Consider the following 69,410-nt stretch of genomic DNA (forward strand, 5'->3'; position numbering starts at 1 on the left):
AGCGAGTTTAAAAAAATCCAGACAGGAAGACAGAAGGATTGACGCTAACTAAACAGACAAAGTACTGGCAGATTAAATGTGACTCACTTCTCTACACAGCGTAATATTCCTGCATAAGCGTTTGTGATTAATGAACAGCGGCTGCTCCGAGTCTGCTTTGTGTCGTATATTACGAATGAGCCATAACGGATCACAGATATATCTATAAAACATCGTAAGTGATGGTCCTGCCGTGGGGAAAGTGTTTCCCTTCACATTATACCCACTATGATTAAACAGAACATTATTTGATAATGAATACTGTAAATAAACTAAACTAGTGGCTTCACATGTACTGAATGTTGGAGTGCGGCTCCACTTACCCATGAACGCAAAGGACAATTTTATTTATCAAGGAAGACAAAGAAATTTCCAGTGTATTGTTTTGCTGCTAATAGAAAGATGGGATCAGTGTCAAAGCCTCGCAGTCATGCTCTGTTACTCACATCTAATGTGATGCGCATTTTCCCGTTGTGTAGACAACAGAGTACAAAAGATGAGTACAAATGACAGAAGAAGACTTGGAAAAGTGGGTTGTACTCAAGAGGCCGCATTTCTCCCAAAGTTCAATTTTTCATTTTAAAGGTGAAGTACAAAACATTATTTCTAAAAGCAACAAAATGAGGAGGCGTTAGGTGGAAAGACGTGTTGGTGAAGATTTGAATATGACATTGTGGTTCCAGTGACTTTTTGTGGTGTCACATTTCCTGTTTAATGTATTTAGAACTTTCCAGAACACTGCGCATGTGCAGCATTTACTGTAACCTCTGCGTCATTACCTTTTCACTATCGCTGCACATTCTGCAGGACAGGGAGCAGTTCTGTGACCCAGGTCTCCATCACTCCGGCTCCTTTGTGACACACGGACTGAGAACGGAGGCTGCAATGACAAAGCTAAAAAGCCAAGTTCCCACTGTCATATGGATTGCAGATTTTTAAGCAGACCACTCAGGGGGAGTGAGAGGAGAATAAATAATGAGCTAGGCTGGAGACTCTGAGCCGTCCTCATCCCACAAATAGCAGGAATTCGATTGCTGATGGGGCTTTTGGTCGGGCTGCTGATAAGCTATAAAGTCTGTTCTTTACCTGGATGAGGTTATCTGACACAGAGAGGTGAAATAATGGAAACGCCAGCACAATTAGGTACAGTATGAGGGCAAAGATAGCGGGCTGTAATGGTCCAGGGTGCTTGTTCTGACATTACTTTGGGGCACAGACATCCTACAATATGTGGTCACTACTCTGCACTGCTAACACTGATTGTGATTGATCATCTCTGCCTTGCAGCATACAGTAGGAATAGCAGAAAAATGCCACTTCAGCAGCCACTGCAAAATATCCCACAGCTCAATGCATTAGGTGGATGAGAAAGTTGAGGAAAGAATCTGCAGACAGGAGTCCAAACCAACTCCTGCGTGATGCGTTCAGGGCTTTCTGGAAAATGCTGGTGCATACAGAAAGTGGTTCATTTCATTATTCTTGTTGCATCATATTAGAATAAAATAGATATAAAATATTCCTGGTGGTTTGAGGGTTTGTAGAGTAGAACCACTAGGAATTATGCAGTGGGCATTTCTATTTACTGACGTGTCTTTACAGGTTGATAAAAACACACAAGCAAATCTTCCTAACCCACTCAAAACGCTCCAAACACCACACAAGCAGAGACACTGCGTTTTGAATTATGATGCTGCTCTGGCTGCAGGATATTCATTTAGATTACAACAATAAGCATGATATCAAACAGTCCTGGTGTGCTGTGATTGATGAGGGCTCAGTGCGAAGGGAAAATTTGTGCGCATTCAGAAAAAAAACAAGACGAGCTTCATTACTTTTATAGACGGCATCTGCTACGTTTAATCATAAAATATCAGTCATTGTGGACTTTATGGGGTATTCTTGAAGTTTGTGGAGAAAAGACAACAGAGTCAACAACGAGCCATATGATTTTTGTGTGTTAATAACCCAGAACCAAGCTCAACCCAGGCCGCGGCTGTCGGACCCAATAAAAACACAGGCACTGAAAACTAATCAGGTGTTTTATTTGATTCACATAGCAAAACTGTGGAGCTCTGAGACAAATTGCAGCGGCAATAACCTGAGAGCGAGACTATTAATTAAAAAATACATCATCCCACTCCCCATACTGTAAGTGAACCTCCTGATCCGGCCACGGTTCTCCTGTCACACTGCATCACACCAACGCAGACTTGGTTCCTATACTGTGCATTCATTGTGATTATTAGCTTATTAGCAAAGGGCGCCTGAAGGATCAGCTGATCCAGAACGGATGGTTTGCACTCGTTATGAGGCCATAAAAATAAATATTACTCTACCTTTAATTAAATTGACAACTCTGTGGTGGAACCAGGTTTTATCAGCAAGAAAGGTGCAGATGCAGAATAATGTGACAGCATAAGGGTGATTATGCATTTGTGTTGTCTCAAGCCATGTCCACTGCACACAGTAATTGTTTTTTATGATTTTTTTTCTCGCCTGCCGCAGACGCGGCTCCTCATTCCAGCGATGGCTTATGTTTCCTAGTAGAGCTTTGAAACATCCCACCAAGAACATTTTGGATTGGGGCAATACTGCCGCTGAGACCATTGTGACGAAGCGATAGCACTTCGGACACAGGCTCGCGCCCAGCTCGGCCCTCCTCGCTCGCCCGCCCGCTCGCTCTCTCGCTCTCTGCCAGACGCCAGCGTCGCCCAAACGGTGCTATTTGCTGGAGCAAGACTGGCACTTCTCCAGACCATGGGGGTAGCAGGCCTGGCAACGCAGATCACTGATGGACTCATTGAAGCGGTTCGCCAGCATAGACAGCTTGCTGCCGTGACACAGAGAGCAGGGGGCGCAGCCCGAACCGCCACAATGCTGGCAGCTGTCTGCCTCCTGGACACAGGAGAAACACATTAGAGAGAGAGGAGGGGGCGAGAGACAGGAGCTGTGAGGTTAAGCAAAGGGTAAGGGGGGGTGTGGGAGGGGGGGAGACAGGCCAGAATTAGGACAAAACGCCTTATTTGTGTTTCTCAAGCGTCCCTACGTTGGTGACTGTAAAACAGTGTAGTAGCTGTGGGAAAATGTCACATTTACAGGCGGCTGGCCAGAACTGGACATTCCAAAATCAGTGGCTGCTTGTAGATTAGCAGCGGGATGATGCACATTGAGACTGAGTTTAGGTCTTTCCAAACAGCGTTGACAGCGCAACAGCGAACATGTTGTTCCTCAGATGAACATCGTTCAAGTAAGTAACAAAACTTCAGCGTCACCAAGACTTTTGAAATATGATGTAAACGTACACGTTGGCTGATAAACTACTGTCTTAACAGACAAATGCACGCGATGCTCAGAGTGATAATTTCAGTAATATTTCATGAAATGAGCAAAGCTGCAGAGAAAAACAGTGTAAACGACAGAGACAGACTACTTTAGAAGAGGAGTTCTATGAAGCCCATTTAAACAGAAAGATTTTTCTCTCAAATTATTTCCTGAGCGACAGTAGCTACAGTAGAAATGAACAAATAAAGACAATTAGATGCTGTATTGACTTGACAGAGCACAAGAAGGTCATATATTTATATTTATTTCTTTTTTCCAAAGGCAGAGAACATATAGTAAATAGTAAAGGGGTGAGAAAATGATGTGTGGAGAGCCATAATCAGCGGAGGAGCTGAGCGGGAGCAGACTTTAGCAGGCAGATGCTGCGGCGGCAGAGTGGAAGCGTGGACTCATCAGTATCCGCTCACAGCTGACAGATAAAATGAAGACGATGGGAGGCAGACGGAGGGAAGAATGGAGGACAAATAAGGTGGCGGCTGCACGGAGACGCAGAGGAGGCTGCCGGATATGAACACCCCCCTGCGAACGGCTTCAAATTACTACAACACCATTCCACAGAGTGTCTGCAGTTATTATCTAGGAAGCAGAAGATAAAGTGAGGAGAGGACTGGCAAAGGTGAACGCAGAGGGAACGAAGGATGAGGTGCGGCTGAGGAGCGGAGACGCGGCTGATATTAATTTGACTAAGGGCCATTACCTCGGCTTGTGTGTGGCTGATCGGCTGCTCCTCCTCCTCCTCCTCCTCGCGCTCCTGTGCAGAGGGACCCTTAGCTTTCCGCCTGCTCCCCTTCTCCCGGGCCTTCGCGAGTCCTTCCAGGTCCAGAGGGGGAAGCGTGTGGTGCCGCGAAGCTTCCGGTTTCCTCTGCGGGGCTCTGATGATGCGTAAATTACTGGTGTAGATGATTATCTTGCCGAAGTCCAACACTGATGACTAGAAATAACACAGAAGGCCACAGAAAGCCTCATAAATACCTATGAATAACCCTGAGAACATGTATGTTTAATGGTTACTACAGAACGTTCCTGCTCCTTTTCTGGGTGAGACGACCTTCAGATGAATGCAGCTGAGCAACCACCCGTATGGACGAACTCTACGAATGCACCCTTTAATGCTGATTTCAGTCGGCATCGTTAGATGCAGGGACGGAGAGGTCACCGTGTCTGTGCATGTCACACACACACACACACGCACACGCACGCGCACACACACGCACACGCACGCGCACGCGCACACACACACACACACACACACACACACACACGCAGCATCCCACAGTTTTTGTTCTTTTCCTTATTAAACCAACAGGAACCCACCGGATGCTTCACTGTAGAGCCGGTCCTCGAGGACGCGGCGCCGTCCCTTTGACTAATGTTGTAGGAATAAACCGGGTCCAGATTGTCGTCTTCCTCTGATAAACATAACGGAGCCTGGCCTCTGTTGCCATGCAGGGCCAAATCTGACTTTGTTTAGAGGATAAAAGAATGAAACTGACAGCAAAGCAGCAGGTGATGAGACTGACCTCCCACTCAGCTGCACTAATGAAGCCACTACTGCAGCTTCTTCCTGTCACACCAACAGTTTTGTTGTTGTTGTGGTTCCACTTTAATTATTGTCGAGTTTCTACTGAGCAGCGAGCAGCTGATGCTTTAATTAACCAAGGATTCATCCCACTTTCTATTTTAAGTCTCGCTCGTGTGCGTTCTAAAGATGTATGACTTCATTATTTAATTACTTTGTGTTGGCTGATAATTAGGAACGTGTGTTCGCCTGTGTGCGCGCGTGGAGGAGGGTCCTTTGCGGATGCTGTTTAATCCAGGGCATCCTGACGCTGCTCACACAGTTGAAGCCCCTGACTCACAGTGCGGTACTCACTTTGGCGTCACCCTCTGACTCCTCCATCGCACCAGCAGCCGGCCTGCAGCCTCCCATCCCTCTGTACACGTGTATTCTCTGGGCGATGAGTCCCGTCGGAGGGTAAACGCCTGGAAACGGAACAAATGTGCGGGAGAATCAGTCCTGAACCGACCTGCGGCACCCTGCTGTGTTCCTACAGGCCAGCGTGTCCGCGGGACCGGAGAGGCCCGGGCCGACTGCGACCGGAACCCGCTGGTCGGGCCGGCCGTGCGTGGAGGCGGGTTCTGGCCGCACCCTGCCGGTCCTCAGGCGCGTCCTGGAACCCAGAGAGCTGCTCCGTCTCCAGCTGACTGGGCGGCAGCTTGCGGCGGACGAAGCTGTGAGGGTACTGCTCCTCCGGGCTGTCGAGCTCCTGGCCGTCCTCGTACACGTGCTTCAGCACGCGCCCGCTGTAGGACGACGCCAGCTTGAATCGCACCTGCGCACACGGACACGCGCCGCACTGTGAGGGAGGCTGGAGAGAACCTGGGTTCGTTCATGTGTCTGCCCTGACGTCAGGCGCCGCTGCCGCTGGCGGTGAAGCCGTGAGGATCCAAACGGATGCTCGTTGAGAGACGTCCTCATTGAGTCTTTCACCCGACGCGGCACCTTTATGGAAGCGCTTCAACCCCATGCAGTTGAGAGGCGTCCTGTAAATAGCTCACCTTCCTGGGCTTGGTGTCCTCGTAGCGTTGGCTCATCTTCCTCTGGAGCTCCTCCATGGCGGCCGACGGGCGAGCGGCCGCAGCGCCGGCGGCGTCCGGACGTGAAGGCGGAGCCCGACGCGTGCACGTGCGAAAGGCCGCCGGTGGCGCAGGGCAGGCGGACGGTGGAGCGTCCGTGCGTCCGGCCTCCTGAGCTCCACTGCCGCGCTCTTCCCAGTCACCCGCCTTTGCAGCTGCCTGCGCTGAATTATTCACAGCCAGATCGTGTGTACAAAAGGGGGACGGAGAAACCAGAAGCTCCGCCATCAAATAATTATGATCACCAGAATAGAATAGTTGGAGCCGTGTGTGTGTGTGTGTGTGTGTGCGTGTGTGCGTGTGTGCGTGTGTGTGTGTGTGTGTGTGTGTGTGTGTGTGTGTGCGTGTGTGTGTGTGTGTGTGTGTGTGTGTGTGTGTGTGTGTGTGTGTGTGTGTGTGTGTGCGTGTGTGTGTGTGTGCGTGCGTGCGTGTGTGTGTGTGTGTGTGTGTGTGGCTGCCTATCACTGGACTGGAGCCGAGTGTTGAAGAGCAAACATGACGTTTGATGTCTGTTGCTGTCACAGTGAAAACCTTTAGCCTCGACCAAAATCTATTTACATCCGTCACCGCTGAGCGACGAGCTGCACGTTCTCGCAGTCGCCGCCTGTGTTTCTGTGGCCAGCTGGATTTCTGCTTAAAAGCCAAAAAGACCAGCGTGAAACGATTTGATCCCCGTTGAAGCGGTGAAGTGCCACACACACACGTTGCAATTAAAGCTATAACAGCCTCGTTATGAGCATCTGATAAGCAATTGTTTCCCTTTTCATTTTATTAAAGAACGGGCCCGTCCCGCTCCTATCGAAGCTAACGGGGCTTCATTCATCTGTCTGCAACTGTCAGCATTACTCCGAGCATCGCTTCATCATGAGTCCAAGGACTAATTTAAGATTTTGATCACATCCGCGTCAACAGCTGAAATTACAGCCTGTCTCGTTCCTCTCAGGCCACCGTGAGGTCACGCGCTGCGTCGAATCTGTGAACATCCAAAGAAATAGATATTTAATGCCAAACCCATAAATACCCACTCCATAATTCCACTAATTCCATATTTGTTCCATAATTAGAAACGGCTGATGGCGTCGGGCAACTTCTGCATCTTTAGGAGCTAATTTCATACACTGATCACTAATGTGACAAATGAACGCCATTACCCACATGCATGTTTGGATCAATCTCACAATTATCCTTACAGACGATGTTATTAGGCGTCGGCGCTCGATGCGGGCGCGGCCTCCCTGCGCCGGCTGAGACTCGGCCTAATCAGACCGCAGAACAAGCAAATACGGCCGCTCAAGCAAGAAATTGTTTTGGGCGCGTGGCGCCGACGGAATCGTTTAATGTGCCAGGATTCCTGCCGCACTCGCTTTAAACGATTGCCACAGTGAATCTGCCTCTCTGTGTCCGCGCATTAACAGCTGACGTGTATTCTATTATCCCCATTATCGGCCTGAATACAATATGCAACGTGAGCGCGCGTTCCCTGCTGCCTATAGATCCTATAGAGACTTCACTTCCAGCGCCTTCTTGCTACGGATCGAAACCAGCAAAAGTCCCCGCACGTCATGGAGCCACACATTGACACGCAGAAGTCTGAATATTCACAGGAAACTGATACCTGGTCCTCGCTTCAGGTACTGACATGATGAACAGACTGGCATCCGCTGCTCCACGCTCTGTATCAATGAGGCTCATTTTCGCAGCTCTTTTGGGCTCATTGGAGCGCGTGGGTGTTGGCTTTGATTATTTCCCCCCTCGTGTGTGGCACGTCTCACTGTGGAGCCGAACACCTTTGCCCCATTTCTGCTCCTGCTTCTGCGCTCCGTCTCCGTCTTCCTCCTCTGTCTCCAAACATTTGCCCTGTGTGACTAATGCACACAAAGGGAAGTGCGCCGGGTTAAACGGCACCTGCTTATTATTTTGCCAGCACTATTTCTGACACCCTCCCACGGGTAATGGTGCCGACTGACTCTCATTCCAGCAGCACCGGGCCAACAACTGAACACAGATCAGTCAGAAACAGTGGATTTCGTTTCTGTGTGGGGTGTATTATCCAGAAGTATTATTTTTTAGGAAAGAATGTACTGCATGAGCTGTGTAATGCTGAGCTCCCTCTTCTAGTCAGCAGATTTTAGTAATAATATAAAAAATAAGAGCGTCGCTGCTTTAGAAGAAAAGTGCAACCATACAACCTCTCGCTCTCTCTCTCTCCCCATTTCAGCCCTGAACTCGGATTGTGCTTTTTGACTCTTGTGCTCTGCCCCCGGGCGGCTGACAGTCGGGAGGGAGGGAGGGAGGGAGGAAGGGAGGACGGATATGAGAGGAAGAAAAAGACAGAGATGGAAGAAAGGGGAAAGTGAGAGGCTGGAACTGGAGATGGATGGGACTATGAAGGGGGAACCAAGGAGAGATAAGGGAGGGGCGATAAAGCCACGGATGAACGTGGAAGACCATATTTGCCTTAAATCATGTCAGCGCTAACGGTGCATCTTCCCTGAAGGACACGCGGAGAAAAGGGAGAAGATCAGCTGCTCAGCCGACAGACTGGGGCTGTGCTTTGTCTAATTTACGAGTCCCTCTCATTAGTTTCATTACAGCTGTAACTGCTCCCAAAGTAATTATCTGTGTTTCCTTCACAGGACGTGCCTGACTTTAGCGGAGAGCTAAACAGCGAGGGCAGAACAGGACCGACGCGTCGTCGGGCTCCTTCCCTCATTTAGGAGTCTGTCGGGATGCGACAGGGAACATGATTAAATAACAGATTCATAAAAAGACATTTCTTTGAGTTGGGAAAGTCACACTGTCACCACCCAGGACTCGATAAGGTTTGTAGAGCCCATCTCAAATTAACATATAAATGACTTGTCCAGTGTTTAAAACAAACTCCGACGCTCAAGTTGTCTGAGTTTACAGTGAGGCCCTAAAAGGATCCACACAGCAGAGCATTCAAAAAGTCCTAACAGTGTTTTAAATAGAACTTCTAATGCATTTACACTTCATTATCTTAATTACAGTGTCGACCCAATGATAGATGTTACAAGTCACGGCCAAGTTAATATTTAATATTTCACTGGGACGGATTTTTTTATCTGGTTTTAATTAGCTGCGTGACGCGGCGACGGTGCTCAGCTCCCATGAAGCCGCGCGGCCGAGACAGGAAGCTCCCTGTGATCTCTGCACCCGCGGTGACATTTCATCGCTACAAAATAAAAGTCTCGCTCACAAAAGGGGAAAGTGTGAGGAATCAGCACATCCTCTGCTCCGCGGGAGCAGGAGGCTGCTGCACGGCTCGTTCTGAGGCCTCGCTAACTTCCCTGCACCTCCCAACACAAGTCTGTGTAAATAACAGTCACTAAGCGTTGTTTATTTAAGGAACATTTTGGAAAAAATTTTAACCTATTTTTATTTTGGAAATGATGCAAATTTCGTTTTTGTGACCCAGAGGGATTTCCGTGACTTCATTCAGCATCAAGGATGTAGTCGCATAAACAGGATGTTCGAGTTTTGTTGTTTATTCCCATCCTTCCAAAAAACAACCAGTGAAGCAAAAAGAGGCGCATTTGGCTGCAGGCGTCGTCTTCCAACGGCTTCCTTGGCTTTAGACGCGGCCTCTCGTTTCAAGAGGCTCTGGCTTCTCCGCAGAGAGGAGCGTGGTGGACGTCATGAGAAGAGGGACCACATCCAGTAAACAGACCAGTAGAAAGACCTCAGCGTTCCAGGGAATGTCTGTCATTAAACTACATTTATGGAACAATTTCTTAAATGTTGAACTTTGAGTGGGCGGTGAGGTCACTGCCATCATTTCTCTATTACACCCTGTGTAAATAGCTTGTCTTAATGGGATTTTAATGCATGTGAGGTTGAGGCAACGTCTACAATGTACAGTTCAACCAAAACAAATCTGAGGATTCAGCGGTTTTCAGCCATTCTGACTTTTTTTTTTCTCCCGCGGTTGCAGCGTCTCAGCAAAACTCTGCCGTTTAGACAAAAGGAAGGAGCCGTAGTTGCGGGTCCTGATGCAGAGATCAAACGCTGCTGCAGATTCCTCACCGTCGGCCGCCTGCAAAGTTGTGAGACGTATTCTGTGACTGTACAATATTTGCAAATGAATTCCCTCAGGTGTCACATTTGTTTTTCATCCGCGCCGTCTTTCCAGCCCCCTCCTCCCTTTTCCATCCAGCATTATAATTGGTTTAATAATGATGTGTGTGACATCCTGTAGCTGGGGCTCTGGCGCTGCAGCGCATTCAGTCGAACGCGGCGCTTCAAGCTGTCGCAGATTTCCATTATTAACGCGGAGCACTCACAGCACTGTCTCTGCAGGCCTTCTGCCCAGAAATAACTTTTCTGTTCGTCCAAATGCCGCAAAACCCCACATTTCTGTTCCTTTAGGTTTCATTATGCCCAATGAAATAGGGGACATGAATAAAACGAAGTGTAAATTTGTTACATTCAAAATAGGTTCACGATCGCAGCCAGTTGAAAATGACAATAAGATATAATAGGCTTCTTCCTTTCTGCTGCATTTACATGACTGCTGGTTATTATAGGCTCCAAATCCACAGATGACCTTTAGAGGGAAACGCTGTACATTTATAATAACATGAGCATGCAAAATGGGATTATGCCAGAGAAATGACAAAATAACAGGCATCGCCGCGCATCTATCAGAGCAGGAGGCATCAGCAGCCTCACAAAACCTCTGCTCACCTGCAGAAGCCTCAGGTCTGCGTCTCAGGTCTGCGTCTGAGCCTGTGCGTTTGTGTCTGTGAGCTCCTCGTAGCGTCTTCTTCCCCCCACGTTTTTTGTTTCTTACACGAACAAAAGGCGGCTTCGTCTGCTGCCTGGCGCTGCTGTCCACTCAGCCCGTCCATCGCATCCTGAATCCTGCACGATAAGCCCAGAACAAGAGATATCGCACATCCACCAGCGCAGGCACAAAAGAAGATGTGAATGAAATAATTCAGAGACCGACAACAACGCTAGCATCGCTAAAGCGAAATTAATTTCCTTGTGCCAGAGGGAAACTGGTGCATGAGCTATTAAAAAGCCTCTGCAACAGTGGCAATGCAAACTACACAATGAAATGCAACTATTTAGCATGCAGTGCTAATCTTATAAATAATAAATATAATATGCAACTATAAAAATCTAAATCCTGAAACCAATAGGCACTAAACGCCTTCAGGTCACGCGTTGCAGCCACCGTGACATTTCCCCATCACCATCTGGCCATTTTGACTTTTGCAGACGAATCCATGCATTTGGATGCGACCAGTGGAACCACAAGGGCCCTCCTTGTGTTTTCCGCAGAGCTCAGGTCTCGATACGCGACGGCTGTGGCCGCTCACGCAGAACGGAGCGAACGTCTGGCCGCCACAGATCGCATCTGACGCGCCTTCATACGCGCCCGTTTTCCTGCTTCCAGCGCGTCAGCCTCACGAAGCGCCCGCTCTCCTAATCCGTCCCACCCGCTGACAGGTGCCACTGAAAGCAGATAATCAGCGTAAATCACTTCAGCTGTCAGCGGCCTCCGTGTCGCTGCTGATCCTGAGCCGCTGCGGATGGAGGTTGGAAGTGACACCTGGTGCTTGATGTCCTTAAAGGCGCGTTGTACAAACTGTAGCAAAGAGCTGCGGTTCATCATGGTTCAGTCAGATGATCCCTTCTGACAGCACTGGGCTGAGCGGGGCCATTGTGGATGATTGTCTCCTGAACCTCCATCTCTGGTCTCCTCCCTTCGGTCCCTGATGTCTGCCTCCGCCCTCCCACATTTGTCTCTCATGCCACCTCTTTTGATGGTTTCCTGTTTCTCCTCCCGGACGTTCTGAGCGGCGTCCAATTCCATCGCAGCAGCACATTCTGAGGTTTGTTTGATGCTCAGAGGCTGCGCTTTCAAAGCCTGTAGTCGTCTGCACGATTATCAGATACAGACAGAAAATGACACAAAATACTGAATGTCACTGGGTTAATTCAACGTTAGAAGGCTCTGTTCACACGAATGATCACAGTTTGTCTCCAGCACTGAGACCGCAGTCTAATTATTGAAGCCAAAGTCAAGCTTATTTATAATAATGTCATTTTAAGCATTTCAAGAGAATAAAAACAGACAAATACAACATCAGCTTTGTGTGTAGATGAAGTTTTAGGTTTCAGTTTAAGTCATACGACATTAAACATTTTTCCAAAGCATGATTATTGGAAGACATTGATGAGACCAATACGACCGATACGAGCGCTCGGTATTCAGGTATTTGAACACAGACAGAAGAGGCTTTTGCATTCCGCTGCTTAATTCTTCCGAACGTTCCCAAAATATGGTGGGTGAGAGAAGGAGACCACAGATGATGCACTACGCCATTAGCCCCAAACAGGTTTCCTCTCCAGGATTTGTCATATTCCAGACCTTGGCTTGTGAAATAAATAGTCCCCCGTCTCACCCTGCCATAAAAACTTCCCCCTGAAACCTATGCTCTAGTTTCACCCTGTAACAAACTGGAGATACGTCACAGAAGTGATAATAAGTTGAGTAATTATAGTCCCCTCCACTTATTTTCTGTGTTTTGCTCAGATTTGCGTCAGACTTTTGAGCATAGAATTGCATGATTTCGCTTCATATTCATAAAGGAGAGTGCGATCGATATGAAACGGCTGCAGGAAGGACAACGCCGGCTAATGGATTATGGAGCTATGGATTTTTCCTTTGGCAGGTGTTACTGGTGATTTAAATGACCTTACAATGCTGCAGGAACAGCTTCTCATTCATTTCAGCGCGGAATCGTAAAATCACCACCGGATGTGATTCATGCAACGACAGCTAAAAACTTTAGCGGCGCCGCTTCCAAACGCTCCCTCCTTAAATCACGTCCCACTTCCTGTAATTCCTTGACCTTTGGCCGCCGTCATTTTTTATTCCCGCGACCTCCTGTGGATGTCTCTCTAAGCTGGCTATTACTACGGCGCAGCGAGGGGATCTGCGATAAAAACTGCTTTTCACCCAAGCGTTAGCCACGGACGCAGCCTCGCAGCCGCAGAGCGAAGCCCGCTCTCTGCTCGCGTCCTCAGGCCGCGTTCACCTCCGTTCGTCGCGCGGACGTACGGGCGACCGCTGCGACGACGCTCGCGCCAATAATGGGGCGCATTCATCCCCAGCGCTGATGACCCGCCGTCAGCGCGCTGATACCTGGTAGTTACCGGGAGCAGCGGTCCATTATGAAGCTGGGGGCTTCGCGTGCGTCCGTCTGAGCTGCGTTTGAATGGAAGAAAGGGAAGCCCAAAGGTCAAAGGTCACACTCTGGAGCGTCTCTGCTCCCGTCCTATGCAGCGTGGCTGATGAAGGTGTTGGCTCAAGGCCGGGGGCCTGTCGTTCATTTGCTGGTGTTGTGCAGGGCTGGCCTGGGGTCAGATCCACACGCTGTCATCACTGTGTGCTGTATAAATACATACTGTACTGTATGCTCTGCCCTGCTGTTCCACTGACAGACTGACGCTCGCTGGTGTCTCCAGTGTGGGAGTCAGAACAATGCTCTGTAATTGAATCCCTGTTGCCAGCGTGTAGCTCTCTCTCTCTCTCTCTCTCTCTCGCCCGGTGTAACCGCCTCTCACAGCTAATCTCTCTCTTGAAGGGCGTCTTTTTCTCTGACCATTTACTTCATTTTTTCTCGCTGTGATCACTTTCATCATCATCATCTCTACAGTCAAAGTCAAATGCAGGTCCTGCTTCTCTGAACTGATTTCCATCCTGGCGACCGTCTCTGTGCATCACGCGTGCACGTGCTTCCATTTCCATATGTGCGTGTCGTGCACGCGTGCGCGCCTCCATGCCTCATCGCATCCATTGTTTTCCTGTTGGTTTGACTGACGTGTCATCCTCAGAAGATGTTTGCATCGCCGAGACGCTCTAGATTGGACACGCTTGCGCGGTTCCAGCCCGGGCTGCGTTTGAAGGAAGACAGGCAGCCGGATTTGGGTTTATTTATAGTCTTTGGTACTTGTTCGCGCTCTTGAGACTATGTTTTGATTAGACGTCTCACACAGAGAGATCAGGGCCTCGGTAGCTGCAAATCATCTCCACTATTTGTTATAATGTTGTCAGATTGGGAGGTGCAGCAAATCACGATGATGTGGATGATTTCCTGCCAAACACAGTTCACATCCAGTATGAACACATACATATAACACAGGGTCTGAAACTACTGTATGTTGTATTGATAAAGAAGCCATCAGGCTCATAACATTCTCTACGTCTGTTCTTGGATTCATGTGTATATATTTATTTTATTTTGGAAGAAACGATGACCTCGGCACAAAGCGCCTCATCCAACGCCGCCCTGGTGCCGGGTGGTGGATGTGAGAAAACGACTGGCTCACACCACTAAACGTGATATTTAAAACAGCAGGATCAATTCGGGGGCTCTTTTTAATCCACAATGAGCTATTCTCTGCTGTCTCGCTGTCCCCATGGGAACAGCTACGAACTGAATCAATCAAGAAACCACTGTAATTAAAGAACATGAGATATAATTCATGGACATTTTTAGGCCTGCGTGTTGATCGAGGGGCTGAGGAGGAGGAGAATGAAGCCCCCCCCCCCTCTGGTCACATCTTCAAGTGACATGTCTGACACACCTGCACACAGGTGGGGGCTACGATAAGGTAATCCACTTACCTGGTGGGGGGCCACTATCTGATTATGATGATCACGCTGAATGGTGAGAACCAGCTCTCATCCTCCACCTCTCTATACGTCCGTTGAGACGAAAACTCAGCTCCACGCCGGTACCAGCGACTGTTCGAGTCATTCATTTATTCACCTACTTTCAAACAGATCACGAGTGGCGGCTCACGCTCCGGTTTGAAGGTGATCTGTTTTTGTTCTCTTGAAATGCACGCACCCTGCCACATTCAAATACTATCCACAGGTAAAATAAAGTAAATAAATAGAGTCTGATCAGGTGGATTCAGACTGGCTGCTCAGTGCAACTGACTCAGTATTAAAATGCAATGGCACAATATGGAAATAAAAAGTAGTACAACACGTGTGAGGAGGCTCTGATCCCTGCAAACATTACCTCACACATTAGTGATAAACAACGAGTGGTTCACGCCGTGGGTGACGGTTACATTCAGGAAACGTGTAATTGATTGAAGTGTTTGTTGCAGACTGTTATTATGTGGAGTATTTCTAAAACTGTTGTGCCAACAGCAGCAGACCAGCATGAGTCAGATGCTCTTATAGTTTAATGGCCGGGGCTCTGTTTGGAGTTAAGATAAGAACACATCTGGAACTGCTGTCCAAGTCTCTCATGGGTGGGACGAGCGAGCGGGGGAGCGAGGGAGCGAGGGAGCACGGGGGACAGTCGAGGATGGTGATGAATCCCAAAGACTGAAAGCCTGCGCATTGCTCGTTCTCACACTCAGCCTCTGTTCTTCTCTGCACCAGTGCAAATGCCTCTGCAGTGCACACCTACACATTCCTCCTCACTTACTGAGGCACTGCAGCCTTTTGACTGGTAGGAATCACACACACACACACACACACACACACACACACACACACGCGCACGCACACACACACACACACACACACACACACACACACACACACACCGTCGTGCCATTGATGTGGATGTCCTTTCATCTGCTGGCGCTGGCGAAGTGAGAGTGTGTGTGTGTGTGTGTGTGTGTGTGTGTGTGTGTGTGTGTGTGTGTGTGTGTGTGTGTGTGTGTGTGTGTGTGTGTGTGTGTGTGTGTGTGTGTGCGTGCGCGTGTGTGTGTGTGTGTGTGTGTGTGTGTGTCCTAGAGTTTAAAGCATTATGCAACGCACGCTGGCCTGTAACAACCTTTGATCACGTCAGCTGAGAGACACACACTCACTCACTCACTCACTCACTCACTCACTCACAGCATGGGACGAACGTTATGTGAAAGACACACAGGTCAGCAAAAACAGAAGTGATGCGACAGGACGAGCTGGATGATATTGTCCTGGAGGCGGTGGCAGGTAATTGCACAGCAGAGATTTACGTCTCAGAAACGAGCAAAACAGAAGGATTTACTGCCAGCAACAACAAATAACTAAAGAGAGATCGTCAGGAAAGAAAACATTTTCTCAACAACACTTATTGAACTTTGGGGAGAGAAATTCAGACATATTTAAAATGGACCTGATGGTCCACTAATAAAGACGGTGCTGCTGTGCCTCATTCCTGACCTTTTCCAGCAGCAGCAGCAGCAGCCTCTGCTGTTGCCCACAGACTGAACAGAGATGCTGCAGGACTGGAGCCCCAGAGCCTGGAGCATCCACCCTCTCTGACACAGCAGCCGGCGGTAAATAGAGGGGATAACGAGCAGTACATGCACTCGGACGACGTCAAGCCTGGTCTGAAATGACAGTTCCTTCCAGTCGGTGCATTGTTACATTTCTATGACTCCTGCAGTGGAAGAAGCTGCTGCTTCTAACGCTCTGATGCACGTGCTGTTCAAAATAACCATGACAATAAACAAGGAAACTGTGGACACTGCATAGAAGCCAGTTGCCCTAACTAAACACATGGAGAGAGTAGATCTATACAATTCTCCAAATTGTCTCCAAAATACAGGAGAAATCATTGTGAGGAATCTGGCTCCTCACTAGTTCACGTCTGGAAGCTGGAGTCCGAGTGACGCCATGAATCAGCCATGTTTTTCCAGCCGCATCACTGTTACGCAGAGCGAACAAATCCATCCCAGCAGGGAGCGCAACCACAGCCAAAGACCTGTTTATATATAAATGCATCAAAGTGGAAACCATGACTCAGCAGATCACTGCCAGGTTTAATTGGCCGTCGCTGGGGGTTCGCGCTGCTCGTATCCATGGGTTCCTGTGCGGTTCTTGCGAGGTCTGGAACCCGTGTGACATAACTCGCATTAAAATGGAGAGCGGTGAAAAAAAATCCTTCAGGCAAATTGAAGGAATTACCTAAACATTCGCTTTGAAGTTGTCACAAGAAAGAGGCCATCACATCACCTTCTGAGCGAATGTTTACCCCTCAGGTTTTCAGTCGGACACTGCTGCTCCGCGCCGACATCGAGCAGGATGGTACTCGAAGCCTGGAGGGCGAGGATCAAACGGTGATCGCACAGATGCAGCAGAAGGAAGCCTTTTAGACTTTCATCATTTCATGATCCGCGCTCGCGTCAAACCGAGCATGTGTTTGGTCCAAAGAGGCGGTGGTTCTTTAAGCATCTGGGGGGTTCATTGTACTGAAGCTCCACAGGTGCACAAAGCATAGACAAAAAGGGTGAAACGCTGTCTGCAGGAAGAAGCAGGAAGTGTTGGGATCTCACCTGGACTCAGATGTCTGGAGGGAGAAAAAGATCCGGAGCAGAAGGAAGAAGCGAAACACCTGGTTGAGTGAAGGAGCGAATTGGCTGCTGGGAGCGTTTGGCCTTGAATGAGTCCTGGCACCACAGCGGTGCCGCTGATGAATTATGATGCTCCATGTGACTCGTAGTGGGGGGAACGCTCGCTCCTGAACGTTCCCGGGCAGGAAAGTAAAGAACAGCAGAACGTGTGACGCTTTGGCTGCTTCCATATCACTTACTTGCTGCGTATTGCTTCAGCTCACTGACACCTAAGGTATTTATAATTAAAACCGACCTTTGAAGTACAACTTTGAAGTTTTTTTTGTTTTTTTTACCTGAAATTCATTCTTCAACCCTGAACCACTTAACGTGCCCAAACCCAATATGCGATCAATATGCGATCACTCACACACACACACACACACACACACACACACACACACACACACACACACACACACACACACACTGAATTCACAGTCAAAGATATCCTCTTCTTAACATGCAAGGAATTTAAGGATAATTCTTTTTATCTGTGAGGAATAAAATATATATTTACTGCAGCAGAACAAAGACTACAAAAGCAGACAAATCTCTGGAATTATAATCCTTGTGTATAAGTCAAATCACTCCCTCAGTGAAATCCTTCTTTCTGCTGTCTGTCTTCAGAGCAGAATAAAAAGAAATCTGTAAAACTGCCTGCTTAGTCTGAGGAATAGAACGATGCCAGCAAATACCAAGCTTCAATCATCGCACACAAACACACGCGCATGCAACCTAAAAACAAGCGGAGTCAGTTCAGCAGCACAGCACTCAGACTCTACAAACTGCCAAGGCTTCCAGCTGCAGGCGACGCGGCGGCTGAGCGCCCTCCTCCCTCCAACGATGATGGCTTTGAAAGACAGGATGAAAAATGGAGAGAGCGGCAGGGAGGTCGGGGATGAAAGGAAACAATATCAGAGGGAAAGTGATATGAACAGAGTGAGGAAGTGTGTGTGTGTTATGTAAACCCCAGGTGGGGGTTGTTGTCCTGGATAGCAGCATCACCAGGGGGACGGATGCTCCAGCTCAGCCGGTCTCTGCACACCTCTCCCCCCCGCACACACTCACACCGTGGAGTCAGGAGGGGGAGAATGGGGGAGGAAGGAGGGTGATGGAGGTGGAGCGAGCCAGTTGTGGAACGCCTCACCTTCTGCTCATGGTTATGGTTTTTCAGCCGATCTCTCCGCTGATATACATGAGCCCAGTCATGTGACTCAGACGTGTCTAGGAACTGCACATCTGCATATGTCACGCACTCGTCTGTGCTCTGAGCCGCTCTCATCTACGGAGACCGTCGTCTCCACAGATGAGTTTCGCGGTCGCCGACTGACTGCTGACTTAACGGAGGCTTCACTGTTCCAGAGCTTGACCTCTACGACTGCTGTGGAAATCCCAGCTCTGATCCTAGATCAGTGCGTAAGACTGATTTCACCCCTCTGAGCCCCTGTGGTAATAGAAAACACAGCGGAGGCCCAGATCTGGGGCAACACTGCTCTCTAATGGTTGAGACGCAGTGGTGAACGTGAGCCAGATGACGTAAGGCCACTGTGTGTGTGTCACTGGTTGAAGGGAAACACAGCGAACGCACAAAATGTAAAACTGATCACTTGTCAGTTACATGGTGAACCACAAGGCTCTGTTTTAGGAGCCTCTACTTATATTAACGATGATGAAAGACTGTAGATTTTCTCTTCCTGTGTTCAGTATACAATTGTAAGTGTACTGACAAATGTCTCCTGTACAGTTCATGCTAAAAGTCCAAACTTACATTTACAGGAAAAGAGCAAAAACACAAGAGACACGAGGAATCAAACTATCCCTTCTCTAGTTGGTGCTTGTTTATCGTGTAGTTCCTGACCTTTAGGCGCTGACATTTAAAGTATGTGGATGTTAAATGTTATTGGTGTATCAATAAGTACTGTATAACACCTTATATTCACAGCCACAAATCTGGAAGCTGAAGACTGCAGCGTAGTCCATAGTAAATAACGTGAGTGAGCATGTGGGACATTCTGAGAGCGCGGCCCATTTGCAAAGCAAATACGCTCCCGATTTACCAATCCATATCTGAGCTCCTGATGCTGACGTAATCACATTTGGTCATTGCACAGGGGTGGAAAAGTGCTTCCTCGGTGCCTGAGGGCTGCTGTGCTGTGCTGCAGGCGGCTCCTGCTCGCTAACAACCCCCAGCAGGCCGAGAGCGGTGGAGCTGCAGGATTCATCCACCCCAGGCTAATCGGCTCACACAGCAGCCTGATGCACAACCAGGAGGGTGGTGTTGACTGTATTACTCTAGCGACAGTATTAAAACCACATTACCATCCTCGGGATGTTAAACAACAGTTTTAATTAGGATTTAAAGGTAAGACAAAGAAGAGGAAAGTGGATCCTTTAACCGGTGTTTAACGAAGGGATGGTGGGTTTTAGATCCTGTAGCTGTTTATCAGTGCTTCTGCTTGAGCCTGAATTAAAAATGTCCAACTGTTTAAAAAGCTAAAAAAGATTTCTCTTCTTGGACAGTTATAGCTCCCACATCTGTATAATGGTACAACTGGTGCAAGTTTGTGATGTAGACTTCAGTAGATTTAAAATAGGGACTAATCAGATTAGACGTGTGAGAAGCTGCAGTAATTAAAAACAAACAAAACAATCAGCCAATAAATCCATTCCTTATTACGATGGGTTTTAATATTCCCATCTTTCTCTTTTTTGACCTCAAACCAATCTCTTGCTCTCCTCATCTCATTTGAGGCAGCTGCTAGCTGGGGGCCACATTCATAGAAATTAGCAAATGACATATTTGCCCTTTGAGGACCCATCTGCGCCGAGTGCAAATACCGCCTCGCGTTCGTTCCTGCTCGGTGGCATTTCAGGTTCAGGGAACCACAGCAATCAGCGCTGGATAAACAATACGACTGAATGCTTGAGGACGAACCGCGGGAGGATTTAAAAAACATGTATAAATATACAATACAGAAATTATCACCAGACTGTACTTGACCTTATACTTAAAATCCAAACCACACAAGCTCATCTGAAGCATCAGGCAGCAGCACTTTGGTGAACACAGCTGCTTGTGGAACAGACCCGCTAAACTCTATTAATGACAGACTGGTAGAAACGGGACGGATCCAGAAACCTGCTCAGACGTAAATCGGTGCCATAGATGTCATTTCTTGTTTAATTATGAAAATGAGATTGATTAGAAGGATCTGTAGATCGAATTTTACGCCTCAAGGTCCAGAACGCCTCCTCCATTCATCTTCCCTTCTGAAGACTGTCTGGAGACCTTTCGCAGGTTAAATTAAATTAAATGGTTGCCACAAATCATACAGATGATGCACATCCCTCATTTTTAGGACTTTCTCAGCCTTGGTCACAAAATAATAAAAGCAAGCGGGATTTTTTATAGGATTCTGATGAAGATAACCACATAAACCTGCTGTAATTAATCTGATCATGAGCTCATTGTTCAGTCTGTGATGCAGTGCAAACAGAGAGGTCTGAAGTCTCTTCAGGAGCTCACAAGGGCGGTGGACACATGATACATCTGAGTCTTCATCCGCTGCTTCATTTCTCTTATCATCTGACATACAGCCAGAGGGTAACAGCAATACACTGTGGTCCAGTCCTCACACACGCTGCCCTGTGGATCAGAGGGAAACACACGCTGAGACAAAACAATCGGGCAGAAAGAGAGCGCACACTGCACACGGGGAGACAGGAATACAGGACTGGACTGGAAGAGGAGCACAGAGGCCTCAGAACATCCTTCAGGGACTGGAGTCCCAGAACCGCTCCCTGCTGAACACATCTAAACCCAAGGAGTGGGCGCTTGGAGGTTCAAACCTCTCCTTATCCACTCAGTATCTCTGGAGGGGACACTGAAGTGGAGCCAGCGCACAAATAAACAGGTGGACAACAGGTTGAACTGGTCACTTCACACAGAGACAATGACAAGAGGAGGCAGAAGCGCCGACCAGCCGCCACTCGACGTCCTGACGCAGTCCTCGCGTTGGTGCAGGTCTGATGCCGCTCACAGCTTCTACTTTCACGCGCGACTGCGCGCACTCACCCGTATCTTGTAGCGCTCCCTGATCCCGACTCGTATGGCGAAGGTGGATCCTGGCAGGAGAGGCATGCACAGACACTCACCGTACTGCTGAGCTAAACTCAGGTCCAGGCAGCACGGAGCCAGAGCCCCGAGGACGCCTGCAAGCACAGACCCGACCCGTCAGCGTGTGATGAACGTGGTTCCAGTACAAAACACGAGGGAGCGAGAGACACCAAGTTCTAGATACAGAGGAAGAAAGTTGCGTTACATGTAGTCTTGTCTCCACACACGTCGAACAGGCCGGTGCTCCAGCCTCCCCCCGTCTGCGTGATGGTGGTAATGGTTGTCGTGGTGACGCCGAGGCCGGGCTGCGTGAGCACTGGGCCCGCGGCTGCAGGGACGCTGTTTGACCTCCAGCGGTCGTCACCGCCTGCGGTGAAAACCACCACCTCCTCGTCTTGAAGTGACAGCTCCGGCCTGGAATTACATGTTGGACGTGTCCTTGACGAACTCACTCATCCTGACATCAACAGCAGGTTTAAAATGAAACCAAAACCTCTCAAATTAACCAATTAGTATTTGTTTTGCTTCCTGCACACAGGGATTTCATTCATTCATTCAGCTAATTTCATTTTCCTAAAGCGGGAGGTTTTAGATTCAGAAGACGTCTATGGAGGATCAGCATCATGGCCCCACAATTGCTTTAATATATCCAGCTAATATCATCCCAGCACTGATAAAATACTGTATGCAAAACACCCGCCATCTGGTTTCAGGCTTCAGCAACAGTTTAATAACAGCAAACTGCAGCAAAGGCAAAATGATAATACCTTTAATTTAGCAGCAGGAAGTGCAAAAGCAGAATCTGCAGCAACATTAGGTTAAAGGAAATATTTCTGATTCGTTTGTCTTTTCACAGATGCGTAAAAGAAGGAAAGCATCAAAATAACAAAGCTGAATAAGATAAGTGAGCTGTTGGCTGTAATTCCATTGTGGTGACAACACTGTGCACCATTAGGGACAAAGAAGCACTTACTGATGTGTGACTGTCGTCTGCTCCATGACTGGAAGCAACTGGCATCCAGAGGGGGGTGAGGCGCGGAGATGAGAGAGCGGAGGGCGAGCAGGAAGTCAGCAGCAACGAGGAGGTGGAGGGGGGAGGAGTGACACTTCCCCAGCGAGCGGGCGTGTGTGGAGGCTGATAAAGCAGCAGCCGGGCGGCCGGGCCAGAAGCTGCGTGACCAAGATAAGTCGAGTTGTCTTCTGTCTCCACTTTACCGCGTCCCGCTATAACGCAGCCAGCGGAGGGAAGGCAGATACACATCAGGCTTTGGGAATACGATCAGATGTGAATTAGTGCATATGTTCAATCTAGTCAGAGCCGGCAGCTGTTTTATAAATAATTCACGTGTCTAATAAATAACAATGATATTCACAAGGAATAAAAGTCACACACTCATTGGACGTGTTGAAGTATCAGTTAGTTTGACTCATGACATTCAGTCACATTCATAGTTTGCCCTTATTAAAGCGACATACAGTAAATGTTAGACTCACCCTTAAGGCAGCAGCACAGACTTGGAGTCAAGAAGTGAAAGACGCATTTCAGAACCAGGCAAACACCAGCGGTTCATGCATTCGTGCATTTCCTGTGCTCTGGCGCTGACCTTTAGGTTTCAGCATTGGGGGAAAGAGGTGAGGGGAGCGGTACGTGCCAGAAGCACACGTAGTGAAACCGTCTGCAGACAGGCTCAAAACAAACCCAAACATTTAGTTTAGCTCCTTTTCAGTGTTTTGTGGTAGTAATAAACAGTAAATGAAGCTTATTTATTTGCTCCTCGTAGGTTCACCTGCCACTTGAACCTGCAATTCAAACCTCCAGCAGATCCAGGATCAGGGCGGCCATTCGCCCCGACCGGCGAGGTGTCAGCGAAGACGCAAAAGAACAAAAGACAACACAAAGAGCAGCAGCAACAAGAGGCAGATAATAGGACGGACAAGTCGGCGCAGCCTGTAAGTGCAGAGAAAACACGGGCTCCAAGGCTGAGCACAGCTGCAGAAAGACAGAGAGCGAGACAGCAGGAGCAAAACTACAGGAGAAGGAGGAAGCCGAGGCGTCGCGGAGGCTCACAGGGTCCTCGTTGTCGGTACGACGGGGCCAAAAGCTTATGACTTCCCCAAACCATGACACATTCCTGGTATGTGTTTTACTCTTGTGTGGAACACCTGCCTTATGAGAAATAAAGCAGCACAGAGGAGAAAAACAACAGTGAGGCGCTGAATATTTCACAAGTTTTATTTTATTTCTGGAAAAGCAGTGGGGGAAGCAGCAGCCATGGCTACGCTGTGGATGCTGCTTTCCTCAGCTAGAAAACAGGGAAGCTGTCTGACAAGCTGACGCGAGGGAAGGACACGTCTCCACTCAAACCAACACAGCAGACGCGTTAGCATCTATACGGAAAACAATAGAATGACGAGGATGCAAAGGAGGTTGGCCTTCGACCAAAAAAAAATGCTTTTATAATGAAGAACCAATTCTGTGTATTAGAGTCATAATAAACAGGGAGGAAACGGCAGATTCATGGTGTCGTGTTTGACAAAACCAAAATCTAGGAAAATGATTGTGATGTTTCACAGATGTCAGAGACATTCCTTTCATGCAGCTGATCCATCCACTGCAAGTACAGAAGAAACCCGCAGTCTTAGAATGATATCAGTGAAACAGAGACCAAACCCGTCCTGTTAGATTCAAATATTCCGAGGGAACACCCGGCAGTGAAACGACGAGGATCTTTACAACATAATACAATGTGCATCAGCACATCAGAGTAACATGAAGTCTGAAACACAGAAGATTTAGTCAGCATACTATGGCTTCAGTCCATTTTATCGTAGCATATCATGATCTAAATGAGTCCCTCACAAATAACTCACTGCTGAATGTGCCCCCGTGTGCCTGCGTGTGATTAAGTGAATGTTAATCTAATCAATCAGATAAACCAAAGTGTCCCCGATGTCCACGGTGAGGCCGTTGTCAGCCAGGGTGACCTTCTTCTCCTCTAGATTGATGTTGAACACCGATTTGCTGGAGATGGGTAATTTGCCCTGTTCCTCCTGTCCCAGGACAGGCACCCTGCGTGGCCCCAGCAGGGGGTCCTCGTACCTCATCAGCTTCACCCTGGAAAGGTCTAGTGGGGGAAAAGGAGGCAGAATTAGAGCCGGTAAAAATCAGAGAAGCTGAGGAGTCGTAATCAACACATCCAAACTGGTTACACATTCAAATGCAAACCTTTATTCTACCTGTAGCAACAATTTTCCATTCACAGTGGGAGTTGTATGGACATCAATCACATGGATTGTGTGTCTTATTTTACTAGTGAGCTATTAAATGTGATGCCGTTTGGTCCGTACAGTACAGGCGAAGTCAGTTCCAAGTTAATGTATATCTGCTGCATACTCATTTATCTTACGAACCTTTGATGAGTCTGTTGACCTTGGCTAATCTACGGATGACACAGTCTCTTCTGTCTCCTTGTCTGATGTCAACCTTTGTAGAAAACAGCCCATTGCACGGCTGAGGGTTGACCAGGGACACGCTCACTCCCGGCTGAGTGAACAAAAACAACAACACAAACTCATTTTAATTGTTCATTTGAGTGCAAAACGTCCCCCGCTCCAACACACAAACAGAGCTGCACACAAAACAAGCACCTACTGAGATAAACACAGACGTACAGCAAATATTAAGAGAGCAAAATTAGGTCACAAGCTGACAAATGGGCAATGGAAGAAAGAAGCAGCGCACACGCAACCACGAGCGAACGCACAGCCACACGCATTTACCTCTGATCTGAAAACACAGAACGGTTTCCCCGGGCAACAGTCTTCCTTCACTTTGTCGTCAGCCTCCGAAGCAAACAAGATGTCGATCTGCTCCAACTGCAAGGTGAGAAAACAATAATAGATAATCAGCTGATCGTCTACATCAGAACGCAGGTGGGTTTGGTTTGCAAAGCAGCAAACGCTCCTGCAGCGATCAAAGACGCAACATTTGAGATGCAAACTCTGAAAACTGATCTACCAAAAATACATTTGCGAAATTTAATAATGTTCAGAAGAACGTGTAGACTTTAAAAGACAGTTTGTTAATAGATTTAGTAGAGCATCACTCGGGTTTTGTGGGCTCAGTAATTCAACATTTGCTTTTCTCTTTCCAACATGATGGAAAACGTTGCTCGTTACATCCATAACATAGTAATTGATCTTTAGCTATGATTAAATCCAGCGTACAGTATTACTCTGACATGGATTGTGTGCATTCTGGCCGTGTCTGTGCAGACAGAAAAGCGTTTTTGACTGACAGCTCAGCTCAGCTCAGGTTTGTCTCCACTGAATCCTGCACAAGTATTGAAATTCAGCCTAAAACCACTTTTGAGGAAATGCTGCAGCTGCTAGTTTCATCTTGACATTTCTATTAACACAAACAGGACCTAATCAACCAAACCTGACGATGCTGATTGCACAAATGTCGAGTTGGTTTCTGACAGAGATCATCAGGAGTTGAGTCGAACCCAATGGGAAATCTCATTTTAGAAACACACCTCCAGAGAATTTGTTAAATAGACCAGGTTCTCTATCAGAACTGCACGCTCATCAAACTCCAGCTCCAGATTCAAAACCCTGGGTCCATTCTTCTCCAGGTTCTCCTAAAGAAGGAAGAAAGCAAAACCCAAAATGTTAGAGCTCCCCTTAGGAGTAAACAAAAGCGTCAGCAGGATTTCATCCAACTATGGGAAAATGTGTTTTAGTTTAGAATTCAGCATCATACAGGATGTTCATTGCTATGCTGGCGATGCCATTACACGATTATTATAAAAATAAAATCTTTGTGAACAAAAGATGCCAAATCAATCCCTCAAAGTAAACCTGGAAAAGAAAACAAGCTGAAAGCTGAAAAACCAACTTGAGACACACAAGGGGGATAAACACAAAGCTCATCATGACTATTTATTAGCTGTGTTCTGTTTGATCACTTCAGTCAAACAGCAACGTCTGCGCAAAGTCTGCACAAAGCCCAGAGCACCTGGGATGTGGCATCTACAATTTTAATAACACCCCGATTACTTCATAGATATTTGACCTTAAATGTACAAATACAACCACTTGCGACGCATTTAGTAAAAGCTGTTTGCAGCCGATTGCAAACTGCTTTAACAGTAAAGTGCAGTCGAGTTGTTACTTTACAGTTTGGGAACACACTGAGCCCAGGCGGCCTATGGAAAGAGTGTTTTGCACACTATCGCAACAATAAACCCACAGAAATCCGCAGACCAAGTAGTTCCTCTCGTTCCTTTGGAATCTCAATGCGATACGGTTACGCAACTGTCTTGTACGTTGCCGTAGCTGGACACAAAGTAATAAAAAGCAGCAGGATACTTCAATATACCAACAGGATTAACACAAGAGGCAAAGCTGTACAAAAACAAGAAAGATGAACCAACGTGAGGAGAGACGGACTGGAACAGACCCAGACCAGTAAAGTTTGTCCACAGGGAAGCGTGGATGGTGACGCTTTATTATGTTCAGTAAAAGTTCCTCCACGTCTCACCTTGATCATGGCGACAAAAGGCATGACTCTCTTCATGTATTTCTTCAGCTCAGGCAGGGCTCCCAGTTCGCTGGCTATCACCTTGTTGTCTGGAAGGACGCCATTGTTGCTCTGGAAAACAACAACAGGCCAAACTAAGACAGACTACAACTTAGAGCCCTCGCGTTTCTGCATGTCTAATAGAAAAGCCTGCATCTGCTGTGTGTGTTGCTCACCTTATAATGTTTGCCAAGCAGGGATAAGGCGCTGTGCTGCCAGGGAGGGTAGCTCTTGGCCACGTAGATGGTGCAGTGCGAGGGCTTGGCTGGGGGCTTTGAGTCACCTTTCTGTTGGAGAAAACAAGCCTCAGAAACTGGATTTGTGGGTGGTTCAATATGCTAAAAGTGTCCGTATGTGCATTTGCACAAATGGAACCTGGTGTAGTAAAAACCATAAGAAATAATAAGAGAGACGCATTAAGAAATAATAAAAACTATTGACTTTTCTGTTCCTGTTTTGTCCACAACAACAAAACATTCATAGCAATTGGGTGGCGGCTGCAGCATGTATGTATTAGTAGGAGAAATTGTTGGCCGTCTCACACTTGTCGATACTTGTTTTGCTTTTCTCATTACTGCACTGATGAAGAACTGAACAAACAAACAATAGGTGCTGCTGCTGTGGATACTGAGGACTTGAAGTCTTTAAAAATTAAACATCATTTTAAAGCCTCCAGACAGAACCTACCAACATCAATAACCCACAGTTATGTTAAAGCATGTTAAAGATCATATTTGCTGGTGGGCGCCTACAGTGTTGCTAATTTCAACGATTAGAAGCAGATCATAGTCTAAATTCAAACATGATCACGTCTCGGCCTCTTTCTATTTAAATAATTTTACTGCGTTACTTTATGCACGTATCCAGCAGCCTGCTAAACAACAACTGAGGGGGGGAATATTGCTGCCTCTAATTTAATTTTTTTTTATTTAATAAAAATATATTCTTGTTATCAAATAACTTACTTAAAGTCATTACAGTGGTAAATCAGCAGTGAAGCGTGAGAGACCACTGGCACCTATTCACCTTGTTCTTGGGTGGAACCATGTAAGCTTTGAGTCGCAGGCGGAGGTCGTGAGCGGTCTCCATCAGGTACTGAGACGAGCGGATCAGAATCTCATCAACTGGACCCGCCACAGGCCACGACGCCTTCATCAAGCTGGTCTGTGAGAGAGAGGAAACATGAAAGAACTGATGGGAGTACGACTGGAACAGAACAACCGTGTTTCCAGTGTGACCAGTGTTTTTAATCCCGTAACACGAGCTTTAACAAAAACAAGCCACCCTCCACATCAGCCGGGCCTGACTGTGTACCTCTGCGTGCATCGAGTGCCTCTTAGGTCTTTAGCCTATTGAACACACCAAACAGAAAAAAGCGCCACTAGTTGTAGGGCTTTTGTAGTTGCTAAGCGACGACTGAAAACCCATCTACAGAGCAGTGACACTCCTTCATATTCATAAATTCTAGTGTTAAAAATATTCCAGGCTCTGTGCTGTGGGGAACGTGCAGCAGCGTGTGAATTCCTTTCATGCTGATGAGAGAAAGAAGCCCATTGTGTGAGACGAGCAGGGCTGCAGCAGTAAGACTGTCACGGTTTAATAACTGAAACTTTCATATCATGGTATACAATAACTTGTATTTACACCATTGATGCTACAACTGTGCAGCGTAGTGTTGGTGCAGACCCTTATAATGAATGTTTGGTACCTTCTTTTACTTTAAAGGTGATAAATCTAGCAAAGCAGAGAATTTAAGATTTAATGCTCACAAGAAACTCATAACATGAAACCCACATTTTGATGCAAGTGTTTCGTACCTTGCCCAGCAGACTCCAGGTGTATTCACAAAGGTGTGGGCAGATGGGGGCCAGCAACAGCGTTTGACTCTCTATGAACTGGAAGACGAGGTCCCTGTGCATGCCTTCGATAGCCAGCTCACGATACTTATCTTTGGCTGCCTGCAAATACAAACGCAGCTCACGGTTTAAAAGGACACTCATAATCACGTCCCTGTTGCACAATTTTTTAATCTAATACATCAGATTAAAAATACTTGAACACCACCATACTTGACTTTATATAATGATGACTGAGTATTTTGTAGAGAGGACATTTTATGTACCTGGAACTCAAAGAAGCCACTTTTTAAAGCCTCTTTGTACATCATCCTATCGTAGTGCTGCTCAGTCTTCAAGATGCCAGCGTTCATCTCACTGTTAGGACACAAAAATGAAGAGATTTAAATTAAGATGGCAAGTTAAACTCATTCAACTACAAATGGCCCTAAACTGTTGTATTTACCTGTTAAATACCCGGTCGTTGAAGGTGTCTGCAGGTCCGGTCCTCAGGTTGTTCTGGTTTGCAATCATCTCCTTCACCCACTCCACCCAGGTGTAGAGGCGCAGGATGCCAGCATCAGCCATGGTCTCAACAAAGTTGGCATCTTCCACCGTATCGCCAGCATCAGCTAAAGCCAGACGCATACCTGATGAGGTAACAAGAGTGTTAAAACAGGAGAGAACAGCTGCATGTAACACGTGGAAGTATTACTTCTACCATGCTCCAATAAATTGATTTCATAGTCTGTCTTTTCTTTTATTCGCTTGCCATCCCATCATATGGAGAGCAAATCATGCTCAGCAAAACAAAATGTTGCAATAAACCTGCTGGAGAGATCTTACTGAATAAACACTGCCTCGCTGGTTATACCTTGAATAATACATGTGGAGTAAGTAATTACAGAGAAGATCATTAGGTACAATGCATGAAAAGTGAAAGAGCATTGAACAACAGCTCAAAGCAACACAGCCAACTTCTGAACAGTAATCATGTTCTGATCATAGACACAAAGCAGAAAAGATATTCATCCAGCGTAACGCAGTCATCTGTTCTAAATGCACACCTGAATACTTTTTCTTCAGTGTTTAAATGAAAGCAGACAAGGTTACTATAAAAAATGAGAAAAGCAAAAAATAAATAAAATAATTTAATATTAGATCGAGATAAATCATAAAAAAAGGGAATGTACCATCTGCTGAGAACTTGTCAATAGCTTGACTGAGAGTGAGGAAGTTCCCAGTTGATTTGGACATCTGGTAAATAGAAAAACAAATGTTAGCAGCCAGAATCCTTCAAGTATGCCCACCCACATAAGTTTGTTACAAAACACAGCGGTAAAGAAAACATTAAGCCGTAAGCAACAGTATTTAGGAACGTTAAGATGTTCAAACACTGTAAATAATTAATGCCACATGCATAAAAACACAAACACGACCTAACCTGTGTAAAAAAAAGAAGAGATAAATAATTCAATTCAACACAAAGGCTGTTATTTCCGACCTTCTCTGAGTTAAGGAGCAGATGTCCATTGGCTCGTGCTGCCTTCGGCCACTTCCCACTGTGAATCAGAGAGAACTTCCATGTCAGGAAATCACATTTCTCACCTCAAAAACAAACTCCCAGGGTTAAATGTTGAAACGAAGTAAAAATCATAACATGTGAGAACCCTAGCTCCTAAAATGTCTGCTGCTACACTGAGTGAGTCACGTGGACAAGCTTACTTGTCTTCAGGCCACATTGCCACATGGTTGTAGAGATAGTAGGACAAATGGTTGGGAACCAGGTCTTTGCCAGACACGCGCACATCCACAGGGTACCAGTACTCAAACTCTCTCCTCAGCCTCTGGAGATGCTCTCTGGGGATGTCAGTCTTTGGAAAAGGAGCCGTCTTAAAGAAGATATAGTCCCACACCTCTCTGGTCATCTGCCTTGCTCTGTTAGAAGGAAACGATGAAAATGTACAGTCAGGGTTTAAGGGAAAAAATAATATATTTATATATAAAAAAACACGTGTTTAGCTATAGGTGTGCGTTCATACTTAATGCCCAGAGGGGAGGCTCCCTGTCCATTGAGCACACCTCCCTGAAGGAGGTGGGCTACAGTGTAGAACGCCATGTAGATGGTGGAGTCCGATAGTGACTCAATCAGCCACTGCTCGTCCCAAGGAAGCCGTGTTCCTATGGCAACCGGGAGGCGTGCACATGTACAAAGGAATTCGGAGAGAGAAAGGCATGTACAGAGTCATAAAAGAGAAAGAGGAAAAACACCAAATTGCCTAGAAAACATCTGTATTGATGGGATCTATTGATGTATTTTTGTGGAGGCAAACACTAGTTCTTTTAAATTGTCTGCACTTTACTTCATAAAAGTGTGAGAGGACCTCATTTTTCAGTGACTTGAAGGTTTTACTTTAAGACAAATGACTTCTAGAAATTTATAGGAGAGATAGAGAAACCTTTCTGTTTCCTTCTCTCTGAACAAACTATCAACCAATCAGGTTGGGGGGTTGGTTTTCCATAGAGATTAACTTGATTTTACTTGAAGCATCCATTAATAATTCAGGATGTCAATATATCTGATAGATGTCTAAGACCTGATTTTTCTGTCAGTAGTCCCTCTGAGACTCTGCTTCATATACTAAAGATGCAACAACATGCCAAGAATGTAGTGAGTGCAGTGTAGTTTGCCCCCACGTCTTTTCTGTTCCTGCAAGAACAGAACAGACAGACTGTCGCCAAGTGCTTTTTTGTCAACGCTCTGTCTCCATCTACAGACAAAATATAAGTAATGTACTAGTTTTCATCTTTGATGAGGTCAAAAATATTATTATTATTACTACTATTATTACTATTCACTGTATTGCTGAGGTATAATAAGGTAAAAGCGGAGGCACTCACCAAGTCCATATGTGCGGGAACACGCATGCTCCTGCAGCCAGTCCAACGTTGCCTCAAAGTTTCGTCGTGTCTCGTCACAAAATCTGTGATGGTACATTATGTTTGAGTAGATTATATTTTCAACATGTTGAAAGCCATCAGGCCACTGTCTTACGTCTCCAAAGACTTGAGGGCTTCATTGGCCTGCTTCTTCCACTCAGCATCGCCATAGTCCAAATACCTAAAAGATACAAATACAGTGTAGACTGATGGTGAACAGCATCAGCTTATCATTCTGCACCTGCGAATCCAGACAAAACATTCAGATGGCACTTACCACTGGTCACAAAGAGCCACCACACACTCGTCAGCTGAACGCGACATCACCTGTTTTTCTGGTTCCATGTAAATCATGGCTTCCCCCTACAACAAAAGAATAGAGGTCAAACTTTGTACATAAGCTCTATATGGCTGAAAACAGTGAAAGGGCAGAACACAGTTAAAGATTTAAAATTGTTCTAATATTGAATTATTTAGATTTTATAAAATAACAGCATCTTGCCTTCTCTACCATCAACCTCTGGATTGGCTTCTTCACATCCTGGACCTTCTGCCCCTTGTAGCCATCAACTAGCATGATCTAAAGAAACATATTTTAATGTTGATCTGTTAAAACCAGTCCAGACCCTGCAGTTGAACACTGATCATGATCAATAAAAATAATAATAATAACAATAATAATGAAAATAAATGAGACCTTCATGGATAAATCACTAAGTCTAGAGACAAAATAAGCATTGAACTCAAAGTTAAATCCAAAGTTTCCTCACCCCTTCATAAAAGCCTTTGAGGTAGACTTTCTCCTTGGCCTCAGCCAGCTTCTCCTTGTCATTCTGGCTCTGGATTTTTAGCTCGTCACACACCAGAGGAGCGGACAGGTTCCCGTAGCCTGGGATCTCTATGATAGGCACCTGACATATACACACACACACACACACACACACATACATGCATAAACGCTCAAACAGGGACACATTTTGCAACTCTTAATTAGATTTCTTGCAAGGTGACTGGAAAGAAACTGAGCGAACAGATCCGCTTACCGGCTCAAAGGGCAACACCATTTTATCCTCAATTCCATACTTCTCCCGTAGAGCCTTATGCAAACATATGCAAACAAAATGTTTCATTCAACACATGCAGAATAATAGTTTTGCTTGCATTTACACATTTTCCCTCAAGAACCATTTATTTCAACTAAAACCTGAAAAAACCTCCAGTAATATAATTCACAAATATCTAACAAAAATTTTTTTTACTATATTTTTTCCAGTGTTAGTGTGAAGCAGACCTGCCTAAGTAGAAAAGATTCTGTAACCTTACCTCCTTCTTCTTGATGTCTCTGAGAGCTGCAATGTCATCAGGAGCATCAGACGGTACGCTGGTAACTACCCCAGTACCTGAGGAAAACACAGACAAGGCAAATCAATTCAAAGAGTCACACAATTTGACTGTTTTATCAAAGAAAAAAAAACAGTAGACCATGATCTGGGAACTAATAAACTCTTTTTATTAGTTCGCTTTTGAGAAATATTAACCAATAAGATACATAAATATAAACAAACAAACAAACTACACTCTTCAAGCACCAAACAATATAAAAATAAAAACAGAGCCACTCGCAATGCAATTAGATCCATTTCCTATATTTACAAATGTTCTCCCTCAGGGCGAAAAGGCAGCCATTATTCCAGCCGCTGACATCACGGTACAACACTAATAAATTCTATGCCGACCTTCGTCTTCGTTTCAAACTCCTCATTATTTGCCCATGCAGCCCGCCAAGAAAAGGGAGATATAAGGGGTAAAGTTCAGAAATGAGAGCCGGAATAAATTCTTTGTGACGAAGGAAGGAGAGGGAATCTACTCAAATATATTTTGGCTCAAGAGCAACACCGGCAGAATTACTTTTAACAATTCTGACACTTTATGGGAAACAGAAAATAACTAATTATCTCCAGCTTAACTGATACAGAGAGGTCATACCTTTGTCCTCTTTGATGGTGAGCATGGGCAGAGCATAGATGATCTTGTAGGAAGTCAGAGGAGCACTCAGCGCACAGCCAAGGATGTCCTAGGAAGAGACAGATGATGTAATTATGTGAGTTAAAGGATCCTAATTCTGGTTTAGAGCAGAATAAATATGCAATTAATATAACAGTACTTCTAGTTTAAATCATAATGGATTGTGGTGTTTAAGTCATACTAATGAAAGAAAAAAAAAACATCTCTTTTAAACTGATTTGATGAGGCAGGAAGAAATAGGTTGGTACCTGTCCCAGTATTTCCAGTACCACTGGCACCACTCCATTCTCTTTGGTGAAGCCCTGGAATGACATGTTCCTGGCAGATCTACTGGTGCAGATGAATATGTCCCCGTTGGTTGTCTCAAAGGCAACGTACTTCATGTCGGGCCTCACCCAGCAGTTGGTCTGACCGAACATGGTCTCTGGCCTCAGAGTGGCAGCCACCAGGAAGATGTTTTTACCTTTCATGCCGCTGTCAGTAGAACAACATCATTAAATGACCCTCTTTATGACAGCAGTAGTCGTGTTGTGTTAATCAGTATCAGAATAATAAATGTAAATTAAATCATGCAATACTAGTAGTTAGAGCTCAGCGTTTTCAGTTTGTTACCTGCTATAAAAAACTTTGGACTTGAATTTTGCAGTGTATGGTTCAACGATCTTCATCTTAATGAGAGTGTACTCCTGAGGTCCAACTCCCTGCAGGCGATAAGAGAAATACAGATTTAAAATGTGGAAAATGTACAGAACCATTTCAAATATTTAGTCATTAGGTGACTCGATATTTTTGCTATCCATCATACAGACATGCTCACAAACATTAAACCCTGCTTTTGACTATTATTACATATTTCATTCAGATGGTTAAAACGTACCTCTCCCGTCTGCCGGTCATGGTCCATGCACGGCTGCCCATCCTTGGGGGAGTATATGGTGTACCTGCAGGTGATTTGGAGACAGTCAAGTCACGCAGCTATAGGTTAAATTCCATCTATCAGCTTCCTGTATTGCTGCAAGAGTGCTTTGAAAGAAAACGTTTTATAGAAATTTCCCAGTGATCATACCTTTTTCCAAACTTGATCTTTTTCCTGTCCTTCAGTGTGAGAAACTGCCACCTGACAAATGAGTCGTAGTAGGGGTTCACATCTGTAGTGATAAATGAACGCCTCCAGTCAACCTGTGAAACAACAGTGACATGCAGTTAGCAAACAAATTCAATGCTCAATGTAACGCTCAGCACAACTGCATAACTACAGTATGAATAGGAAAACATGTGCAAGGCCAAAAGAGCTTTACATTCACATGAATCTGGCAATGCAACACAAATCACAACACAGTTGCACTCAATTGAAAATTTGTGAGTAGATCAATTAATAAAATTTTAAATATCAAAAAAATAGTGACACGCAGCCCTAATTGATAAAATGTGAATAATAAAAAGGTGCTGTTGAACAACACTGCCATCTAGCAGTCAGGGGCCACACACAAAATAAAACAAAAAGCAAACCATCCACATAAAAATGTTTTAAACACAGTATCAAGAAATATAATTTTATGTACTGAGTATTTTCTGACCTCACCACATTGACTTCTAACACATATTTTACCCAATAAGAATGTACACAGGTACATGAACATTACAAATAAAGCTAGATTGGGCAACACTTTAAGTCACCTTGACTCCCATTTTCTTCAGGTCTTTGACAGCTAGAGGAGGGAAGTACTCCAGCCAGTGTTCAGCACTGGCAAATTTGGCAATCTCCACATCATTAAGGCCCAAAGACCTCATTATATCCCACTGGAAGGTCGAGGAACCGGATTTGGCCACTGCTTTACTCTAAGAGGGAGAAATAAGGAAGAGTCTGATTAACATTGTAAACAGCTTTAAATGACAATGAATGTTGAACCAAATATTATGCGATTAGATAAGCATACACAAATTACATACTCAAAATGCAATTATTACCAACGCCCTAAACAAAACTCTATATATTAGATATACAGCCAATTCACATTTTAGTTTTTCTATTAAACAACTTTTCATAATGTAAAACTACCTTTTTTCCTTTTGCTTTGTCTCTGATGATGATTTCATCAGATGTCTTTGTCTTCTCTTTCTCCTCTTCCTCCTCATCTGGAAACTGTGGAGGGTTTCCATAGAGCTCCATCTCCCTCATCAGCTTGTCTGCACAGGCCTAGTGGATACAATATAGATAGGATTTAATGAAAACCGTTACATAAATTGCATATATTACGTTAAACAGATAAAACAAACAACACTTACTTTGATTGGCATTCCTGTGCAGTGCAGCCCAAATGGGAAGAGGCATCGCTTCCCTTTTAAAGACTGGTAACCAACACCAAACTGTAAAAAAACAAAGATTATGAGCAGTAGTATCTCAACTGTTAATTATTAAAAATTAGCTGATCTGATGGAAACCTTTGCAGGAAAATTGATGTCTTTGCACATCTGCCTGTGTGCGTTTGGATGCAAACTTACCTCACATTTTGACAAGCTAAACGTATGGCCAAGGTGCAATCTGCCATTCATGTAAGGGTAGGGGAAGGTGACAAAGTACTTGTTTTCACTGGAAGAAACAGAAATATTTATTTAAAACAGATTCCTACGAATTATTTGTCTGACTACATCTGGGCAAATCTAAGAAATACAACAGGGCAACAATCACGAAACTGGGCCAATGGTTTCCAGCTAAATGAAGATGTACGAATTGAATATGACCCTGCATTTGGGAGTTTTTTTTTTACAAACGGTCTTATAACTTGACATTGAACTACTCAAATGTCAAGTCTGTGTGACAGCAGACCTCAGACCACATCATTGGATTCTTTCTTGTCACTTACTTTGTGCTTTCTTCAGTTGTTGCTGGTGCATCCTGTTCAAATGTTTTCTCCTTCTCCCATTTCTCCTGGATCTCTTGCTCAATTTTCCTAAGAAAATCCAACTTAGCTGTTCCTTTCCGCTCCTACAACAGAATTAAAGATGTAAAGAGAATAATTTAATATGCAGAAGGCATCTCAGCGACTTGAAACTGTTATTTCCACGGAATTTAGCATAAAAAAAGTAAAACAGAAATACTATAAACACGTGCCCAGGTGAATCAGATTTTTCAGTCTAACTGCACTAGTTAACGCTAGCGTGGTTAGCCAACTTAGCCAATAGCTAATGCAAACAGTTAGTCTGTAATAGCGTATAAAGCGCGGCTAAAACCGCGTTAACCACTATAGATTGTGGGTATATACTGCACTAAACCTACCGTCATTTTAAACTACAATATCCGCTGGATACAGTTGCGTTGTTTAAACTGAGGAAACAGCAGAAGTATTTTCCAGTTTGACAAGAGAGACCCACGCCACCGGTGTGTAGCTGACGACACCCACAGTTTGGTTCGCGCCCGCGGCCTTCTGGGAAATGTTGTCCACACAAAAGTGTCGTATAGTTAAATATGAGGTAAACTACGACGAGAAATGTGATGGTTTTATTTCCCGTAAAATGTCCCAACTGACAACTGAGTTGATGGCGGTTTAAAACTCTATAGACCGCTGAGAATAAAAACACGGTGTGATTATAATAACGTCTGCCGTCTGACGTGCATTACGACAGCTCCGCTTGTGTTGCCATGCCGTAAAACGTTTCGTCCGACCTGCCAGTGGAGAAAGAGACAGAAGGCCTTAAAGCTTATAAATTTACGATGAATGCAGGCTTATCAGGACACAATTTCGTTTTATAGACAGTGTTATAGTGTCTTTCATGATGATTATAGAAAATGTGGACGCCTTGAAGTCATGGCTGGCAAAACTTCTGGAGCCAATGTGAGTTTTTTTATATGACATTTAGCTCGCATGCTACTCTGCTACGCTAGCCGTCTAGCTTGTGGGGTTACCCTGGTATCAATGGGGGCTTGCTAGAATGTGACTGCAAATTCCTACACGAGTTAGCAAGCCGTGGTGGCCGCTAGCTGGCTCAGCGCAGTGCACATCGACGCAGGGCTTCTTTGCTTGGAGGAATAAATTTGTGCACGGTGCAGTGAATGTGATGGCGATGCGCTGTCAGTTTAGTGCACGCAAGTTAGACGCGCAGTTGGCTCACAATAGTGTAACTATACCATCGGTGTGCAGCAAGTTGCTAGGCTATAACCTAACGCCTATGCTGTTGTATGCGATTTAGGAAGGAAATCTTAGTGTAGTTAAATCAAATGTTTTTACAATGTTTAATATGCCACTCAGAGTTGACCCCGGACACTTTTAACTGAGGTTTACCTTAAAACCGTTTAACTGTCTCTTCCGGGCCAAATCATTACTAACAAAAAATCTGATATGATTTGAAGACAGAAATAGAAATTACAAAATCTAAACACGACTGAGGATTAAATGTATCTGGATCGTCTTTTCAACGCACTGAATAAAGTCTAAACTAAGTAAACCTGATGGTGTTTTCTACTCTAAGGTGTTGTTGACAGGATTTTGGCACTCAACTAATATTGAAGTTAGCGTTACATTATTTTACTGATGACAAGATACATTGAGTGATTTTGTACTGACAAAATTGCAACACATGAAGAGTTGTTGGGGGAACGTTGCACCACATAGACCTCCGACTCAATTAAAACTCAGACTGGTTTACCAATATCACAAAGTCTAGGCCCTAGTGAGTAAAACCCCTTCTGTCCTTGCTCTGTAATACTGTGTTTAACGCTGTTTTGTATGTTGATGATGCCAAAGACGTTTACAACACATAGTTATTGAGAACCCACATATTTTGACCCACAGATGTGATGCTGACCCCTCTGCACTAGCCAACTATGTGGTTGCTCTTGTAAAGAAGGACAAACCAGAGAAAGAGCTGAAAGCCCTCTGTGCTGATCAGCTTGATGTCTTTTTACAAAAAGGTAAGTTAAGTTTTTATAAAGATAATAAATGTTGTGGAGAGATTTCAATCAAACATTTTAATCTCCAAATATTGATTGCCATTCTTTTGATTTGATAGTACTGTTTGTAATGCCTGAGATATCTATTATCTATTCAATGAAGTGTGATCATGCAAACCACATAATTTCTGTCCATTAAGACACTAAGTGCATTAGACGTAAGGTACTTTGTCATTATTGGTATTAATGTACTGTTACATTATTAAATTGCTTTGAAATAGGAAATGGGCTCAAAATTGAGATTTTTTCATTTCTTTATTATATCACTAGCAATGACTAAACAAGGAGTATCAATTCCCTTTGCATGATTTATGATTGTATTCTAATACCTTTGCAGAGACAATAGGATTTGTTGAAAAACTGTTTGAATGCTTGACAACCAAGAACTACTTGGGAAATCCACCTGCCAAGGAATCTCCTAAAGAAGAAGTCAGACCAATTCCAGTGAAATCTGATGTTGTAGAGGTAAGAAAACTACTGTAGTGAGAAGTGACAACATTTCTACTCGCTCACTGTTAAAAATAAAGGTCAATCATCATCAATTGTTTTTTAATTTATAAACAAAACAGAGGAGAGTTTGATGTGTGACATATTTTTCCCCTGAAGGCTGAAACTCTAGAGGAAGAGAGAGAAAACAGGCGGCGAAGAAGTCCACAGAGAAACCGCACTGAGTTCAACGAGCCCAGGTATGGCTGTAGCTTCAGGGACACGTTTCTACTAAGCAAGACATATGCAAATAGCATTCAGTCATGTGGGATTTATTATGGTCTCAGGCTGACTGTTCCAAAACATGTGATCTCATTTTCTTACTGGTGGTTGAAAAAGAAATGAACATTTTGCATTATCTAGTTGTGTAGATGTACAGTAGTGAGATGTGGGTATATTTGCATGGATAGATTTAAATATAAAGACTTTTCATTTAAGGCCCTGGTGTCCAGTAGCTCATCTCCTGCATGTTGCATTTAGTGCAAAGAAGGTTGTAATACTATAATACAATGGGCTTTCAGAGAACTACAGGGACTATGCCCCTAGAAAAGCCTGCCTAAAATAGGAAATTCACATGATGTTAAACCGTATTAAAATTCATTAAGAACTTGAATAAAAGCCTGCGTGGTTGACTCTCTGTGTAGGTTTCCCAGTACATAATAATAGATGTAGATAAAAAGATGTCAGCTGGTTTAATACCCATGTGGTGAACCTATTACTTTCATTAAAACAGGAGTGGACAAATTCACATATTCCCTATAACTCATTACTCACACAGGAGCCGTGATGACAGGAGGAGAGAAGAACGCAAGCGGCGTGATTTCGACCGGCACGGGAAAAGCAGCAGCGAATCGCACCGTGAGAGGGAGCGGCACGAGCGCCGTAGGGGCAGCCCCCGTGGGAGAAGCTACAGTCGCAGCCGGAGCAGGAGCGGCAGCCGAGGAAAGAGCAGGGACCGGGAGCACAGAGGCAGGGGTGAGACAGGTGCCTTAAACCCCACCCCCCACAACCAATAACAACAGCTCAGGGGACCAGATCCAGGAGCTGCACGCTGCTGGTGCAGACGTGCTGCTGCTGGAGACTTCCTGGGTGTGAAGTGTTAAGACCGAGTGGGATCCTGGATGTAGCTGTATGTCTCATTTGTTGGTCAGTGCTGCTGTGAGAGTTGTCATAAAGGAATAATGTGGACAGCTTTGCAGTCACATCAGTGGGGATTCAACAACTCGGGATGGAACTGGCCTTATTATCTGCAAGGTCCATCTGTGACAGAATCAGTAATGTTTCTCAAAAGGTGTGGATTTCTGCTTATTTATGTTATGTTGTAATAACTACCTGTTAATGTTTTTTAACAGACTTTAAGTCGAAGTTTGAGGTGGAAAGAAAGGACACAGACGGCTACAACTCCTCAACTACACCTGGCTCCCAGCAACAGCACATAGCTCCTCTCCTGCCTCTTCCCACGCCTACGCACCCTTTTTCCTCCACTTCCTCCTCACCTGCCGGAGTCTCTGGAACTGGGGGTGTTCCCAAAGCTACTCCAGCTCACCTGCCTGACAGCACTACAGACACCTGGTCTGGGTACTATGGTGCCCAGAGACAAGATGGCGTTGGGAAGCCGTTCAACAAGAATGTTTTACTAAAACAGCGCTGCAGGGATTATGACGGTAAGAAAAGGGTGAATCAGTCCTTTTACTAGCTTTGTTTCCTGTTTTTAGGATCTTCTGTTTTAATGTCCTTTTTTAGTACATTTTCAAATCCTACCCATAGCTCCCTAAGACATTTGCCTTGTTTAGTGACATCGCTAATGGCCAGTGTTTAGCGCACAGCCTCTTCTGTCTCCAGTGAAGGAAAAGGAAGAAGGTTTGAACTTGCTCAGTGTCCCTGAAGCTCACTGCTAAGCACAGTGCTCAAACATGGCCACCAGGGACCCACTTACTTAATGAGACTGTGGGGTAAATGCATACGGTCCACTGTGGGTCTGAGAATCTGAATAGCTGTTTACCTTTTGTTTGTTTTTCTCCTACTGCTCTTTAACTTGGTTTTGTTGTGATCAGTCAAAGAATAATATCTGTATAGTCGTGGGACCAAACCCTTACAACAATATATTTTACACTCAAAAGAATCAGGCAAAAAGTGCCTGAAATAATTGTAGGTGAAGTGTTTACAGTAATCTTAAACAAAATCTTTGTCCCTCATACAGAAAAAGGATTTTGTGTCCGGGGAGACCTCTGTCTATTTGACCATGGCAACGATCCTCTCATCGTAGATGACGTCAATCTGCCAAATATTATTCCTTTTCCACCCCCACCCGTTATGCCCCCTGCTGGTCTGCCCATGCCCCCCATCACTGAGCCGCCACCCACCCTCAGGATGCCTTCCATGCCACCCTACGGCCAGCCACCACCTCCAGGCATCTTCCCCATGACTAGTAAGTCGTAGTGCTACGTTGTTACACACGGCGTCAGCTGCTTGAAGTACCTTATTTTGCTGAGTGTGAGTAGTGATTCAAGTAGATAGTACAGCTGTGGAAGCAACAAGCAACATTCTACAAACCACTTCTTTTTAATTAATCTCTAGTTTGTAGAACTTTTAGAAAAGATGTTTATAGCATTTTTAGCTAAATCGTGTTTTCACAGCCTCTTAACACTTAGCTGTACATTTTTTAGCTTCTTGATTATGAATGCCATGGTTCTAATACTGTGCAAAGCAGAAGCTGCTACCTCTGAAAAGTGAAATGAAAAGCCTAAGAGACTAAGTTAATTGTGCTTCTTGCCACCTACTGACATACTAAAGCAACCTGTTTGGCTTGAATCTTTCTAACTCAGACTAGAGACTCTGTCATACCTGAGACCTTAGCTTGTGTTTCCCTCAGGACCCCCACTGATAGCAACCAGTCGCATTGATACCCCCAACCACCAATCTGCAATCACTTCCTCTCCTCCTATCGGACCACCTGGTGTGGGGCTGCCGCCTACTCTTCCTCCTCCTACTCCTCCACCTCCTCCTCCTTCCTCGTCCTCATCTGTGTCTCTTCGTCCACAATATGTCCAGTCTGAATGTAAGCAGTCATGCTTTTCTTATTCAGTTTGGCTTGTGTTCAGAGACATGATTGTGGCTTTTTGCTTGTTCACTTGTTTCTTTTTATTGATAATTGTGCTGACATAATAATTAATTTTCATTTGTTCTAGTTAAATGCAGCAAATATAATGACTTACCTGTGAGAGTGTGGTTGCTTTTTGTGAATCCTTAAGCTTCTTGTGTGTTTGTTTTCTGTTTGTTCGGGACTTGCAGTGTTTGTGTTTTCAGGCTGCAGTAACAGCTGTTGGCCACAGGGAAGCACTATCTATTAACCTAGATAAATATGTACTGAGTATGTTTAAAACATTCTTGTTTTTACACCGAATGTCTAATATTTATAACATGCTGTACTTAGATAACTATGATCCAGAGGGTTATAACCCAGAATCTCCTGGACTGACTGCTGCAGGCCGTAACCCGTACCGTCAGTTCATTCCCCGGGTGCAGACCCAGCGCTCCAACCTCATTGGCCTCACCTCCAATGAAGGGCAAGGCTCCAGAGGTAGCATGTGTTAACCTCCTCTTGGCTTTTATTTCACTGTACTGTAGGAATATGCTCGAAAGTCTAATACTTGTTGCTTTCCTGCCTGCGCATCTTGTAGCTGCCAACATTGTGATTCAAACTGAGCCTGCTGCTACACCCAGCACAGCTGGAAGTAACGTGCCCCGTTTCAACATGGAGCAGGACAACAGGAAGAGAACAATGGCACCTAGTACAGCTGATGGGCTAACGATAAAGAAACCCTGGATGGAGAAGTAAGAATATAAAGAAACACATAATCTTATCACAGAAGTTAAAGGAGTCAAATATTTTTATAATTGAGGCTAAACATCTGTTCACATACTGTACAAAAATAGTTATATTAGTGCAGAGCTTTAAAATGTAAATACTTTTTTGGGGGGGGGGGGTCTGACTTAATGTTGGCGTTAAGATCACAGACACTTAATACCGTCCCTGAACAGGCTCTTTATTTAAGACGGAATTTGAAGAAACTAGCTATCAAGCTGAAATTTGAAACAACTGAGCGCCTCAGTCCACTTCCTATCACTGCTGAGGGAGCCCTGTTTCACACTGAGGTGACTCATGGGTGAGCAGCCTATCTTTTGTCTCAGCTGTGGGAGGAAGTTATGCACCATCATCCCCATGACGTAGAGAATGAAACGGAAATTAGGCCACAGTTCTCATTTTCAGAACAATTATTCAAGAACAATTAATTAATAGCTTTTTCCCTCTGTCTTAATTTTCATTGTTTAGATTTTTTTAACCACCCCCCTTCCTTAAAGCACCTTAGCAAACAGACTCTGTTTTCTTTCTTTTTTTAGGCCAAACTTCAATAACCAACATAAGAGCAATTTTCCTAAGAGGAATCATTATGTGAACACAAAGCTGGAGGTGCGCAAGATCCCACGAGAGCTCAACAATATCGCAAAACTCAATGAGCACTTCAGCAAGTTTGGGACCATTGTTAATATACAGGTAAGATGCATCATTTCAGTAAGCTCTGTAGATGTGTAATTTAAAGTGATGCTAATGCGCCGCTGTTGCTCTCTGTGCATACTGTTACTCCTAACGCAGGTTGTGTTTGGAGGAGACCCCGAGGCCGCTTTGATTCAATACACGAAGAATGAGGAAGCAAGGCGGGCCATATCCAGCATCCAGGCGGTCCTCAACAACCGCTTCATTCGCGTGTACTGGCACCGTGAGCCAGGGAACAACAGCACAGGCCCTCAGCAGCACGAGCTGAGCTCAGGAAACCAGGCAGCTGGATCAGCACCAGGCCAGGGGCTGCAGCACAGCAACCTGCATAAGGTTAGTATAGAAATGTGGAGCGCATCATTTACAAACCTGCGTCTGATCTGTGTGAAAACGTTCTCCTTTTTAATCATCTGCAGGGAACCAAGCCACACAATCCAGCTGCGTATGTGCTAAACAAGACTTTACCCAAGCATCGTCAAGCTGCAATAACTGGAACCACAGCGCCAACCAAAGACGGCCTGACTCCAAACACAGATGCTGCCATTGTAGGTTATAGTCTGTGTCATGTGAAAGAAATGCGTGTTGTTACTATGTTCATTAGAACACAATGCAGTGTACGCATAATTCTGAGGGGGTGTATTTATTACTTTACATTTGTTCCTGTGTGATTTCACTCATGACTTAAACGTGTTGCCTCTTTCCTATGTCACTTAGGTGGCGCCTGCACTAACAAACACCCAGAAAGGTCCCTATGCTTCATCGGCCCTCAAGTCATCGTCAAAGACTTTTGGGAAAACTGGGAAAGCACTGGAAGCACAGGAAGCCCTTAAGAAAAAACAGGCATGTAGCTTAACTCTTTAATAAATATTAATATACAGTAGCAGAGCATGGATTGGCCAGTTGTTGTTCTCCACTAAGAAATAAAATTCCTTCCACTTATGACAGGAAGGTTTCTACAGTCTAAAAGTTTAATTCATTGTTTTTTTCTGTCAGGAGGCATTAAAACTGCAGCAGGACATGAGGAAGAAGAAGCAAGAGATGCTGGAGGCACAGATTGAGTGTCAGAAGGTACGACTAGTCAGAACATCACAGATTCCTCATAACTTACATCTGTTTTTTTTTTCTTGGCTCTGCCTGTGTTGAGCCTTTCTTGTCTGAGAGAGATGACCTTTCTCTTACAGACTTTGATAAACCGCCTTGAAAAGAACCGGGGCATGAAGCCAGAGGAGAGAGCCAACATCATGAAGACTCTGAAGGAACTAGCAGACAAAATCACTCAGCTGCAGAATGAAATGAGCCCTGCTTCCCAGGTCCCCAGTGCCAGAACCAACCACAGCCAGCCCAAAACAAAGACTGATGTAAGTGATGGCCACAAACATAATGAGAAGCAACCTCGAGGTTAATCTGAAGAAATATATAGCTCCTTCCTGCAGTGGCTTGTTTTCAACAACCTTTGCTTCTATGTATTTAGTGAAGTATTGTTTTCTGTGATATGTGACCAGACTGAGAAGGAACTGCTTGATGCAGAGCTGGACTTTCACAAAAAGATGAGTTCTGGGGAGGACACTACAGACCTCAAAAGAAAACTGGGTCAGCTGCAGGTGGAGGTAATGATGCGAGCGCGCGCACACACACACACACACACACACACTACAGACTAAACGAATAGATGCCTCAAACATGCATCATTAACAGTTTGAGTGTGATGTGGATGTTGTGATAAGAGGAAATGCCTCAGAAAGTCAAATACCTCACTGAAAGTCTAGAGACAAGATAGTAGTTACATGAATTACTCAGCACTGGGTGGTTTTAATGGGCGATAAAAGTAAATCCGTGAGAATATCTGAAAACAATGTACAGACGCAGCATTAAAGACAGTGGACAAAGCACAAAGATGATGCACACTGGAAGTGGTCTAATCAATCAGTTTTGTTTCTGAGTCAAAAAAATGTAAGGAAGCTGAACTAAGGCATTCCAGACTCTAAGTCAGCTGAGACCATAGATGTCTGCTGTGTTACAAGATTGGCCTAACAAGAACATAGATTTTTGTTAGCAACACCCTGCTTAGCATGTTTTTCCCCTCTAACCCCCAAGGGTCCTAAATTAGCTACTTGTTAAAAATGCATATCCCCTCCATCCAGCCATACCCGGCCCTCCTGCACATTAAATCGCAGCCACTTAAGCAAGCCCCGAGGAACCGCTGCTAAGGAAGTCAAATCAGACACAGGTCCTACACTGATGGACCCTCAACTCATTAAATTTTGAGCCACTGGTCCTTGTAAGGAAATCGACGGATGACAATTAGAGGGAGATGTGAGAGAGGGACAAATGGAGGAAAGTGGTCGTGAGGTTGTAGAGTGGATGGGAAGCAAGAAGACGTCACTTTAAAAATAGAGGAGTGACAATTAATGGTTAGGAGCTGAGTGTGACATCGCTGGAGACCAGAGCAGGTTTTTAAGCAGTGGTTCAGCTCTAAAGAGAAAAATGTGTCATGTTTTGCTAAAAAAGGTTTTAATCTAATGGTTATTGGATTAATATATTTAGGAATCTAAATCCAGTTAGTTGCTTTGGAACATTAAACATCTCGATCTGCTCACTTTCAGGCAACACAGCTGGGTCTGATCCGGCCTCCAGCCGGTAGAGGCCGGGGGCGGGGGAAGATGCCGCTGGAGCCCGGTTCGGCCCACGTGGGCCGGGGCAGGAGCCGGAGCCGCGAGATGATGGGTCGCGGTGGGGCAGTGAACCGCATGGTGGTTGACCACAGACCCAGAGCCCTCGCAATATTGGGGGTCACTCAGGAGGAGAAGGAGGAGCTAATGCCACACTTTGTGGTGAGAACTTAATGAGCAAATATTTAATTAATTTAATTTAGGTAATTATGCAGTTACAGTGAAACTAATACGGTGTTTTTAAACTTAGAAATTTGGAGAGATCGAGGATCTCCGGGATCAAGATGCCAACAGTGTCATCATGACATTTAAAACGCGAAGTGAGGCAGAGAATGTAAGTGAAAGAGCCTGCGAGTTTTTGATCACCTTTGTATAAACTCAGCAAAATCTCTACCAGCTGTCCTCCTCTGTTTTACAGGCAGCTAATCAGGGAGCTAAGTTCAAAGGTCGCGTGCTGCAGATTTCCTGGTACAAGCCCAAGACGTCCTCTGTTACAACAGAGCCAGAGGAGGAAGAGGTTAAAGATGAGGATACGGTATGAGCACACACACACACACACACACACACACACACACACACACACACACACACACACACACACACACAGCATATATATAATATATACCACACTGAAACCAGGAGATGAAGTCCACAATCAGGACAACTTTAAATTAACGGAGTGGAAACTTTTGGAAGTTTTGGTTATATTCACTGATTTACTTCTTACTTCTTTCAAGTGCTTTTAAATTTTTCACTGCTGCTCCCAATGGAAAATCAGGGCACGCCTCTCAGTACTAAGAGCATCTTAGCCCTTTGAGTAAAACTGCATTACTGTCAGGTGAAATCCTCATACTGTATTTTCATGTGTTGACCTTCATTTTTTTAAGGTCAAAAGAAAGTAAAGTTTTCTGATCACTGACGAAGGCGAAGCATTTTAAAACAATGATTCCACAAAAAGCTACTTTGTGACACAATGCAAAAGAGCCCTGCACGACCACAGTCGCACCTGTTCATGAGATAAACATTGGATTTGCATTCTTTTGTTCAAGCAGAAGAAGGGAAGGTCTTATCTGCCGGAAGAGGAGGAGGAGGAGGAAGAGGACGATGACGAAGATGACGAGTATGAGAGCCGATCTTGGAGACGATGAAGTCGCTGCGATTCTTATCAACTTGCTCTGCAGCAAGATCAGTGATTTCTTTTTCTCCACTTACAGATAAAATCTTTTTTTCTTTCAGTATTTTCAGACTAAGTAATTTTAGACTCTAATAACAGTGAAAGTCTTTATTGTACATCAAGAGGTTTAGAGGGCAAAATGTTTTTCGTATCCCTCAATTAAAAAAATGATTGAAAACATCTCACTTTTGCTGAGAAAGAACTATTAAGTTCTTATAGATAAAACCTTCTGTAAGTTTCAGTGTGTTTACCAGATGATTAATATCAGTAACGCACAAAGTTTGTGTTGACTGTGAATAGGTATTTTTATACATACTGTATTTAAGCTCACCAGATTTTGAAATGTCTTCTATGCGAGGACAGCCATTCCATCACCTATAGAGAACGTTCTCTGTTCTGACCAGAGAGATATTTATTTATTTTTCCACTCTGTGGATGAGCTGTGCCGCACGTATATTGGCCTGGCACGGTTTTCCATTTCCAACAAAACACTTGCGCATCTATGTATTTCTGACGGTGGCTCTGGGCGCTGGCATGAAGACGTGCTAGTCGTGCATGTTTTATTTCAAAGTTAACCAAGCCCCGTGCACCCAGCACCCAAAGGTGCCGACGCTGTACCATGAGCCCTTTGGAGCCAGGTACAGACGGTGCAATAGGAAATAAAACCTAGTGTTTTCAAATCTCCACCAACATCTTGCAGTAAATATTCACATCTTCCCTACTTCGTTTGACCGTTGCTTGTCCTGCAGTCCTCTGTCCAGTGGAGCTGTCTTGCGCTTTTGAAGATTTTTCACTTGTTCTGTTCTGTGTGCTGGTCGTCCTGACCATGCATTTCATTGAGCTCCATAGACAGGTGTTTGAATGTAATACTGAACAGTTGATTTTAATATATATATTTATATATCTCTGTAGATATATAGATATATAATTTGCCTTACTTATACCATCAGCAGATGGCTGAACTTTTACAAGACTTTGATTTTCTTTTGTACATTTTGTAAATGCCTGAAGGAGGAATTACTGTTGTACTACTATTGTTTTTTTTTTATTTTATTTTATTTTATAAACAACAGTTGAGTTGAGTAGTCTCTCTGCTTATTTGAGACTTTTGCTCCTAGGGTAAGCCAGTCTAGCTGTTATTTGATTCACTTATTTGGAGCTGTGTAAAACACTGTTGAAAGACAAGCACCTCACAATACTGCAGATCTTATGCCTCCATTTAATTAATTCACTCAAGACTACAAATGTGCACCTTTCAGGACAGCTTCCGTTTTGGGATCTTTCTTTATGCTGCATTCAAGAATCCTGGAGGTGGGAGGAAGTCATTCTTAGTCAAAATGAGAATAGGAAAAGGAGGAAACCTTTTCAGGAAGGCCTCATTGCTTCCTCCCTACTTTAATGAAATGTTGACATAAGCCTATTTTGGTTACTAACTATTGTGTCAGAAAACCAGTCAGATTGAAGCTCCAAACCAAATACTGGGGTGTTTAACGGTAGCAGGCTTACTCATCTAAAAAGCCACACAGGCGAGTAGATTAACATGCAGCTTGGTTTTATCGCGTGATAAAAACGTCCTCCCACCTACAGCGGTAGCAGTGTTCCTGTTCGGACACCATATCTCTGTGCTGACTAATAACATGGAAGCATCCTGTCGGCGTCTCATGTTTTTCTATTCACCGTCACTGTGTCAGTGGCATAAAGTTCAGGCGTGTCATGGAAAGCTAAAAGTTTCCCACACGCACTTGATTTGTTCAGGTTTCTAGAAGTGAACATTCGTAGAACGTCTCCCTCCCACTATTTGTATCTTCTGTATGCTTCTTTCACAATAGTGTAAAAATGTAAAATGGTTATTGGACAATAGTTTTGAATTTGTTACTGTTTATATTTGCAGGATGTGGATGTATTTTCTTCATATATTTTGTTTGTAAAAATGGATTTCTAATTTACTAGCATGTTTGCTTTTGCCAATAAAGACAGAGGAATGGGTGCTTGCAAGATGATCAAGGAACAGAAAAAAAAAATACTTGAATTGGCCATTGAAGGAGCAAAGAAGCGTAAATTAAAATACATTTGAGAGAAAAAAAACATTGGCAAGCAGGTGAAAAAAGACAAGCAAAAGCATTCCAGAAATATTACCTTAAACTCTTGTGTGGTCTCATTCATTTTGCGTCATGTACAGCATTATTTGAAGAACTACCTTTAAAGCACTGGTCCAAGTGTAGAACCAGCTTGTGTTTGTAGGAGTTGATGTAGCTGACACATTCCTGAACCTTTTCTCTCAAGGTGCAAATTTTCAAAATTTCTCAACTTCCAGCCTCTGTCGCGTCTTCAGTAAGTAAAGGAAGATCTGTTGAAGCGAGATCAGGTGACAGACTTGGCCAGTGAAGAATATCTCATGTCTGTTCTTGGAGAATCTCTTGGGTATCTTTGACCGTCGTCTGCTACATTAAGTCTTACCTCAGTTGTGCAGCGTTTGGCCAAATTTAAGCAGTGAGTACAGTCGTCAGAATGAATCCAGTTCACAAGTAATGGAACAAGCTGGCTTTAATTCAGTACCGTCCATTAGGTTATTCCCTATTTAAAGATGAGCCCAGTCTTTCTATGACAGATGCACTTCAAACAAATCCCACCAGCAAATACTTTGACCTCTGGTGCTTATTTTAATTACACCACCCAGCAACTACAACATATTAAAATATCACTGAATAATACATGGCTCTTTCTTACTTTAGAAACTGAAGTGGAAGCACTCAGAGTCTGTTTAGTTTAATGCAAGAACTTTTGTCTCTTCCCGGGGGATGGGATTGCAAACTGGGTCCGGAAGAGCTCACAGTTCCGGGCAGATCCCCTGGCTGCCTAGTGACCGGGAGGCAAGTGCTGGTGGAATTTGGCTCAATGAAAACAGGTTTATATAGAAATGATTTTAATATGTTTAAACTTCATCAATACAATCTCATCTGTAAAACATGTTCTAATCCAACATGGCCACTTCATAAACAATTTACTTGTCAATAGAAGCACAACTTAAGCAAGACTGCGTTTAAAACCTGGAAAAGCACTGTAAAACTTCAAACCTTTTATATTATTACTGAACTTCAGCTGATTGGTGGCAAACTCAATTATTTGTGAGTGAAAGAATGAAAGCTGTGACCACGGTTAGTTTGTATAGAGTGAAATCACATCTGTATTCAGGACAGATGGGGGTGAGAAAAGTACTGCTGCAGTTACATTTAGCCACAAATGTGACAGCTCTCTTCCTAAAACCTGTCAGACTCAATCTACGGGACATGAAAGCTCAGGGTTGTAAACAACGATCAGTAAATTATGAATATGCCTCTATGACAAGAAGCGAGGAAGGGGGAATGGGCTTTAGGCTTCATCCAGAATAACATACTATAAAATATATATGTATGGTTACCTTTCACATTAGCACCCTAGAATGTTACAGAAATGAGTAATCAATACATAAAACATAAGGGCATCTGAGTCAATATGTGTTATCCAAATGATGTCTCTCTCCAAGTGTGACTCCTCTGGTCTGCAACAGGTTTTCATGGTGAGAAAAGACCTTGCCTGGTTTAATTTGGGTAATGAATGAGATGCCATCGTGGTAATGGATGCCTGCCACTATGCTTCTAAATTATTCAGGGTCTGGGAAACCAGAGAGGCGACCAGCCGGATCGGATAGACCCGCTGTGTCAGTCCGCCTCCTCCCGCCTGGCTCCTCTTTCGGCCACTTCACCCTGGCTTCGTGCGTCTTTGCAGCGCAGCCACACGAGAAGCCGGTAAAACGGCCCCGGGAATGGGCGTTCGCATGTGAGGCAACCTGGGTCGAGGCCCGCTCGTCAACCGGTTCGCCACAGGCCCCACAGTCTGAAACGTGAGGCGCCAGCTGTTCAGAAATACCGTGGGTTCGAGCGTTCGTAATGATTTCAGGACCATGGACAGCGTAGAAAACACCTGCGCCAACCTGAGCTGCGCTGTCCGTGGTCCTGAAAGCGGCCTATGATTTTTGCCTAACATAAGCTCGTCACATTTTTACACGGGTGCCATCATCATTTTTTAACCTATCAATATGAATATGAATAAATATAATAATAATATGAATAAAACGTTTTTTTAGAGTTGACTAGTGATTTTGGTGTGGTTTCTATGACGCTTGCGCACACGGGCCAATATTTGGCAACTTGTAAGTTGAGCAGAGGGGAGGGAGGGAGGAGGAGGGCGGCTGAAAGAGGAGGAGGAGAAGGGGAGGAAGAGGGAGAGAGGGATGCCGGGAGGCGCCGCCGACGTGAGCAGCTCAGTCTGGCGAAGGTGAGCAGAGGAGCTCCGTGGCTGCCCGCTGTCCCCGCGGCGTTCATGTCAGGGGCCACACTGCGCGCGAGCTGCTTGCAGGGAGGAGGATGATGACCATGAACGGCAAGCAGCATTTCTCCATGCATCCGGCTTTGCACGAGCCCAAGTATCCCGGCCTGCACTCAGGCTCGGAGGGCATGCGCAGAGTCTGTCTGCCCGCCCCGCAGGTACGTTCAGGTCGGGGGGAGAACGGCTTCGGATGATGCGGGGTGAGAGGAGGGGGAAATATCACACTGAAATGTCTGTAAAGTTGATTTGACAGGACTTTGTTCTATCCGCGATCTCTCTCTCACTCTCTCTACTGTCTGTGTTCCCCCCTCTTCACCTCACCCCCCTCCCACCCTCTCTCATCCACATGTCTATTCAAGCAATGCTCTTGCTTTCATATTAATTTTTATGACCTGCGCTTTGAGGAGGGCTTCTCTCTCCTCGGCGCTGCTTGCCTTTGGAAAATGTTTTTTAGATCCTGAGAGCAGCCTGACAGAATTCCCCACTGACTCCAGTATGCGCACTCTTGCTTGCAGCTGCAGGGCAATATATTCGGAGGCTTTGATGAGAGCCTGCTGGCACGGGCAGAGGCTCTGGCGGCTGCTGACAGCATTGTCTCTCACGGCAAGAGTCACCCGTTCAAACCAGACGTGACTTACCATACCATGAGCAGTGTCCCCTGCACCTCAGCCTCCTCTTCCTCCTCCACCACCGTGCCCATCTCCCACGTCCCCTCCACCATCGCTTCCCACCACCACCACCACCACCTCGGACAGACCCTGGAGGCCGGGGATCTCCTGGACCACCTCTCCTCTAGCCTGGCAGTCACGGGGATGGGCGCTCCGGAGCCTCCGGGGATGACCACGCCGGCGCACCACCACCAGCACCCGCACCCGCACCACCACCTGCAGACCATGGGGCAGCTGCACCAGGCGATGGCCACGATGGCCCACCCTCACTCGCTGTCTGTGCACGGGGGCATGGCGTGCGTCAGCGACGTGGAGTCGGATCCGAGGGAGCTGGAAGCCTTCGCTGAGCGGTTCAAGCAGAGGAGGATCAAGCTCGGCGTGACCCAGGCGGACGTGGGCTCAGCGCTGGCGAACCTCAAGATCCCCGGAGTGGGCTCGTTGAGCCAGAGCACCATCTGCAGGTTCGAGTCCCTCACGCTGTCCCATAACAACATGATCGCGCTGAAGCCGGTGCTCCAGGCCTGGCTGGAGGAAGCCGAGGCTGCGTACCGGGAGAAGAGCAGCAAGCCGGACCTTTTCAACGGGAACGAGAGGAAGCGGAAGCGCACCTCCATCGCCGCGCCGGAGAAGCGCTCTTTGGAGGCGTACTTTGCCATTCAGCCCCGGCCCTCATCGGAAAAAATTGCGGCGATCGCCGAAAAACTGGACCTAAAAAAGAACGTGGTTCGAGTGTGGTTCTGCAACCAGCGGCAAAAACAGAAACGAATGAAATACTCCGCGGTGCACTGAGTTTCACGCATCATGAATAAAATAGCCTACTACATTTTTGATCGAGTGATTAATAATAGCCTAAGTAGCCTAACTAACAGGGATTTATTAAGAGATCTTCACGTCTCATGTGGGATTTATCTGCAAAAAGACTCGCTTCTCATTTCGCATCACTCACCCGTTATTGCACTTTGGTGATTTCGTTATCGATGGCGGACGTCTAAAGGACTGGGCTACAGGTCTTCAGGAGGGTGATTTCGATGTTGTTGATGATGTATTGTGCACATATTAGGTATGAACCTCCAGTCAATTCACCATGACAGCTTGTGACATTCAGGGACATTAAACCATTCACTATTTGAAGCAGGTAAAATGTTTAAAACTTTACAACTCAAAGTTTAGGGTTGATTAATTCACATAAAGATACTGTGATATTTGTGAAAAAAGGTTGATTATTGTTATTGTTGGTCAAGATCAGAGTCGACTGTCCACATTATATCCAGAAGCACACAGTCATACCTTAAACTGTATCCGTCCACTGATTTTGTTCTCAATATAGATTTAGAGCGACGTGAGTTTAATGATGGTTGATTCAAAAACTCACCAAGATCCACAAGCGAATCTGCTTTTTTGTGAACTGTGTGGTAATTTGCGCACAAACAATGAGTAATTGCACAGAGAGTCTTTCACAAGCTACGTATGACGCACTGAATATGTTTATCTTTAATTATTTAGAAATGGAAATGACACCGTCGTATATGAGGCACATCCAGCTGCTGCTATATTTTAGTATTTTGGTGTGAACATGTTATGGAGCATTGCAGGGCAACCGTAGGATACTAAACAAACCTACAACACTTAATTTAACTATTTATTTTTCCTCACTCTTGAGTTCACTTGAAATGTGTGAAGTTTAAACTTAATAAATTATTGGGTATTTTGTAAAATTCTTGAAGCAGCGACTTTGTTATTTTCGTGTTTTAATGTACGACATTCCTTTAAATACACGGGCGTTTGTCTTATGTTTTATTTTGAAATTCCCTAATTTTCAATTTGATTAAATATGCATCGACTTATACGTAAAGGGCCTCTGGTTTTACGGTTTTCACACCGCCGAGCGTAAAACGTGCTCTTTCCTGCTGGTAATGGCCCCTTCCTCTAATTAGCACAGTCTTAATTATAGATGCCTTCATGTCACCGGGTTTTGTCGGGCACGGGAAATGAAATTATTAAGTAATGACTATGCAATATTAATTATATATTGGTATAAAACGAAGCAATGTAGAAGAGTTGGGAGAAGTCTGCGCTGACTCTAGGGAGAGACAAACCGGATACACAACAGGTTGACAAGGGAAACAAAAACGATGATTTCATTTTTTTATTGGCCAAGTAAGTATTATTTAAACTTAATATTTTTAGGAGCCTAAACATTTGATTCATAGTGTGTTTTTTTAATTGTAAATCGAACAATTATTATTATTCCTAGTATTACTTTATTTTTATATTGTATATTTTTATATCCTTTATTGTTGTTACAAGGAACTATTGTCGATTTCTAAATTCTCCACCTACCTAAATAATATAAGCTTCGATAAAAAAAAAAAGCTGCTAATAAATAAAACCAAATTATAGTAATAGAATAAAACTGAGAAATTCCCAAACGACCCGCGGTCGTGTGATTTCCCGGTGAGACCCGACGGGCTGCTGCAGCCAGGGGATCAATTCCTTTGCTGTTATGCGGAACCTTTTGCGGCGCTATTAATATTCTCTTTGATGCTGAGAGACGATTATTCACCTTCTATAATTGATGGTATTAAATATGTCTAAGCGAGAAGAAGCAGTCGAACTTTAACCGTGTCGATCTCCCTGAACTGAATGATCCGCACATATTTCCAGCCGAAGTCCGTCTCTGGTGATGATGTCGGTTCCTTTAGCGCCGCGTGCGCTGAATACGTTTTTGACTTTAAAATGTGAAGTTAAGGAAAACGCTTCTCCGTGTGAATAATTGATATTTGTAATACCCATATTGATATCATAATGTGCTGGATATGTGGTAAGTTGAGCTGAAGGCTTGTGCGCGTTCGGGAACATGTGGCGACTGAGGCGCTTCAATTATTCAGCAGCAGCTGAAAGGTATATTGCTATTTCGTATGCAATAATGAAGGTGCGTTTGGGTAGAAGGGCCTTAACTGTACTGTGTTAAGTGGCCTCGCATCTGGAAGTAAAACAGCAGCAAACAACGGGAATTAAAACTGAGTAAGTGAAGGCAAAAAAGGTAAAACCAGAGGAAGGAAGAGTTGTGTGTTTGCTGGAGACGTCGTCATGCAGGAAGAGCATTTCTGACAGAATGGGGATGGAAGCTGTGCTTAATTGCTGGAGAATGCCCCCCCCCCCCCTCATCCATGGGAGCGGAGTGAGGGAATGTGAGGGGAGAGGTGGGAGCCAAGACGCCCCCAACTCAATAATTCATCCGGTGCCAGCAGCAACAAATGTGACCAGGGCGGAGGAAGCCGCTACCTCTGCGCCCGCTATTAGTCACCTCCTATTAACATCAGAAGCCAGAGCAGCTCAGGACCAACACACAAACAGGCTCGACGAGCGGCACCGCCTCGGTGAGATTGAGTTACTCTGTGGAAACCTGAGGCCGCGCAGGCGACAGGTCTCCTTTAGAGGCGACGCTGCTCATCTGCAGCTCCGGTTCCCGGCTCCATTTTCTAACGAATGTGAGAATCGGAATCATTTTCTGTATTTCTATTATTTTATATTTTATTTTAATATAAACATCAATGATGGGAAGTAAAACTGATTAATTTAAAGTGATGATTTTACTATTGGAGCCACTTCTTACATTGTAAATAATTCTTAATGTAAACGTATAATGAACATATAAAATGCTGCTAAGAATTAATGTGTCAGTTAAATATATATAACATGTGCACACACACACACACTGATTTTACTTCAACTCTAATACTTAGCAACATGTGGATGAGCAGGAAATTGTTACGTTAACTGTAAAAGGACAAATGATCAATAATTTAATAGAAAAACGTGATCGTCATGAAAATATAAAAAGCAAAACAATGTTTGCAATTACTGATACTTTACGAGACTTTGGGACTTAGAAACAAAGTCTTTCTTTAAACCTCCTCATCTGAGGTCAATCTGCCTGCTCCCTAACATGACATGCATCATGCAGACCCCCATGAAGCCTGTTTCCCCACCTTGACTCTGAAATGACTCGGGTCGACTTTGGTTTACCGTTTCCTGGCTAATTGAGAACATTATTAAAGCGCTATTAAAAGAGAAAACACAAAAACCTCGCTTAGTCACTCGCTTAATTCATTCAGCGGGCTTGAAGAAGTATTATACACCCCCTGCATTATTCACATCCTCTCCATTATCAAAGTGCCCAGAGAAATAAGACTAACCCAGCCAGAAATAACTCACTGTGGCGTGATTTTTTTTTTCTACGGAGCACTTAGCCGCTCAGGTGCAAGTCTGCACACAAGTCAGATTAGAGCACGTGAACAGAACCACCGTGCAGCTCTGCTCAACAATATAATCCTCTCCAAGAAAACGTGGATGCGGCGTGGAAGTGATGGAGAGGAGGCACAGGTTGAAGAGCAGGAGGGCGAGGACGAACCAGAAAAGGGCCGACGGACGGACGGACGGACGGACGGAAGCAACCTTTAACGGCTGACGTAGATGCAGCTTCTCTCACTTGATCATGCCAAGGTGAGTGGGTCCCCGTTGGCAGCGCGTGACAGCGCGGGGCCCCCGGGGGACCCGGAGCCCAGACGAGGCGATGCCCGTCCTGCACAGACGCCGCCGCGCGGAGCTCCACGTCCGTTAAACCGACGCCTCATTAGCGCTCGGCGGCGCGCGTGCAGGACGTCGGACGCGACTGTGCAGCTGTGCAGTAAGTGAGGGCGCACGCGTGCAGTCGCGACTGCAGTTGCATTATTGTTGCAACACGATGGCGCTTTGCTGCCGGCTGAAGCCACACAGCACCACAACCTACAAAAACACACATGCGGCCAACGAAGCATAAAGGTCACAGTTTGGAGAAAACAAAAAAGAAGCAGAGAGATAATGAGAACGAAGAGAAGCTTCACACCAGACACATCTACTGATATTACTGTACATTCTGCATATCTGATAAGATGAAACAGGAAGCAGCTCATCGACATGCTGCATCACCCTAGATACCGATACAAACAAACAATATAAAATAATGGCAACGTCACTTTTGACAAGCGGTCTTCCCTTCGCTCGCTCGCTCGCTCTCTCTCTCCCTCCATGGGCTGTGCCTTTGAAGCCAGGCATGAAAACCAATTCGAGCCCCCTGAAGGAGGTCCCCAAGCAGATGCAGCCGCCCGCCCTCCTCCCCTCCGCCGGCTCCCACCGGCCCCAGGCCCCGAAGACAGCCCCGAGGCTAAACGACCAGGAACACAATGAAGAAGAGCAAGAATGTCTGTGTTTGTGGAGATCAAGGGCAAGAACATAATGAAACGACGCCCATCAAGCCGCTCTAAGCACCAGTAATTATCCTGGATCAGCTGGGCCTTTCACACAAATACAGAGATCTGTCTGCCCTTGATTCTGCTCACAAGCAACCACGATGTTGTGAAGTGAGCACATCATCCGCACATCAAGCTCTGTGACACGAATTAGGCTCCAATCAGGAAGGTTCTGACTGAACCAAGCGCGACATGAAAGGAGACGAGCGATGACATGGTGAGTGGTGATAAAAGATAGCAAAATGAGTTACTGGATAAAACCGCGAGACTTTATTTGTCCTTCGAAGCCCTTGAAGAAAACAAACATGGGAGAGAAGGTCCCACAAACTACAGGGAATATTCCAACAGTTCTATAAAAAGCCCTGTTAAAAAGGAGAGTGATTCTCTTTACTTAGTAATGAAGGAGCCACGGTTCAGTAGCTGAGCGTCACACAAAGGCGCAGCCACCACCAGAAGCCAGCCTCCCCACAGCTCTCACATTGCATCATGTCACTGACTGACGGGTACATTGTCCAAGGCAAGGGGGAAAAGAGTGGTGAAACATGTTTCTCTCAGAGAGCTCCTTAGTCAGTCAGGACGCAGCTCGCTGCTGCCAGACACACAACATCCACCACAGATGGATTTCTGGGGAGCCCCGGTGGGTCGGGTGCACTCCAGAACGGGGTTCTTCAGACGACCTCCACGGGCCACAGTCGCCCAGGCTTCAGCTACTGAGCTTCTACTTGTGTTTGCGTTCATTCTGAGCTTCATTTTATGGATTCGGTTTTGTCATTGGGAACGAGGAATGCTACAAATGTTCACAATTAAGGACAACTCCCTCAAAGTGTTCACGTGAATTTATTCATCAATAGTTATATACTTATATTCACACAATTTTTTTAAGTTATAGATGAACAAGTTATGATAAATAATGCAGGTAATGAACGAGGCACAGTGCGGTCACAGACGTGTGAAAGCTGTTTATGCACAGATCTGTGAGACCTTCTCAGAGGTTACTTGGTCCCTTTGAAGTTCCTCTGCCTGATGCAGTTCATGAGATTTTTCATCAGCGTGAACACTGTAATCTCACTGTGCCCACGTGTCCACCCGACCGCTGCCTCAGTGCAGTTTACCTGAAATTAACAAACCAGGTCAGCCTTCGGTAAATGTTTCTCTGCTGCCACGTCACGTTGCAGAGTCAGGACTTTATCAAGACACTTCATCCCAGGTTAAACAGTTCACACTTACATTTCTGTGCACATTGTACGCCTTGAGTCCCGCTACGAGCCTCTGGCTGGTTTTACAGAAGGGTTTTTCACGCAGGTTGCCCAGAATTTCTTGTACTTTGCAGAAGAACGCATTCTGAATGGAGCACAAAGAAAAACTCATTGATTTGGTTCCAATGCAAAAGCTGCTCAGTTGTACATAAGATAACTGATGTACACATTATAAGGATGCATGTATGTGCAAGTGCTAAAACATTTTTACGGAACAGCTTCTCTGCAGCTTTTTAGCTCCGTTTGACGCACAGATGGCGGTGGTTCAAAAAAAAGGCCATAACTAACACAGAGCCCCAATGTTTATTTATAATATAATATCTTAACATAATTTTAATTACACTTAAAAAACATAAAAACAGACATATTGTTTTTTTTCCGATCACTTGATTGGTTTGCAGGTGGTTGGTTGGATTGGTTCTCTAACTTTAACAAGGTCCTTATTATTGAAATTTGGACTAATGATTTCATTACATCTCACATCCTGAACACAATCACAAAAACAAAAACTTAATCACAGTATAGTGAAAGAAAAGCACTTACCCCACATTTGTTTGTGCCTTCTGACACATCATCCACAAAGATTATCTGCAGAACATATCAGAGTTATTTTTGACTTTATACCACAAAACTATTATAAAAGCTATAATTATTTTGAAAATTAGACAGATTCTTACCTTACTGAGAGATGTGCTGCATTCTTCAGCCAAGTCATACACAAAGTTTAGGTTTCTCCGAGCAATCGTTTCATGACCGTCACAGCTGGCAGGTTCACAGACCAGTAAAGTCACAGCACAAACCAGAACAACCAACCTCATCTTAAAGATACCAGCGTTTGTTTCCAGATCTTCTTGAATCAGTTGTGAGGTTTCGATTGAGAACACTGCTTTTATACAGGCAAAGGCAAACCATTACCTCAAATAATTCGGAAGTTACACTGCATTTTGAGATAAGATGCAGTTGATATGCTGTGGTCTGTAAGGTACGTTTCTGTGAACTCATTCTATAGAAGGGCAACCACACTCAAACGAAAACCATTGTTAACATCATCACTTACTGACAGTCAACAAACACGTCATTGTGTTTAATGCGTAATTTATTGACGAAATAGGTTGAAATTCCCAAAGTAGTGATTTTGACTAACTGAAAAGATTTTCAACCACAAATCTTAAGATTATTTCCTCTTCCTGTTTCCACATATGGACCTTTAGCAGCAACAGAGGAAGAGACAGAAACATGACTTGGCTTTTTATTCGGCAATAAACCATTGCAGAATTTGTGCTCATGTGCGGTTCCTCAAATAATATCACAAACATTAAACAAAGACCATCTATTCAATTCAGTTTCATTTATATAGCACCAAAAGTTATCTCAAGGCACTTTACAAGGTTTGGTTCAAGAAATTCCACATGCAGCAATTAAATAATTACAATAGTATTGCAGCTTAACTAAGAGATGGTTCCTGTGACTAACAATCATTGCCAGTGACCTGAACCATCTCTAACTATGAGCTTTATCAAAAAGGAAGGTTTTAAGCCTGATCTTAAAGGTGGAGAGTGTGTCAGCTTCTCCAACCTAAACAGGAAGCTGATTCCAGAGGAGAGGAGCTTGGTAGCTAAAAGCTCTGCCTCCCGTTCTACATACAAAGACTCTAGGAACCACAAGTAGCCCAGCGCTCTGAGAATGAAGCGTTCTGCTGGGAGCATATGGAACTATGAGGTCTTTAAGATAAGAAGGAGCTTTATCATTAAGTGCTTTGTAGGTGAGTAGGAGAATTTTAAGTTCTATCCTACATTTCACAGGCATCCAGTGCAGAGAAGCTAATGTGGGAGAAATGTGATCTCTCTTTCTAAATCCCATTAGAACTCTGGCTGCAGCATTTTGAATTAGTTGTAGGCTTTTTAAGGAGCTGTTAGGACATCTTATGAGTAAAGAGTTACAGTACTCCAGCCTAGAGGTAACAAATACATCAGTTTCTCTGCATTATTCTGAGAAATGATGCTTCTAATTTTAGCTGTATTTCTAAGATGAAAGTAAAAGCAAAAGAGAGATTCTGATCAAAGATGACACCAAGGTTCCTCACAGTAGCCCCAACTGAAGCTAATGTTATGTCATCCAAAGTAACTATATGACACAATAGTGTCTCTCTGAGACACAAGAACCCCGGTTTTATCTGAATTTAGTTGAAGGAAGTTTTGGGACATCCAGGATTTAATGTCTTTTAAACAAGTTTGAATTTTGACCAGTTGATCTGTTTCATTTGGTTCCAAAGACATATATAGCTGAGTATCATCTGCATAATAATGAAAATGTATAGAATGCTTCCTAATAATATCTCCTGGAGGAGACATGTATAGACTGAACAGTATTGGACCAAGCACAGAACCCTGTGGTACTCCATAGCTAATTCTTTGGAGGATTTGTTGTTAACTTGAACAAACTGGAATCTGTTCAGCAAATAGAATTTAAACCACCCCAGTGCTGTGCCTTTAATTCCGATGCTATGTTCTAGTCTCTGTAATAGCATATTGTGATCAATTGTATCAAATGCAGCACTAAGATCTAACAGGACAAGGACAGAAACTAGACCATTGTTAAGCTAAGAGAAGATCATTAGTGACTCTAACCAGAGCTGGTTTTGTGCTATGATGTTTCTAAATCCTGACTGAAAATCTTCGTACAGGTTATTCCCACTCAGGTGGTCAAATAATTGTTTAGCCACGATTTTTTCAAGAATCTTGGAAATAAAGGGTAAATTTGAAATGGGCCTATAGTTGGCTAGTTCTCTAGGGTCCAGAGTAGGTTTTTTCAATAAAGATTTGACCACAGCCACCTTAAAAGCCTGTGGTACATAGCCTAAATTTTAAGATTGGTTGATTTGATTTAATATGGATGAGCTCATTAAGAGTAGAACTTCTTTGAGTAATCTGGTTGGGATTGGATCTAAAAGACAAGTGGACGACTTGGAAGCGTTAATTATTGAAGTTAAATCCAAATGAGCAGTGGGGAAAAGGCTCTCTAAGTAAGACAGATGACTTGGTAGATTTATTAGAGTTGTTGGATCTAGACAGTGATTTCTGTTATTTGGAGGACATCGCTGCTGAAAGTCTTCTCTAATGGTTATCATTTTATTAGTAAAGTAGTTCATAAATTCATTGCTGCTGAGATTTAAGAGGATAGTAGGCTCAACACAGCTATGACTCTTAGTCAGCCTGGCTACAGTGCTGAAAAGAAATCTGGGTTTGTTTTTGTTTTCCTCAATTAAGGAGGAAAAATATGTTTTTATATATTATCAGACTGTCCTTCCATGCAATGCAGTTTACTTTGTTGGAACGCCACTGTCTTTCTTGTTGTCAGGTCCTGTGCTTTAGATCTCTGAGTTATACCATGGAGCTAACCTTCTCTGATTAACTGCCTTCTTCTTTAGAGGAGCCACTGTGTCTAACATTAAACGCAGAGACAGACTACAAGACAATCAACCTGTTCATAAGGATTAAGGTGACTGTTCTAATGACAAGCTACATGACAATGAGGCAAAAAATGATGTAAGTCCTCCCCTGAATCTGGCAACAGCATTGTCAGATGAACACCTGCTATTCTAAGGTTTCTCTCCAGCTGCGGCAAGGTCAATAATTACATTAAAAATAAATTCTGGTAAGTCACTTGATCTGTTTGTGAATTGTATAGTTTAGGTGGTGGGGAGCAGACACTCTATGCGATAAATAAGACACTGCTGTCACAGTGTAGGGAGACTAAGCAACATGGTCATGATACGAGGCTCCGTCCAACATGGGATGGACACCGTCAGCCTAGGTTTTCCCTCAAAACTGGTTCAAATATCTACAAAGCCCACATGGTTTGCAGGGCACCACCTAGACATGAAATAGGAAACCATGGTACATGTTTTAAAGATTAATAGACTTGATCTGTAGCCACTAATAGCAGGACTATGCCACTAGGGGGTCCCGTGGATTTCAGCAAAAGCAAAGCACAGGATGAAATCACAGGCAAGTTATTAACCCCATGGGACATCCTCTCAGTCATATCAACTAATCCTTAGGTCATCAGGTTTCCTGATTAATTAACATATTAGGGAAAACAACATGAAAAGAAGTTGTTCAAGCCATGATTCTTGCTATAAAATGGAGGCACAAACCATTAATGCACAAGTATGTAGTGACAGTTTTGCAACACAGAACAGAGAACAGTAATAAACTGCAGACTCAAACTTTGCACTGTGACGGCTGCTTTCCTGAATGCTAATAAACTGTTTCTGCAGTAATCTAGTAAACAATCACAAATGGTGTGGTTGAAAAGTGTGATACCACAATGACTATATGTGTTCCAAGGCCCATGTGAAATATAGGTCAAATCTAGACAAATAAAGACATTATCATTATGAATCAATCAGGCTGTGTTCTGATACAGCTTCAAAGACTAAGACTCTGCAGGTGTAATATTGCTGTTGGCTCTGCAAATGTGAAACTGCTAATCTTACAAAGACTAGTAGTTGTGTCGACCAGGTCATAGGTCATACAATGAAATATGACACTATTCACAAGGGAGGTGAAGTTCTGCTACATTCTGTTAAAAGCTGCCTTCAAACTGACTTTGATGCAGCCTTAATGCACCTGATCCAGGTAATTAGCAGCAGCAAGTTAGTAAACAATAGAGCAATGGACCTTATGCATCAGGTTTGACAGTGAAACACAAAGAATCTCCATACACGCCTCAATCATTGGCAAAAAGTTTTATTTTTTCTAAACATGTATTTTAATGCAGAGAAATTTACAATACATATAAAAGCCATAACTTATGTTAAATAGTTAAGAAATAAATAGGCTAAGATCTGGGTCACAAAACCTTTAGACTTTCTCTTCTACTTGGAAATGAGTTTGACTCTTTATGGGGTGACCTTCATTTGATTGTATTGTAAGAAAATAGAAAAGCCAAGCAGTTCTTGGCAGCTTGGCCACAGATGTGGGAGACATTCAAGGGCTGCTTTTCTTGTCCTTGAAGTTTCTCTGCCGGACACAGTGGATTAGGTGTTTCATCAATTCAGTTAGTTGGATGAGGACTCCTGTTGATGGCGCATCCTTTACCAACTCTGTACAGTTCACCTGAAATAGAGAGAGAGTCATGCTTATCCAAGGCTCTACAAATCATGTCATCATGTACAATGTACAAATCAGTAGTTCTGATTAAAAAAAAAGCCTCTTACGTTTCTGAGATCTGTAAATGTCTTCAAGGTATTCACCAGCTTGTTGGCGTGATCCTGACGCTTATGCAGGATCTCATTCACTTTGCAGAAGAATGTGTCCTAAGCAAAAATGAACAACAAGGCACCATTAAAAATGCACATTTTCTATGTCTTTTAAGAAAAATGACTAAAAAATTAAGTATTAACTTATAGTATAATTGAATGCATTGTATTACAGAAGCTCTGTCGAAACGTCTGCTTCAACAAACTCAGTTTCAGGAGTTGAACATTGTGTGACAGGGCTCCATTCTATTGGCAGCGAGTCATAACAGTTTCATCATAATGTTACTTGTATGCGAAAGCAAAGCATAAACCATGTGAAGTGAAACCATCGTCTTACCTCACAGCCCGCATCGACCAGAGGACGCACATCCTCAACAAAGAATTCCTGCAACATAGAACAAAAAATATATTATGACATGAACCGTTTTAAGAATAACAATAAAACAAGAAACTGTTGTGCACATTACACAAACTGCAACAAACTTACCCTGTTGAGAGATTCGTTGTATTTTTCTGCCAGATCATATATAATGTTTAGACTGTTTTCAGTCTTGGGGCGAGTGGGACTGGCGACGGCAGAGACGACCAGCAAAGCCAGAGCGGACGCCACCAGGAGGATTGTCATCTTCAAAATACGAGCGTTGGCCGTCGACCACTGGAAGATGCTGTTTCAAGACCGATTACTAAACAGCCAACTTGCAGGTGATTTATACAGATTCACTGACGTCACACCTTTTCTACGTGTTTCCTCTCACTAACAAAAACAGCACCAAGATAAGATTTAGTGGTTGATGAGCCACTTCGTCATAACTGAGCTACTTTTCTCTGAACTGGTGTTGGGTGACAGCCACTATGCAAGTCCTGTGTAAACCACACAAGAATTAATGACAGAACAGAATGATGTTCCCAAGTCACTCTTTGGGGATTTATACTGTAGTTATATTAATTAGTTTGAAGCAAAACAGGCCATTTGTTATCATTGGAGCTCAGCAAATGCTTTATTGACGCTAGTGTGATTCCCAAAACGACAGTTGGCATTTTTTGCAATTAAAGAGTTTTTTTATTTAGGTCCAACAGAATTGAATGTCTTGAGTTAAACCACATCATTTCAGACATCAGACAACAGCACTAAAGCTGCATGTGTTGACTTCACACAAAGAACCTTTAAACAAAGCCTTAGTTGATTTCTAAGATTGTTGATGACAGTGCAGTTCTGCAGATTATTTCAGTACGGTTTCATATTATGAACCACTGCATTATGAACCCCGCTGAAACTTTGGTTAGGAAATGTTAGGATTCTTGGCCAACAGTTAACTTACCCAGGCAGACAGCAGGAGTGACTACAAAGTTTCCTATTGCTTCAAAAACTGATACATTGTGTTGTTTTATAAACACATTGAACAATAACTTGAACCAGCCTAAACACAACTTTCTTCCAAATAAGTCATTTGTCTGCTCAATGGAGATACGATGAGAGGGACGTGATGCTGCACTTTGTGATTTCAGAGTTCTGGTCCTGGTTCTTACGGATACGGTAGAAGTGCTCGATGTAGCTGGATCGTCCCAGCAGCTCCACAAAGTCCTCGTCGTGGGTGATGATGAGCAGCTGGAAATTGCGCTGGCGAGAGCGATTCTTGATGATCCTGTGGTGAATGAGCAAGAAGTAGTTCAGTACGTGTACTGAAAACGTGATTCGTCTTAAAGGGGTATCAAACAATCCAAATGTGTGTGAGTATATACTCACTCCACAAGTGCATGTGCCAGTGACTCGATGTTCTCCCGGTCCAGGTTGGTGGTGGGTTCATCCAGGGCCAGAATCCCACAGTTCAGACAGAAGGTCTCTGCCAGAGCAAGACGGATGATCAGTGATGCCAAAACCTAGACACAAACACACAAGTCAACTTTAACTATGGATGTTTCTCAGATGTGCTTCAACTTAGCGATAATATATAAAAGGGGTGCAGTTGATTTGTGTGATACATATATCGCACTGTACGTACCTTCTGGCCGGCACTGCAGCGTCCTCTCATATCTAAAGCTGTGTCTCCTTTGACCATAACAACCCTGTAGTTGTAAACTCGCCGTCTCACTCCAGCAGATGCATTTTCATCCATATCCGACCTTATTTCCACATACTCAATATCTGAAAACCAGGGAGCATAGACAGAGTAGGCAAAATGCATCCAGTAGCATGCTACATATGAGCAATCTATGTTAAAGAAGTGACATGCACCTTGACCCCTGTAGGTACTGCGCCATAGATCTCGAATAATCTTGTTGATCTCATCCATCTTCATGCTGTGGAACTTCATAATGGTTCTAGACAAAACAAGAGGAAAAACTTGATGAACTTATTAGTAATAAATGCTACTGTTAATGTAGAAAAATAGTATGCTAAGCTAAAATGGTTATCTGGTTTCATATATCTGAAATCACTAGCAACATGTCCAAAATAAAAGCTTATTATCCTGAAACAAGTTATGAATGTAACAAGATGCAGATATTTCCAAAGTTATTTCTGTGCAAACATGACACATTTGTATATTTTGATACATTATAATTTCTGAAACTGAAAAGAACATCACAACATCTTTGGTTTAACCATAAAGTGATCCATATGAAAGTAGCATGCATGCAAAAAGGCAAATGAACACAGCTGCACAATTCTGAGCTAACTTCCAGCAAAAAGGTGTTTTTGAATAATTTGGCCATGAAATGTTTGCGATGGCAGTTTTAATATATATAATTCATATAATATTGATACACGATGTAGATAACATATCAATGCATCAACGTTACTGGATGTTGCTTTCCTGTATACCAAGAAGCATTTTGCCTATAATCTAGCAAACTGACAAGAAAGCCGTGGTTTGAAAACACCAGAATGATGATAATGTAACTCCGAGCACTTTTGGTGGATAAGTAGACGAACCATGAAGAAAGGAAGCAGAGCGCTTCTTATCCATTCATCTGATATGCTGTGTCATATTTAAATAACTGCTGAAGTGACAGAAGAAATAAATGGCTCATCGCTGCACCGCCACAAAAATCTAATGTGACTTGGTCATGATTAAAAGTTATTTTATATTTTAAATGCAGCATATAGCTAATACCCTCACTAAACATCAGTTCTCCAGAGCTGAGCTGTTGCATGAAGACACATTTTGCAGCCATCAGTCACAGAATGAAAACTAAACTCTACATTATACATGATATGTCCATCTTAAAAAAAAATTTCTTTTTGTTCTTTTTTATTCATTTTGTGGCCATTAAAAGTAATATAGAAATGATGTAATGACAATACCGGAAATCGTATTAGGATCCCACACAACTCTGCAACCCAATGACCTGGTAGCCTTCAATACACATTCATTTTCACTGCTATGCAAAAGAAAATTTTTTTGGAACTTTATTTACGTAGCCCAAAGGCTGCATTTTACACTTGCAGGTTTTGAGAAAATAATTTAGTTTTATAGCTTTGTGAATGTGTGTTTTTGTTTCCAGTTGCCACACAATAGATCGTTTTTTTTTTTCTTAAATTAAAATGCTGAATATTTCGATGTGGCAACTGCATTTGCAACACAGATAAGTCGTGTGAAGTCGTGTACACATGATGATAGGTTACAAAGTGCACGACAAAGGGAGTTTTTTTTTGTTGGCTGCAACAAAAAAAAGGAATACACAGAAGTGAATCAAACTTCTGTGTATTCAAACAGAAACCGTGACCTGGATGCCTTGTTTGCTGAAAAGCTGCTAGACTCTGCTTTTAATCTTGATAACAATGCAGACAGTGAATCACCCACACATATGGGTAAATGATGCTTCTGCTCCCTTCACAGATATTATCTCTGAAGGTGAGTTCACAGCCTTTCATCCTTGAATACTGTATATGTCGGTCAGACAATTACAGTAGGACACTTTCAGTTTAATACATACAATATACTTTATAAGCTAATGCATGATCTTGTGAGACAAAACTGATAATAAATGCACATTTTTATTCAGAATCAATCATATTTGGGAGGTTGAAAACAAACCTGATACTTTGTAATGTTTGTATTCGCAGATTATATTCTTCAATAAATTAACAACTATTTGCTCAGTAATTAAAGATAAGGTAAGGTAAAATTATTTTTTTACAACCTAAAAATGCTCAGGTTACAATTACAATATGGTGTATATAAGTAAAAACAGCTAAGATGGACATTTCTGATTAAAAATAATTCACTTTTGTTGTCTAAAGTGACCCAACACTGCTGGCAGGGGTCGTACAGAATGTATAAATAGTGTGTATAGTCCAACGCTAGACCACAGCATCAAACGGATGAGCATGTGTCTTTATAACACGTCAAGATAAGAAGTGAGAAAACGTCACATCTTACTATAGAGATACACACCTACACAGAGGAATCAACTCCATCACTACCTTACAAGTATCACCACACACCTCATCACAGATTTTCCTTTTCCTGTGAAAAAATGCAACTCTACTACAAGACAGGTGGGTTCACTACAGTGATTGCCTCAGCGGTGAGGGAGAAGGTTCATAAGCTTAGAAAAAATATATATAAAAAAGATGCAATGGCTATTTTTTAACTCGTGTGAAGTCATCTCTTCACACAGTTTATATATTTTCTCAAGCTGCTGACTGTACTGCACTGATTTTGCAAGTGTTCAATAAACACTGAGTACTTGCATAATATTATATGTGTAAGTTGCAGTTCACGTGTTTGTTATTTACTTTACAATAACTCATATTTATTTCGGTTTCTCGTTAATTTACCTATTGTAGGAAAACACATTCCTAACTTGGGTTTATTAAGTTAAACTA

General features: G+C 44.0%; 6 protein-coding genes and 1 long non-coding RNA gene across 16 annotated transcripts in view; 3 read left to right on the forward strand and 4 right to left on the reverse strand.

Moving 5' to 3' along the window:
- Nucleotides 1-2,060: 2,060 nt before the first annotated feature.
- Nucleotides 2,061-17,777, reverse strand: LOC114870086 (glutaredoxin domain-containing cysteine-rich protein 2). 6 transcript variants are annotated; one of them, XM_055514552.1, is made up of 7 exons: nt 17,344-17,777; nt 10,726-10,902; nt 5,941-10,075; nt 5,531-5,714; nt 5,255-5,364; nt 4,079-4,312; nt 2,061-2,934 (listed from the first exon to the last, which is right to left on the reverse strand). In XM_055514552.1, exons 3-7 carry the CDS (start codon nt 6,244-6,246, stop codon nt 2,761-2,763), a joined length of 1,008 nt encoding a protein of 335 aa, XP_055370527.1. In that variant the 5' UTR covers nt 6,247-10,075; nt 10,726-10,902; nt 17,344-17,777; the 3' UTR covers nt 2,061-2,760. The 6 variants fall into 6 exon arrangements, with proteins under 6 accessions (XP_055370527.1, XP_055370525.1, XP_055370526.1 ...); XM_055514550.1 differs by lacking the exon at nt 17,344-17,777 and adding an exon at nt 11,600-12,409 and having other exon boundaries at nt 10,726-11,502; XM_055514551.1 differs by lacking the exon at nt 17,344-17,777 and having other exon boundaries at nt 5,941-6,991; nt 7,634-10,075; nt 10,726-12,409.
- Nucleotides 17,778-20,566: 2,789 nt separating this feature from the next.
- plac8l1 (PLAC8 like 1) lies at nt 20,567-23,219 on the reverse strand. 2 transcript variants are annotated; one of them, XM_055514553.1, is made up of 5 exons: nt 23,015-23,219; nt 22,494-22,744; nt 21,726-21,934; nt 21,479-21,615; nt 20,567-21,049 (listed from the first exon to the last, which is right to left on the reverse strand). In XM_055514553.1, exons 2-5 carry the CDS (start codon nt 22,517-22,519, stop codon nt 20,918-20,920), a joined length of 504 nt encoding a protein of 167 aa, XP_055370528.1. In that variant the 5' UTR covers nt 22,520-22,744; nt 23,015-23,219; the 3' UTR covers nt 20,567-20,917. The 2 variants fall into 2 exon arrangements, with proteins under 2 accessions (XP_055370528.1, XP_029030614.1); XM_029174781.3 differs by having other exon boundaries at nt 22,494-22,785.
- On the forward strand, nt 21,852-23,974 carry LOC129605112 (uncharacterized). The gene is made up of 2 exons (XR_008696641.1): nt 21,852-21,993; nt 22,377-23,974. It is a non-coding gene; the product is annotated as an uncharacterized LOC129605112 (long non-coding RNA).
- Nucleotides 23,740-37,438, reverse strand: LOC114870080 (leucine--tRNA ligase, cytoplasmic-like). The gene is made up of 32 exons (XM_029174757.3): nt 37,182-37,438; nt 36,769-36,890; nt 36,407-36,494; nt 36,191-36,271; nt 35,964-36,101; nt 35,582-35,743; nt 34,971-35,083; nt 34,782-34,845; nt 34,517-34,605; nt 34,153-34,378; nt 33,866-33,953; nt 33,203-33,279; nt 32,923-32,976; nt 32,650-32,790; nt 32,382-32,459; nt 32,157-32,242; nt 31,995-32,060; nt 31,841-31,923; nt 30,982-31,120; nt 30,665-30,877; nt 30,444-30,501; nt 30,133-30,196; nt 29,406-29,589; nt 29,227-29,317; nt 28,922-29,062; nt 28,131-28,268; nt 27,281-27,391; nt 27,066-27,176; nt 26,059-26,163; nt 25,301-25,396; nt 24,932-25,064; nt 23,740-24,645 (listed from the first exon to the last, which is right to left on the reverse strand). Exons 1-32 carry the CDS (start codon nt 37,185-37,187, stop codon nt 24,440-24,442), a joined length of 3,552 nt encoding a protein of 1,183 aa, XP_029030590.1. The 5' UTR covers nt 37,188-37,438; the 3' UTR covers nt 23,740-24,439.
- A 98-nt stretch (nt 37,439-37,536) lies between these two features.
- Nucleotides 37,537-49,878, forward strand: rbm27 (RNA binding motif protein 27). 4 transcript variants are annotated; one of them, XM_029174759.2, is made up of 21 exons: nt 37,537-37,737; nt 38,695-38,813; nt 39,190-39,317; nt 39,459-39,538; nt 40,117-40,322; nt 40,691-41,002; nt 41,539-41,766; nt 42,211-42,396; nt 42,772-42,918; nt 43,019-43,172; nt 43,740-43,893; nt 43,993-44,226; nt 44,310-44,438; nt 44,608-44,733; nt 44,887-44,961; nt 45,075-45,251; nt 45,396-45,500; nt 46,497-46,724; nt 46,813-46,896; nt 46,981-47,097; nt 47,612-49,878. In XM_029174759.2, exons 1-21 carry the CDS (start codon nt 37,676-37,678, stop codon nt 47,708-47,710), a joined length of 3,150 nt encoding a protein of 1,049 aa, XP_029030592.1. In that variant the 5' UTR covers nt 37,537-37,675; the 3' UTR covers nt 47,711-49,878. The 4 variants fall into 4 exon arrangements, with proteins under 4 accessions (XP_029030592.1, XP_029030597.1, XP_029030596.1 ...); XM_029174764.2 differs by having other exon boundaries at nt 47,615-49,878; XM_029174763.2 differs by having other exon boundaries at nt 40,117-40,313.
- A 2,249-nt stretch (nt 49,879-52,127) lies between these two features.
- Nucleotides 52,128-55,107, forward strand: pou4f3 (POU class 4 homeobox 3). Its single transcript, XM_029174779.2, has 2 exons — nt 52,128-52,259; nt 52,617-55,107. The coding sequence occupies exons 1-2, from the start codon at nt 52,140-52,142 to the stop codon at nt 53,556-53,558; spliced, it is 1,062 nt and encodes a 353-aa protein (XP_029030612.1). The 5' UTR covers nt 52,128-52,139; the 3' UTR covers nt 53,559-55,107.
- A 10,509-nt stretch (nt 55,108-65,616) lies between these two features.
- The window catches only part of rad50 (RAD50 homolog, double strand break repair protein), a 12,565-nt gene continuing 8,771 nt past the window's right edge, over nt 65,617-69,410 (reverse strand). The window contains exons 25-28 of the mRNA XM_029174756.2: nt 66,813-66,898; nt 66,580-66,722; nt 66,324-66,457; nt 65,617-66,222 (exon numbers count right to left, since the gene is read on the reverse strand). Of these exons, the coding sequence (XP_029030589.1) occupies nt 66,036-66,222; nt 66,324-66,457; nt 66,580-66,722; nt 66,813-66,898 (550 nt within the window). The 3' untranslated portion in view covers nt 65,617-66,035. The remainder of the gene's footprint in view (nt 66,223-66,323; nt 66,458-66,579; nt 66,723-66,812; nt 66,899-69,410) is intronic.

Source organism: Betta splendens, chromosome 14, assembly GCF_900634795.4.
Source record: "Betta splendens chromosome 14, fBetSpl5.4, whole genome shotgun sequence".
In the NCBI taxonomy this organism is placed as follows: Eukaryota; Metazoa; Chordata; class Actinopteri; order Anabantiformes; family Osphronemidae; genus Betta; species Betta splendens.

Excerpts from the sequence above, each read along its gene's own strand:
- LOC114870086 (XM_055514552.1), bottom strand. The coding sequence starts at position 6,246 with ATGGCGGAGCTTCTGGTTTCTCCGTCCCCCTTTTGTACACACGATCTG. Across the intron at positions 5,715-5,940 it reads AGGACACCAAGCCCAGGAAG|GTGCGATTCAAGCTGGCGTC; the intron begins GTGAGCTATTTA and ends CCGTGTGCGCAG. Across the intron at positions 5,365-5,530 it reads CGCGCCTGAGGACCGGCAGG|GCGTTTACCCTCCGACGGGA; the intron begins GTGCGGCCAGAA and ends TTCCGTTTCCAG.
- pou4f3 (XM_029174779.2), top strand. The coding sequence starts at position 52,140 with ATGATGACCATGAACGGCAAGCAGCATTTCTCCATGCATCCGGCTTTG. Across the intron at positions 52,260-52,616 it reads TCTGTCTGCCCGCCCCGCAG|CTGCAGGGCAATATATTCGG; the intron begins GTACGTTCAGGT and ends TCTTGCTTGCAG.
- LOC114870080 (XM_029174757.3), bottom strand. Across the intron at positions 29,318-29,405 it reads AACGACCGGGTATTTAACAG|TGAGATGAACGCTGGCATCT; the intron begins GTAAATACAACA and ends GTGTCCTAACAG. Across the intron at positions 24,646-24,931 it reads GGTCAACAGACTCATCAAAG|ACCTTTCCAGGGTGAAGCTG; the intron begins GTTCGTAAGATA and ends TTCCCCCACTAG.
- rbm27 (XM_029174759.2), top strand. The coding sequence starts at position 37,676 with ATGATGATTATAGAAAATGTGGACGCCTTGAAGTCATGGCTGGCAAAA. Across the intron at positions 42,919-43,018 it reads TGAAGGGCAAGGCTCCAGAG|CTGCCAACATTGTGATTCAA; the intron begins GTAGCATGTGTT and ends CGCATCTTGTAG. Across the intron at positions 47,098-47,611 it reads AGGTTAAAGATGAGGATACG|CAGAAGAAGGGAAGGTCTTA; the intron begins GTATGAGCACAC and ends CTTTTGTTCAAG.
- plac8l1 (XM_055514553.1), bottom strand. The coding sequence starts at position 22,519 with ATGGAGCAGACGACAGTCACACATCA. Across the intron at positions 21,935-22,493 it reads CAGACGACAGTCACACATCA|GCCGGAGCTGTCACTTCAAG; the intron begins GTAAGTGCTTCT and ends ATGTAATTCCAG. Across the intron at positions 21,616-21,725 it reads GTGTGGAGACAAGACTACAT|GCGTCCTCGGGGCTCTGGCT; the intron begins GTAACGCAACTT and ends CTGTGCTTGCAG.